Consider the following 58559-nt stretch of genomic DNA (forward strand, 5'->3'; position numbering starts at 1 on the left):
TGCGCTGTGTAAGATGCGCAGGAGAACACAGGGCCGCGGACTGCACCCTAAGCAAGACCGAGAAACCGAATTGCAGGAACTGCGGAGGAGAACACCCCGCAAACTACAAGGGGTGCCCGAAACACCCTAAAAAGACGGAAAACAACCAAGCCAAGAATACAGGACGCACTTACGCACAAGTTGCGAAGAAAACAACAAAGACAGAAGAAAAAACACCAGAGCTACTGAGTATGTTGCAAAATATGCAGATACTCATAGCAACACTTATCGCCCAACAAAAGTAAACCACAAGAGGACACCCCCCGACACGGTAATTCTGCATTTCACAAGGAAATGTAGAGTTATACATCGGGGACAGCTATAGAGAAGGCGAAGGACCACTCGGATTAAATCTTTTTCTACGGTAGGAGGTAGGAAGAGGTTTACCCGAGGCCGCGAAACACACACACACACGAAGACGTCCAGAACAAGAAGCCAAGAGTGTATAGCCAGCAGGCTAATCTCTTAATAAAAAGATAAGACATCCCGGAATCTCCCATAGACCTAAGGGGAGAGGAGGGATTCTACACGCGAAACTGCGACGTGAAAGAGGATGAGGACCTGTCGGAATTGACAGGGGGTGGTTGGAATGTTCTTCTTCGCACCCACTCGTGGATTTATCCGGGGGTGGATGCCTAGAGGGACGGGCTCGTCTCAAGGGAAATGTGTGTGTGTGTGTTCATTTAATTTTGAATCAACATACAATAAGACTGGTCATAAACACAATCGAGTGCAACCAAGCAAGTGTAAGTTAATATTGGAAATTAGTGATAAGGTTTTACTGTTGAGTATCGTTTAAATCAGAACTGTGGTAAGTACCAAAGCTCTTAACTAGATTTATGAACAAATGAAATGTTGTACAGGGTGTTTTCTAATTAGATAAAAAAAGTGGGCATATTTTTAAACTAATTTGTCGCGATTATTCGTTTTGAAAATAAGTACAGAATATTTGAAAATTCAAAATTGATTTTCTATTCGTTCAAAATTCGTTAGCACAAAAGGCATACTTCAGATTAGGGTTGTACCCGATGAGTGAAAACGACGGATTACTGGAAAATGATAATAAAAATACACAAAAAGTACAAAAGAAGTCGAGTTTTATTATTAAGTTATAAGTAAAAAGTACATATTACAGACAAAGAGAGTTTAATTATCTCTTTTTAAAAATAACGTTCTAAAAATTCTGTTAAGGTGGACTATTCTATTGGATTAAAGATATTGTCAATTTTCTTTTCCTTCTTGGCTTGAAACGACACTTTTAACACATTTTCTTGTAGCCTCTTTAAAACAAGAATATTATTAGCGGAATCATCGTTCTCTTCTTCTGCCCACTCTATGGTCGTAGCAAAGGCATCCATTGCAGCATCATGGCTAACTAAATGAACGGCAGATGCTTCATATCGATGATCACCATCTTCTCCTTCTCCCCTTTTCAACACATCTTTGATTATTTCGCTGTCTGTCCTAAACTGACCGTTTTCTTGTTCCTCGCCGGATATCCAAATCATCCAAACTTTCGCTTTCATCAATAAGTTTTTAGGCGATCGTTTTTCTTAGTTCTATCAGCTCACAATTAACATTTTTCTCGGGTTCTTTAGCAGCAATAGAAACTTCCTCTTCTACATCTTGAGCATCATTTTTGTTCTATATTTCCTTTTTTTATTGCTCTAACAGTGTCATATTCAGTCATAGAGCCAAGTTGCTCTATGAACAAACAAGAACTTTTTCGGGTAGATTTTCCCAAACGTTCGCAAGTGAAAAAACGAATTCAGAGCACTATCTTCCTTTGACGAAACTTTGTACAGCAAAGCTTTTTGAATTGAATTTTTACTGCTTGGATGATATGCTAATCTATTGGTCGTAAAAGAAGAGTTACTTTACTTGTATTCCCGAACATTTCAACTCGAATTCTTCTGGGTGACCGGGGCAGTTATCCAAAATAAGCAGGGAAATTTCATTTTCTTAAGAATCTTTTTCTACTGATGGCACGAATATTCCATAACTTTGGTTTGGTTATTATTTTTTAATGGCGTGGGTTTTTCGCCTTTCCAATCACCAGTAGATTCAATTTATGTGTGCCACTTTCATTCGATCATGACATTTTAGTCAGGAGCTAGGTCTAGTTCTTTGACGATCTTCTTAAACTTATTTTTATATGGGTCGGCCGCTGCGGCATCACAAGATAGTTTTACGGCCCTTATACTTAGCAGACGAATTCTATAACGCTTTGGGAATTTTCAAGCCATCCTTAACTGGCTTTAAAATCATCTTTCCCCAATCTTTTACCGAAGAAGAAGAAGGCTTCTTTGAGAACTTCTCCTGAGATCGGTGTTTGCCTGTTCCGGTCTTAGAGGAACCAGGTATACATGAGGAAACTCTCTAGTTTGCAATGTTTTTCTTAAGGTTTCTGAGTTATAAATGTTTTTGCAAATTTGTTTAATTTTGTCCCTGTTTTTTCGTGAATATCGTAGCACCGGATTACTGGAGTGACGAACCAGCATAGTGCCGGATCAGAGAGGTTCAACTGTAATATGTTATGAGACACTAAAAGACATTAAATTATAAAATTAGTTTTATGTCGCTTACAAAGTTGTACAAAAACGATTTACTTCTTTTAAAATTGTATAATTTTAATATAGCATCGACATAACCTCTTATTCGTACTTAGTTACGCAGAATATTTCGCTTATGTCACTTATGTCAAACGAAACATTTTGTACGTCATATTCTGAATTATTCAAGTGAAATTTTCTTTTTAAATAAAAATGGCTTACATCTTACCAGAGGCGAGTAATACGGTTGTGAAGAGTGCACCTAAAGTCATAAATTCGAATATTCCTTACGAAATTCCATTGAGATATAGAAATGCTTTTTATCTCGCAAACGCTTCATTATACGACACTGTCAATTGGTATATTCATCGAGCTTACGAAATATTTTTCCCGAATTTAAAAAGGAATCAACAGGAAATTCAATCTGAGAAAACAAAGAAAGAATGCGAAGAAACTGTGGTCGGTATGATAGGGATCTTAGAACAATGTAACTCCATCATAGACGTAAGGTGTCCGGTTAAGAGAAGAGATGGAAAATTTGAAATTGTCAGAGGTTTCAGAGCTCAACATGGAATGAGTAGCGGATATAGAACTACACTTGGAGGTAAGTTGTAGTGATAACTTTTACCAAAAGCTTAATCGAATTTATCGTAACCCTGTGTTATTGGCCTTAGACTATTGTTGCTTTTCAAGTATACAATTTGAGCACTCAATCGAGCACATATGTGCGCATTGCTTCAAACGGATGTTCCAAATTGTCTTAATATCTGCTGCGATCGGCCTCAACCATCCAATCCAACTCCATTGTTAATAAATCGCTACAATGTCCCGTTCACACACAATGATAAATTGATCGTTACGATAAATTGCTACAACTTGTCATAGCGTGTAAAGCCCCCTTTACATTAGGTTTTTAAACTTAAATCGCAACCGGCCTATCAAACAATATTCTCTTAGGTAGGCATCAATTTTTAAAAATCGTATCGATATATTGGAAACGTGTGAAGCTTGGTTTGTGTAGCCAAAATTAAAAATTAAACATCAAAGTAACAAATTAAATTACTAGTTGAACGACAATGGAATGGTACTTGTACTTCATGCAGAAATTTAACAGTAAATTTAAATTAAACTAAGAGTTCGCCAACTTTTAACTTCTTATAGTTTAATTCCTCAATTTTGTGAGGTTATGAGCACAGAACAGGTCAGTTTTTATTGGTAGTATTGTTTTGTTTACAACATCTTTGGTTATAAAAATATTATTCGCAGCAACGCTGAAAGTCAGAAATGTCCTTTAGACGATGGAAAACTGCTAGACAGTGTCTGGAGCTTTCCATATTTGGATGACAAAAAGGGAAAATTTCTTTATACCTGATTATCCTAAATTTACTGCATAAACCAAAGAATTGCCACAAAGAAATTTTAGTTTGATGTTAATTGAGTTTTAATTTTGTCTGCACAAAACAAGCTTAACAGTTGCAGGCATTTATCGCTATTCTTTCACTCATACAGAATCATATTTAGCATTAAACGAAACTAAACTTAGCAGCTCAACAAGGTCTCCTCCTAAACTTTAACTACAAAATTGATCCAACTTTTGGCTATTTGTATGGAATGTCTATAAAATGTAGTGGTTTGTCGTTGTATCAAATAGCAGAATTTCCACAATATCGGTAAATATCGGTATCGGTATCGGTAAATATAGAAATTATGAAGCATAATATTTTTGCCGAAATTTAATTTAAAAACTTCATAAAAACACCTATTCTCTTTGTATTAAAAAAATATATATAATAAGTATACGAGGATTGTCTGAAAAGTTTCAAACCACAACCTGAAGATGTGAGCGTTACAATATAAGTTGTATATTTGCTCATGCGTTAAGAGATCTTCAATAAAATTTCAGCTATTTTAGTCGTAGTGAAGATTTTTCTGAAACTGGACAAAATTGAGTATCAAATATTAGTTTCCGAAAGAGGAATTAGACACTTTGTAAGGAGACTCTACACCATCATTTACCACCGTAAAATTTTTGACAGCTGATACTGGACAATCGTCTGATTTGTCATATACTGACTGAAAAATTATCCAAGCATAAACTATCTGAGCTTTGGATCCCTCGCTTGCTTACTTTGCACCATAAGTGCAATTGAATTATTATTATTGACGCGGTCTAAGCAAAACGAGGATTTTTTGAGTTGATCAATATCTGTAGATGAAACCTGGATCCACTAATACACTCCTGATTAAAAAAACAATGAAGACAGTGGCGATCATGATCTGAAAAAGAAACAGACGGTTACATCTTCTGGAAAAGTGATAGCGATCGTTTTTTGTGATATTTATGGAAGTTATGCATAATTGCTTCAAAAGGAAAAAGGGGAAATTTCAAAATTCAAAAAAAAAAAAGAAAATGCTATTCACACTTCGGTAATCGCTGTGGCTAAAATCAAGAATTGCCCTTCGAATTGTTTGACTAATAACTGTATTCATCCTATCTGGTCCCTAGCGACTGTTTCCTTTTCCATAACCTTAAAGTTTCAATTGCCGAAGAGAGATTTTTATCAGTGAACGCCCATTTTGAAGAGAGAGTTGGCAAATATTATTTGTAAAGGTTAAAAAGGTTAGAGCATCATTGTGCTGAAAAAGAAAATATATTGTGTCTTTGTTATATTAGAAAATTTCCAGACATATCCCCGTATTTACTAAATTAAGAAAGTCAGCGTCTTCTTTTAAATCAAAACTACTGTCATTTTTTTTCTTTTAAGATAAATAATTCAACTTAGATTTCCATGATGTTATCAATTTCCTACATTTTCTCTTCTATTTCATCTATTACATATGATATTTTTGTGGTGACTCTTTGTACTGACTTTCAAAATAAGTTTTTGCAGATTTCAAACTTGAAAAGTGTATTTTTGGAAGCAGCTCAATTTTTTATTTCTTTCCAAACTAGCTCAATCGTATTTAAGTCAATGGAAGACAGAATCCTTACAACTTTTCTTTCCCTTTTTTCCATTTTGTCTATAAAATTTTTATTCTATTTATGTGGAGCACTGTTGTCCACTATCCAGAGCGATTCACAAATATTTTAGGTACCTACTATTTTAGATCAAATACTGATATTGTTGACTATTCTAAGACAGAGCCAACTGTCCCAAACAACATATGTATATACATTTTTTTTTCGAATTAAAACTAGTTGCTTTAACAATAAACAATTTGTTCTAATCAGGGTTTAGAATAGGAGAAGAAATAACTAGAGATCATATGAAAGGATTGTCATGTTTAGCCACTTTCCGAAACGCTTGCATGGGAATTGGTATGTCAGGTGCTCACGGTGGCTTAAAAATAAATCCGAATGATTATACAGAAGACGAACTTCGATATATTATAGAAGAATATGCTAACGCATTAATTGATAAGGGCTATTGTGAGTATCAACTTTTGTTTGAATAATTTTAAGTCATAAGTACATTAAATATATAATATATTGTTTTTGGGATTCCGATAAAGCTATAATATTAGACGCGAAGCAAAAATTATTAAAACTTGTTGGTTTTTTAGTTTTCCCTGTTATCAACGTCAACTTATGCAATATAGTCGCATCTGTACATGGGAGAAAAGGTGGTTTTTTTATGTTCTCATTTAAAGAGTACTTTTCCAATCGCTGGCTACGTTTGGTCTTTTCGGGTAATAAATTCCAGAACAATCCAGTTTGACCAACTAATTCGGACTAAGAATTCATAATTTATTGTTAGGAAGCGTATGCTGAATATTTTTCATTATTTTGTTAGCACACTGTGTAATTTTTATTATTCTAAACATATTTTGAAACGTTTCCTTGTTTTTTTAACTTTGTGATGTTGTTTCTGTGCGCATAGAATAGTTTCAAGGCTTCAAAGTCGTTTTGCTGACAAATAGAGGGCGCTGCCATTATCAAATCCATATGACGTTTATGAAGTAACAACTTTCAAAAGATTATGTGTAAAATTTTATAACATTTCGAATAGTCAGAAAAAAGTGACAGTTATTTAAATGAAGCTAATTTTGTTATTTTCGAAGCAATAGATTCAAAACAATTTAGTGTGTTAATTTATCATTACTTTTTGATGAAAAAAATACTGTACAAGCTCAGCAATGACTTTAAAACTTATCCGGACTCTGCTCCATCGAACAGAACCATTTGTTATTGGTTTGCTGAATATAAACGTGGTGGTACAGCCACCGATGATGGTGAACGTTCCGGTCGTCCAATTGATATGTTTACTCCAGAAAACATAAAAAAAGTCCACATATTGGTTATATGTAATCGAAAATTGAAATTACGTGACATAGCTGAGGCAGTGTGTTTTCAATTATGCATGAACATTTGACCTTGAGAAAGCTTTTTTCAAAGTGGGTACGCGTTTACTCACAGTCGATCAAAAACAAAAGTGTGTTGATAATTCAGAGCAGCGTTTGGCTATGTTTAGATGTAATAAATCAGATTTTTTGCATCGATTTGTGACAATGAATAAAACATGGATCAATCACTTCACTCCGGAATCAAAACGATCATCATCTGAGTGGACTGGGGCCGGTGAACCAAAATAATGTACCGATTCAGAAGTTGATGGCAACGATGGTTGAATTGAATTGAATTATTCCTCATCCATCGTATAATACAGATCTTGTGACTACTGGCTATTTGCTGATCTCATAAAAAATGCTCGCCGGTAAGAAATTCAGCTCAAATGGAGAAGCAATTACTGAAACTGAAGCCTATTTTGAGGCAAAAGACAAATCTCTCTACAAGCACGGCATCGAGAAGTTGAATGATTGTATTGCCTTTGAAGAAGATAACATTGATTATTAAAATCGTTTTTTGCTAAAAAAAAAATGTGTTTTTCATACTCAGTCATACGATTTATTAAGTGATGTGTCATCTTATGGATTTAGAGGCAGAGAGTCTGGAAATTAGTATCAGATAAAAATAGCCTTTGTGAACAAAATACCTAGACAGGTTTAGTTGTAGTGGCTCAGAATTGAGTATCCATGCAGTGGACTTTCAAAATATTGCAAATATTAAAAAATTATTTCACCAATTGCTCCATTTACCGGGGTGCTGCTTAATAAACTATATTTTCTTCACGGTTCAAGGATCAAAGCTAACTGGTTTTAAAATTAGTATTGGAATGGCCTATAAGCGGCGGACTCAATCGGAATGAGAGGCGTCTAAGTACTTTTAGAATAGGCCGAAACCAGGGATTTCCACGTTATTGAGGCTCTATTGTACAATATTTGTTTGTGAACATAATTCTCACTATAACCACAAATCATTGGATAATCTTTAAATGAATATAGAATTCAATGTTTTCAAATTTTATTTATCCATAAAAAATTAGCATACAACTATACGGGTATATTAGAGATAACCTTATTGTGATTGCTTTAAATTATATAATTTGATTTGTCAGCTATAGTATTGTGCGAATAACAGAAATTACAAGTTTTTCCTTATATTGCCTATTGTGTCAATATAGTAATAGTAGTACTCTATTCAGGTAATGGTCACGATGTTTTCCAGCCAGATATTAGTTCATCTTCAAGAGAAATGACATGGATATCGAGAGCTTTGTCAAAATATGGCGGTTAGTACAGTAAAATTTATTTTTCAATATTTCACGTACCTAAGTCTTTCTAGCATTTCTATTCTGCGCTCTCTCCATTGATCCCCCTTTTTATCGCCTTTTCTTTCCTAAATATCTAAATGAACAAGCAATTTTCATGTCTAAATATACCATTCAAACCTACCCGTAGGACCTATATCAGGGCCATTAGAAATCAAAAGAAAGATCTCTAACTTACGAGGATGCATTGGTATCTAGTTAGCCTCGACGAGTTCCATACATAAACAAAATATTGCGTTACCATAGCAACGAACAATAACTTAGAAGTGTCAGTGTTAAGTTTGACGTCAAAAAAGTAAACCAGAGTTACGCAATAAATTAAAAGGAAAAAGATGTCCACCGAAATTGTGAAAATAGAAAAATTGTATTTAAAAGCAGATTTACGAAGATATGCTTAATACCCTTGTGATCAATGTCCTTTGTATGCGACCGTACAAAATTGGACTGCAAGCTTCAAAAAAGGTAAATTTTCCATTGAAGATGATGACCGATCGGGAAGGCGGCCAGTTTCTATGTCAGTCCCCGAAAATATCGATGCAGTTCATGACAATTTTATCAGACCGTCGAATTGGGCTAAAACGGATATTTGAAGCACTGAAAATTCCATACGAACGCGGTCATAATATAGTTCACGTCAATTTGGACATGAGAAAAATTGCTGCAAAATGGATCCCCAAATGTTTGAATGTTGACCAAAAGCGTGCAATGGTAGAAGCATCGCTTTCGATCTGTTCTCGATTTGAAAACGATGTAGACTTCTTAAACCGAATTGTTACTGTGGATGAGACTTGGGTACATTTCTACGATCCATAAATAAACCAACAATCGATGGAATGGCGGCACTCTGGTTCTCCAAGGCCTAAGAAGTTTTTTGTCCAAAAATCTGCTGGAAAAGTTCTTGCCTCAGTTTTTTTGAATTGCCATGGAGTAATAATGATTGATTTTTTGGATAACGGTAAAACAATAACTGGAGATTACTTTTTGACATTACTGACCACTCTACGGGAAAGAATTAAAGAGAAAAGACGCGGAAAGCTATCCAAAAGTGTTTTGTTTTTGCAGGACAACACCCCTACACACAAATCTCATGTTGACATGCAAAAAATTCGTGATTTAGGGTTTGAATTACTGGAACACCCTCCTTATTCACCAGATTTGGCTCCGTCCCACTATCATCTCTTTCCTCAACTGAAACAATCTTAAAAGGACTCTAATTTTCTTCCAACGAGGAGGTCTGGTTTGCAGAGCAAGAAGAAACATTTTTTTGAAAGGTCCAGAGATGTTGCAGGTTCGCTGTAATAAATGTATACAATTAGGAGGAGAATATATTGATTAATAAAATATTTTGACATTGAAATTTTGTTTGGTTCTATAGTAGGCTAAGAATTTTTCAATATATTCTCGTATTATTGTGTATTATGTATTTAATTTTAGAATCGTCTCAATTAGCGGTTTGCGGCAAATGGGTAGAAGCCGGGGGAATTGAAGGATATCGATACGCATCCTCGCAAGGAGCTTTTTCGGCACTCAATAATATATTGAACAATGAAGATCTCATGAAAAAATGTGACTTGAAACCAGGTTTAACTGATAAAACTTTCATAATACAAGTAAGCTATTTATTCTTGGTTTTCATTTTGTATATTTATAATGAAAATGCGTTACAGAGTTGAATATTTAGATATATTTCCTGTTGTAATAGGTTTTGATTTTACTTTTTTTAAATTCATTTTGATATAGGAATACGATTCCTTACGGGGCCTAGTTGCTGTGGTATAGGGTGTTCAAAATTTTAAATCAAAATAAAAAATTTGCCATGAATCAAGAACGCTTCAAATTTTTTTTTCAAATTTGGTGTCCAATATGCTCCTTAATAAAATTTGGAAAAATTTAACCAGTGGCGCGATGTCAGAAAATTACCAAAATTACAAACAATATTTTGAGTACTTTCGGTAGTTTAAAGGTTTTTTTATCGGCGCGACTCTAGAAGAAACGAAAAACAGGAAATTCAAACTAGCAAAATGAATTTGTGTCTTTTTGGTGTCTTTTGGTGTCTTTCCAGCGGATGCTGGAAATTTAATCGCTAGCACATCTTTTTTTTCGTATTTGCCGTTGATTATCATAAATTCGTCGTTATAGTTTTTGAAGAGCACAATTTCGGTAAGTTTCGGATGAGCTAAAATAATGAAATAACTTCCAGGTGCCAGATAGCATCCCAGATGGTTTCAAATAGCTTAGAAAGTTTATTATGGACATTAGACTGGGCCGAAAAACGACTATTTTTTTTTCTAACGATATTGTGAAAATATCATTCATGGTGATAAAAGAAATTATCGTGAAAGTTTGAGTTCTTACTAATCATTATTCAAAACTCGTCATTTATTGATCTGAAAAATTTTAGCGATGCGTATTCTTACAGGAAATTAAGTTTTCTTAGTAAATTGATGTAAATAAGCCGTTTCCTTGTAATCATGTCTGATATATTTTTTTAATTGTGCCTTTCGATTTTGACGTTGTCGATACAATGTTACATAAATGGCTGCAATGCAAATTCGTCGCTTGAGAATCATATTTTTTAATAATTTGTTTCCATAATTTTGATGGATTCTACAGTCGAGATACGGGAATGTGTTTAGAACGCTGTTGAATGAGTCACAAGTAGGGAGCCTTTGAACAATCTCCAACTCGTAATGTTTCAATGTTCTCTGATCTGGATCTATAAAACCTTTATGTGGTCTATTATTTTTTCTTGATGTTGTGTTCAGTACTACAATCAACTGTATCTAATTTCATCGAAATATTTATTTTATGCGTTTATTAATATATAGATTCGATTCACCTTTTAACACTAAGAGTACATTCGTAGCATAACAGAATAAATATTCTTCACTTGTTTGTGTTTAGTCCATCCAAGATTTTATCAAAAATTGTAGTTTTCTATCAACATCATCTTCAAAAAACTTCTAAGGGATTAAATTAGATGAATTAGAGCGTAAGGTCGTGAATTCTTCGCTAACATTTTGACCTATTCATCTATGGTGTACCCCGAACTGTTTACCAGCAACGACTTTGTAAAGTAAGCTACCTGTCTGGGGGCTACGCGGCTTACCTTTTCTGGCTTGAATGTGAGTACCGTAGACTTTTTTATGGATTGTCTCGCATTCTGACAGGATAAATATCTTTGTATTGTGGTAGTTACGTTCTGCGTTCTGAGCCCATTGGGATAGCGAGCTTGGTTCCTAGGCAGTATGTTCCATTTTCCGTTTTCGAGCTGTCAGTGAAGAATACTGATGAGCCTCGTGAGAGCGCACTTTAGTTTTCGGTAAAGCATAGTTGCGAAGACATAGTATCCGTGACCATATCTCACATTCCTTTACAATTCTAAGATGTCCGGTCAGGTCGCCTGGCTTCATGTTCTGTTCCTTATATGCGTTTATTGCCCACTTTATTGCTTCACTTTCTATGAGGGTCTTCAAAGAGGGCAAGCCTAAAATGACTTGTAGTGCTGCCGTGGGGCATAACCATGTCGTGCCTGTTTTGCATCTATCTAGCACAATAGATTTAAATATCCAATTCATCATTTTGGGTTTCAAGCCCCATGTACCCCCGACCATTCTGAAGCAGTTCTATAAAGCACTAGGTTGTTAGACGTGTCGGTCTATTAAAGTGTCGGATTAGTGAAATTCTTGTGTTCTCCATGAAGGCTTCCGTTGAACAATATTGGCCCTATTACTTGATTTCCTACAATTTCTATCCAAACCCTCCAGTGTGGATTTTTATTCACACAAGGGTACATTCGTCGCAAAACAAAACTTTCTTTACTTGTTTGTGTCTAGTTCATCCAAGATTTCATTAAAAAATGTCGTTTTCCATCAGCATCATCTTCCAGTAACGCCTGACGGATAGTAAGGTTGCATTTTATGTGCTTTAAAATACGTGCTACTGACGATTTACACTCCAACATCATTAGACATTTTATTTAGAAATATTAGAATGTTTTTAAATAGATCGTAGTACATTCATACCACATAAAATCCATTTTTCATTAAATATTTGCATTTATAGGGTTTGGGTAACGTAGGCAGTACCTTGGCAGAAATGTTAGTACAGAAAGGTGCCATTTGTGTTGGTGTCAAAGATCACGATGCGTATTTATACGATTCCAAAGGTATCGATTTACAGGTAAGATCCTAATTACTCAACGGAAATCACAAACCAAATTGGTGAGTGTTAATTTGTGAGAGGATGATTGATTTTAATACCTAGTGCCTCAACGCACGACGTTAAATTTACGATAGATATTCTTTTTCTTTGTTTTAACTATCGTAGAAGAGAGAATAAGTATTCGTAATTACTAAGTGTTAAGCCAAATCGTTCAAAGATTTTGGGGAACCGTAACACACTATAGAAAATGTGGGCGAGACAGGAAAAAGACTAAAAGTCAAATTGATAAAGAAACAGAAATAGTATAGGGAAATAGTTAAGTAATGAACTCGGACCTGATAGAACTTTAGTGTTTCTATTTTAACCGTTTGGAGAAGACAAAAAGGAGCTAGATTGACTGATTCAGATTATTTACAGTAGATTATTATCAATGTTTTGATGAATTATATCTAGAAAACATTATACAAGATTACGTGTGCTTCATTTATTGTAGATACTTCAATTTTTGTACACGTGTAGCCACCGTGCAAACGTGATTTGCAGCTTTGGGAAAAATTAGTTCGGCTTTTTGAAGCTACCCCAACGAGTCTATAAAGTGTTGAAGCGTGTTGTTCTTTTTTAATTGGAAATCATTCTTTAAGCAACAATCCAAAAGTTCAGAACAAGTTTACCACGTCGAAAATAATGGTTATAAGAGCTCGAAATAGTTCTACGAGTTATGGAAGTTCATTCTTTTGTAAACTGGAACGTTTGTTTGTAAAATTTTGTAGTTTTTCACTACTCTTAAGTTTTTGTATCTGAACACCAAATTTTGACTGATTGACTAATTACCTTTATTTATATTCTACTAACTCTAAATTGGTAGTCGTTGAAAGAGGAACGAGTATGACCAAGAATACGATGCTGAGACCATGATGCGCTCTGCGCATCTCTTAAGAGCCAATGAGAATTCGCTTCCAAATTGGCGCGTCGTTTTGGGAGCGAATTCCCATTAGCTGCTTCCCAGCTGGTGCGCTATAATACACCTTGTAGTCTTTAAATCATAGCTTAGACTTCCCAACCTTTTCATTGCGTATAAACATCGTGGACACCTAGAGCTAAGGAGCATAAGTATATTGATTGATTTGAAATGTGGTACTACAGGATATTGTGTAGAATCTCCTGGACTGCGAAGAAAACTACTCAGTCGATATTGGAAGAGTTAAGTATACCCACCAGACTATCATCAATAGGCATGGAGTGTTGCAATATTTTCTACACGTAGCTAAAACACAAGATGACAATATAGACAAGCTTATAGTGATAAGAGAAGTACAGGGAAAAAGAATTAGAGGTTTACATGAGGATGAATATCGAGATATATAAAAGGATAATAAAAAGGAATAGAGGCTTTCCAAAGAGGTCACGACTCTCATGACAAAGGAAACGTGAAGAAACATAGAACTATAAATTGAATAGAGAAAGCTAAAACAAAGACATAATTACAATTTTCTTAGTAGTGTGTTAATTCTGAATGTGAGTTAATATAAATTAACGAACTTAATTTGAATTTGATACCTTAAAGCGACAGCTACTTATTGGATTATAGAAGCTGCCCAATCATCGTCGATTAAAGGGCTCCGTTACCTTGGAGTAACGGATATCTTTCGATTTCAAAAATTTTTTTGCGATTGTTTTCCGATAGAATGTGACGTGATGAGATCATTTCTGCGATCGGGCTCAAACAAAGGTTAAATGAGAGGCGACATTTTGCGATAGAATGCGGCACCATCAAAACAAGTTGCGACGAATAGAAAGTGCGTTAGCGGTTGTTTTGCGATAGATTACGACGTCATCAGATCATTTTGCGACAGCGCCTTTGCAGCGTTATTTACGATAACCTTTCATAGGTTTGGTTAGGTTGGGTTAGGTGCTTTCCGTCTACATTTCAATACTGCGCTTGCGGCTTTGTTAAAATTCAAGTGACGAATATTTTTTGGGAGAATAATCTCGAGAAAATTGGTTATTTAAAGAAGTAGAGGATTGCATTTCCAGAAAGTAAAATAATGTTTGTTTTACAATTCCGTAAACACTGTCCTTTGAAACATGTTACTGGTCTTGCTTCTTCCGCTTGTTTTAAGAGGTATTTCCTCTATGAAAAATCACACTTTCATCTATTATTTTAGATTAAGAATGATATTCGTTAAGCTGTAACTAACATATCCGTAGATGTATTCTGAAATATTCAAAATTACTTTGAAGCAATCAATGTAGTGACTACTTGTTTTATTGAATTCTAAAATAAGTTTTTTTAGGCTCAATGGTTATAAACTAAGAATTATTTTTTATTGTGGTTGATTGATTATTTCACATAAATGAAATCATCATGGTATTTACTTTTATTTTAGAAATTGTACGAACATAAACAAAAAACCGGTTCAATCCAAGGTTTTGGCATGACGAAACCAGAAACTGATGATAGTATCTATAAAGAAAAAGTTGATATATTAATCTTCGCAGCCAAACATAAAAGTCTTAATTGTTACATAGCCGAAAATGTTAAAGCAAAAGTGATTTTGGAAGCTGCGGATTGTCCTGTAACTCCAACTGCGCATAAAATTTTAACCGGAAAATCTCGATTAGTAATACCGGATATATATGCTTGTTCCGGTGCGACGATCGCGTCTTATTTGGAATACCTTTCGAATCTACAACAAATGAGGAAATTAGATCAGCACATTTTACGGTAAGATTTATTTTGGTTAAAATCTAATACATCATTATACCGTACATGTAAACTTGTACTTACCAAAACTAGATCTATAACATTGTCAAATCCTTGACGTTTATGTGGTAGTACCAACATTCAAAAGACTAAATATCTAAATGAATAAAATTTCATGACATTTCGATCAAATAAGTGACAGCCATTTAAGTGAAGCTACCGTTTGTTATTTTCAAAACAATGGATTCAAAATAATTTCGTGTGTCAATTTATCATTGCTTCTTGATGTAAAGAATACTTACAAGTTCAGCAGTGGCTTCAAAAATATTGGACTGGACTCTGCTTCATCGAAAAGAGCCATTTAGTGGTTACTGCAAAAAACAATTGAACAGTCTACAAAATGGTTATATCTAATCGCAAATTCAAATGGCGTGAGATATCTGAGGCCGTAAAGATATCAAAAGGCACTGTGTTTACAATTATGCACGAACATTGGACCATGAGAAAGCTTTTTTCAAAGTAGGTGCTGCGTTTACTCACAGTCGATCAAAAACAACAATGTGTTGATAATACAGAGCAACGTTTGGCCATGTTTACACGTATCAAATCGATATGTGACAATGGATGAACCATGGATCGTTCACTCCGGAATCTAAACGATCATCATATGAGTTGACTGCAACCCGTGAACAACGTCCGAAGCGTCCAAAGACGCAACAGTCAGCTGGGAAGGTTACGGCGCTTATCGACTATTTCTAAAAGGTGAGACAATCAAAAGTGACAGCTATATAGAGTTATTGGATCGTTTGAATGCAAAAATCATACAAAAACGGCCTCAGATGTCGAAGAAAAAAAACACTGTTTCACCAAGACAATGCACCGATTCACAAGTCGACGCCATCGATGGTTAAATTGAACGAATTACACTCCGAATTGCTTCTTCATCCACCGTATGAGTTAGATATAGCCCCCAGTGACTACTAGCTATTTTCCGATCTTAAAAAAATGCTCGCTGGTGAGAAATTCAGCTCAAATGAAGAAGCAATTGCTAAAACTGAAGTTTATTTTGAGGAAAAAACAAATCCTTCTACAAAAACCGCGAACGAGAAATTAGAGAAGCGTTGGAATAATTGCATTGCTCTTGAAGAAGCTAATATTGATGAATAAAATCGATTTTTGACAATAAATTGGTTTTGGTCGAATCTCGATTTCTCTCTCAACGCTTTTTTCTTCTTTTCCATTAAAAAATTCTTTATTTTTTGCTGTTTTAGAATGCTTTTTTCTTTGGCAACGAATGTACTTTTGTAGTTTGCAAGTTTGTCGCTCTCGCCTGCAAATATTAGTCATTTTCGGTGTTTTTCAGTCAACTTTTGTAAATCTATGTGAATGAATGAGTACCAATACATGTTTAGTAATTTTTCCGAGTCTGCGTTTCAAAATGTTCCTTCGAAAACACCTAGCAAATGGTAAAAATTGAATGCCTATCATACAGTTGCTGTTTGTTTCAACAACAAGAATACTTCATTCCATGTTTGTTGGTAAGGTACATATTTGAATAAATAAAAATGTTATTTTGTTTATCATCTATTATAATATATTGAGAGCATTTTATATACTCCGACATTGGTCTAACATTTATCCATACATAGATAACAAAAAAGATTAGGATATTTTCACCCAATTTTAGAGATACATTGGAACCCAGGAGAATACATTGGGCAGCGGAAAGCTGGGCCTGGCGGTATTCTTTGATATTGAAGGATCATTCAACAATACTCCTTTTGAAGTACTCTGTCGAATAAACGAAAGATGCGGCACCTAAATATGTCGCTTTCTCAGCGACAAGTATCAGTCGAGTGCAGAGTTTTGTCTCCAACCCTATGAGTCTGGTCGTTGATGATTCAATCGTAGGCCTAACAAGACAGACTTTTATACACAGACTCATGCTGATAACTTTGTTTTTCTTTTCCCGGAAAACGGAAAACGAAAGCAACATGTCAACCTAACTGCAGAAAGACCTCTGATAGTCATAGAAGAATATTAGTCAACTTTGCGATGGGATCATTTTCGTGAAAACCATTTTTCGGCGAAAAAGGTCATAGGCATCGAATAATCGGAGTCCAAAGGTGTAATATTTATTGATTATATAGAAAAATGGAAAACGTTAACTGCCCAATGTTATGCTGAGTTTGACGAAAAACAACTGCATTTGTACCATCACGATAATGTACCTGCTCATTCATCCGCTATTGAAAAAACTTTTTTTTCCACTACCGTGTGTAAAGTACGTACTTTAGAAACACTTTCGAGTGAGTAAAACTTTACTTTACTCACTGGGCGTAAAGAGACATAGTGCGTAAAAACATATTATTAAGGTCACCGTAATGTAGTGGCTAGACTACGAGGCTCACATGCGGGAAGTCCCAGGCTCAAGTCGCGTTAATACCATTTTTTATTTTTCCACTTATGTACTAATAATGATTTATACATGCCAATGAGAAAAGTTGACAAATGTTCAAAATATTTATGAATATATAATACATTTTATAAGGAAAATTACTATTAAACTTCTGTATTTTGATATATATTCCGCTAGTAGAAAAAATATTGTATACAATTCGTGTGTAAAGGCTTTTTATTGTCTTATTTTTAGACAATCACGAGATATATATGGAATAGCGATAAAGCAATCCGAACAAGCGATGGCTGTTGGATCAGGATCCTCAATTTCTGAGTCATTTATAACGAAAGAGGCAGTGGCTGACACTATAGAATGTGTACTGAGCGATGTAGGAAAAGTAAGTAAATTACAAATACAAGATATTAAACCAAAGTCTAATAAATTGAAAATGAAATTGGACAGTTACATTATCGGTATATTCAAGCCTCCACAAGTAATATTTCACTCAATTGACAACAAAATTTCATAATAATAAGGTTTTGAAAATACCAAACATTTTTTATTGTTATTAATTTATACATCGTTGTCTGTTTTTCAACATAGTCACCTTCCAATACACATTTGAGGACTGTGCTCCATATTTTGTATGCCTAAGTAAAAGAAGCTTCCCAGCGATCGTCGCTCTTGAAGCGTTCCTTCACCTTTGGAAAGAGGTGATAGTCCCAGAGGGCTAAGGTCGACCTATACGGGAGATGGGGCAGAATAGTCCACTACAATTTACTCAAAAGCTCCTATGGCTGAAGAGCGACTTGGGGTCGAGCGTCGTCGTGAAGAATCCCTACACCCTCCGTCAGCCATTCTCTCCGACGATTCTAGATTGCTCGCCGGAGTTTGATCAATGTTTCACGATATATCAGGTTCCACGAAATCGTTGAGTATCCCCTTCTGAACTTAAAGAACAGCAGCCGACTGCGTTTGTTTGATTTTATTTGGTAGATGTGAACCAGTGATGATATTGTTGTTTTGATTCGAGGGATAAATGAAATACTCAAATTTCATCTCCCGTTTGATAGAATCCTACGACTTGTTGTCATCTATACCCTCGCATTGATGCTCCAGTCTGACTTTTAAGCAACTCTTTGTTGAAATTTCTAAACGATCACATCCGAAGCCAGCGGTCTTCTACCGTGAACATCCATGCGACCCTCAGCGGAAGCTTTGCACCATTTGCAGACCTGCTGAAAAAACATGCCCTTTTCGGCATAAACTTTAGTCAGTTGCTGATTAATTTCCACAGACAGCAACTTTCCTGAGTGGAAAAATCAGATTATTACTCGGACCTGTAGTGAATCATGGACGAGCACTAAGTTCGGCACTGTTGTCGGATTAGCTTTGCATGTTTCCTCAAAGCTGTAACTCAGTGGGAATCTTACTTTTCGCACCACTCTTGTCATTTGCTAATGATAGTATGATAGGTTCAAAAATGAATTTATGCCCACGTTTAAGCGCGTAATACAAAATCGTTATTGATATTATTGTTTACAATTACTGCATAATTATTGATAATATAGTTATTTATACTTAAGTAGGACGAATTATTAAAAAGCTAGCACATATCATGCCTTTAAAATTAACCTGTGCAAATGTTAAAAAACCAGAACCGTCCTGGTGAAACCACTACGAATATTCACCCTAGTCTGTAGGCTAGCAACCAAAATAGCTGAAACATTCACAATGGAGGAACTGGATAAGTTTCTTAAAGAAGCACCATATCATTCTTCTAACCAAAATTCTAAAAGTTGCTATGGGCAAATACATTAGTTTATTTCTAAAATTAAAAGATCCTGAACTTTATACGGTCATTCATTTCATTAATCATCGGCAACAGTTTTTGTGAATTTTGAACATCATCGCTGTGAAGACACCAGGATTGTGGAATTCAATTGCAGTTGACGAATATTACATCGACGACAACATAAATAACAAGCAAGAACGGAGAAGAGAATTTTTGATGGTAAAGAACAAGTATAATTATACAGTGCCAATTAATATTATATCGAAGACAACATAAATAACAACGGAGAAAAGAAGTTGTGGCAGTAATTAACAAGTATAACTATAGTACGACGTGTAAGTCGTGAAATAAAATCCACCTGTAACTTTAATTATTACTACTTTATAATATATGCTGTTTTTTTTCCTGACTTAGGCCACGTTTCAACGTCTTTATGGCGGTCTGTATTTTCAACAAAAAATTCCAATATAACTTTTCTTTTCAGGAAATGTTCAAATATACAACTCAACTTAAATTAGGCACAGATCTTCGTTCTTCAGCGTACATTGTGGGAATGAATAAAATATTCAACAATATTTACGAAAACAAAAAGTTTATGTGAAATAACAAAAAATGTTCCCATTTGATTCGCATATATTTATACAAAAATACATATACATTTTATCTACAGTTTTTTAATTTACCCTTATATATGTATAAATACCTAATTACTATACAAATTGCTAAATCGGAGGTATTGGATTTCATGGAAAAGGTGGTAAGTATCCTTGTGTTGGACCTTGAGGTCTCGGTTCAGGGAATGATGTACCGGGTCTACCATTAGAGTACCCATTTCTACCTTCTTGTGATGAAGCTTCGGTAGAAGCTGTACTAGGAAAACCTGTTGGATCAAAAAAAATTAATCGGATTGTTATTTTAAAAAAAAATATTTATTCCTCCATACAAAAGTATAAATGGCATCATAAAGGCAATCAACATTATACGGGGTACATTTCAAACATACAGCGAGCCTTCCCCGATATTTGGCAGCATATGTTATAAAAAAAATGGTGAACCAGATCGATTTTTATTCTAATAGGCACCCACTTTTTGAAAACTTTATTTTAAAGTTGGTATATAGCATGTGTAATACATATTAGTAAATCATTTAGAAGGAGTGGTTAGCGATAATGATTTTGAACTATTTATTCGGCAAATACAAAATCTTCATTAATGCAATGCCTGTGATTGTTTGGCTTGCTCCATGTTCCATTTTCTTTTTACGTTGTAAATTGAAAAAATTTCTACATAAAATTAGTTATTTTAAACTAACTTAAACGAAAGAAGTCAAGTGACAAATTTCTGCAGCTCCTTCGATTCATAGAAATTCATAGAAACAACGACTTAATAAACTGCTCTTCGTATAACCGGTACAAATTCTTCTTTGGCAAGATTATCTGCTGTTTTATTCTTTTATGATTTCTCAATTATATGAGATATGATCTTTTCTTTCTGATGAACACATTCAGATGTTTCACGGACCAAAAAATATTTCTTTATCGGTTTGTTTTATTCAAATATTCCTAAGCTCGACCGTTTCTTTCCGCATTATCGTCAACAGATTGATAATACTTGAAACTCTCTTGAAGCCGGTTATTTGAAAAATACATCAAGCTCTTTTCGTTGGCTCAGTCATCTACAGAAAACTGGTTCTCTCTCTCTCTCTCTCTTGAGATCGCCGAAGTACTTGGCCTGACCTAGAGATGGCGCTAGTTGCTTGAAAAATACCACTATCTTAGAAAGTACTCAATCCATACATGTTTCAAGTTTGAAGACGCCACGTTGTTTAGTATTTGTTTGGCAGCCATCAATAGTGAACGTTTTCAGTGAATTTGTAAACATAGAAAAGACTGGTCATCGTTATATGATACAATACTTTAATTTGAAAGGCGTTAGACCAACCAATATGAAAGCTGAACTACATTATAGTCTGGGCGAGACTGCTCCTTCTTTATCAACAGCAAAATATTGGGTAGCAGGAGAAAATCTACAAAGCAGTACTGGATAATCATCAACTGAAAGTGCGCGAGCTAGTAAACATAGGAGGTATTTTAAAAAGTACGGTACATCGCATACTTTGTTTGCTCACAATGGAACAAAAACATGAAATAAAACCGAATTTTTGTATTGTTTCATTACCATTGATGAAATGTGAGTCCATTATTTCACACCCGGAAAAAAAAGAACAATCAAAACAATGGACTGAAAAGGAAGAACCGACTCCAAAGAAAACAAAGACGGTTCCATCTGCAGGCAAAATCATGGCGTCGGTTTTTTGGGATTCGCGTGTGATCTTGAAAAACGAAAAACTACGGCGAGAGCTTTATGCAACGTTTGAGCGAAGACATCAAGCAAAAACGGCCGTATTTAGCAGAGAAGAAAGTGTTGTTTCATCAAGACAATGCACCAGCTCACAAATCCGTTTGAATTGCTAGCTCATGCAGCCTATTCGTCAGATTTAGCTTCCTCCGATTATTTTCTGTTCCCAGAAAAATGACTCGGTGGTCAAAGATTTTCCAACAATGAAGAGGTGATGTCGGCAGTTTAAGGTTATTTCGAGGAGCTTGACGATTCTTATTATAAAAAGGGTATCGAATTTATTGAACATCGCTGGGAAAAGTTTATGAAGCTAAAAGAAGATTGCGTGTAAAAACAAATATTTTTTCCAAAATTTTTGTGTTTTCTTTGTTGGTCTGGGAGCATCTTTGTATATCTGCTAATAGCTTCAGAGATTTTTATACTTGGAAATAATATGGCTTTGAAAAGAAATTAAGGCAACAGATTAATGGAATTTATCAAAGAGACATTGTACAGATGATGGGTATATGATCTCCCATTTAAACCGTCCGATTAAGAATCTGTACCAACCGATTGGTTAGACTTTACTTAACTTAACTAAACCGAATGGTATGAAAGTAATATTAAGTTAATTTCGAGGATTTCCATTAGGAAAGCCTAGGATCATTTTAGTCAGAAAACAGTTTCTTAGCGTTATATTCTAGAAATGATTGAGACGAAATTATGGTACTAAAATGTTATAATAAAAATAAATAAAATATATATTGAGGATATATCTACTTAAACGTCAAACCTTAAACTTTGCAGCTGTTAATAAACAGAAATAAAAAGAGGGAGAGAATCAAGTGGGATAAGGTGCGATTGGCGTGAAACGTAATAGAGATTGGGACAAAGTGAGGATGACAAAAATGGGAGAGGTGTAAACGAGAAAGACGAATCAGGGGAAAAATGGAGGAATAGGGAAAAGGGAGAGATCGAGATAGAGTGGACAAGAATGTTGGAGATCGAGTGGGAGAGAAAAGTTGGAGAAACGTTATTTTTTTTTATCATTACTTATCTGTAGATACGGCAATTTTCTTATCATCAATTTTTTATTGTGAAATTACTTGACTCACCTGGTTCTAAATTGGAAAATCCATTGACACCAGTACTAGGTTTTTGATTTAAAGGTCGTGGTGTCAAATTGGGTCTATTTTTGGGATATTGTGGCCGTTGATTTTCTACAGATTCATTTGGTAATCTCCCAGGTTTATCTTGTATTCCATTTTGATAACCACCATTTATAACCTGCTCTTCTGGAACCCTACCGCTCGGATATCCAGTGGTACTTTCTTGACTACCACTCGGGTATCCTTGTTGAAACGAACTTGAAGGTGCTCGTGATCCAGAGGGCTGAGAATTTTGATAACCACCACTTCTTATAACCTGCTCTTCTGGAACTCTACCGCTCGGATACCCAGTGGAACTTTCTTGACTACCACTCGAATATCCTTGTTGAAACGAACTTGAAGGTGCTCGTGATCCAGAGGGCTGAGAAGGTCTCGTACCAGCAGTTCTTTCATCGGAATATCCGCTTGATAATTTGTTAGGGGATTTAGGAGAATATCCTTGTTCTTGGGGTGGAATAGGATAACCTCCTGGTCGTTGAGCATCGAACATTGGACTTCCTTGATTAACATCTTCGGGGTAACCAGCACCATCCCTTTCTCCAACCACTGATGAAAGTCCTTGTCCACCAATAATTGAGTAGTCATAAATGTTGGCGTTTAATTCGTAAAGTGATGGTGCTGAATCACAATTGAATTGATTCCACCAAACGCACACCAAATACTCTTGATGGAATATTGTTCCATTTGGACATAAAAAGTCATATGTTAGATTATTAGCACATACATGAAAAACTTGACATCTTGTTTCAACGTCAGCATAATATCCAGGATATTGTTGTTGGTCACAACTGAAGGAAGTTTGAGGAATTTCGGAAAGTATTGGGTAGTCTTTATCGGGTTCACCGGGTATTGCAGAATAATCACCCTCATCAAAGGCAGATACTTGTTGTTCAGATAAGCTCCCTCTTTCTGGGAATTGTCCTAATGATTGCCCTTGCTCAGGAATATTACTTTGCTGCTGTTCTCTATAGTCTGGGGAACCTAGTTGTCCTCTGTTATTTTGACCTTGAGCTCTTTGTTGCTCTTTATAACCTGCAGATTGTTCACCAGGATAACTCTGAATATTTTGTTGAGATGGATACCTTCGAGAATTTGCTTGTTTACTAGGTAATTCTTGAGAATTTCCTTGTGGACCAGGATAACCTTGTAAACCTTCCTGTTGTTCGCTAGAACCTCTCTGTTCACCAGGATAACCTCGAGAAGAGCCCCTTTGTTTATTCGGAAAGCCTTCCTGTTGCTTAGGATAACCTCCTTGTTCTGGATAGTTCTGAGCTCCTGAATAATTTTCTTGATTCGGATATGATTGAGAACCAATTGGTTTATCTGGATAACTTTTACTAATGCCTGGACGACTTTGGGGCTTATCAGACGTACTCGGATATCTTTGGTCTGACGTAGGTGAACTAGGATATTTTTGACTAGGATATTCTTGTGGTGTAAGTTCTTGTTGATTAGAGAAGCCTTGTTGATTAGTTCCAGGTATCTTGGAAAATCCATTCTTCTTTCCTAGAAATCATAGAAATATATAGAAATATTTGAGAAAATGTATGAAAAGTAATGAATTTTACCACCTACCTTGAGGTCTTGAAGGAAATTCTTGTCCTGATGGTCTTCCTCTTCCTGGATACCCATTTGAAACTGAAGATCCTGGTAGCTCTTGTCCTGAGATTCCGGTAGAAAATCCATTGTTTGGAAAAGAAGATATCGTTTGTCCTGGTTTTGTTTCTGGTCGTCCAAATTTGCCTTGTTCTGCTGGTCGTTCGGGGTTTCCTAAAATAGGTCTTCTTGATGGTGCAGGATAATTATAGCCCTCTTGTGCCTACAAAATATATCAATTTCTCTGAATCTCTGATATTATTAACATAAGTTTTAATAATTACATAAATTACAATATAACTCGTAATGAAACATTAAAATGAACAAAATACGATTAAGATAGGAGAGGTTGAAAGGGGAGATAATAATATGGTAGCACATAGATGGTATGACGGAGTCCATATGCTTTTGATGAAATTTATAATAATTATTATTGAATATAAAATAATAGTCTTACCGATAGTGTTTCCAGAAAAACGAAAAATACTGAAAGAGAATGAATTAAAAAATTAGTAAAAGTATAAAATACCAAAATTTTTAATTTATACCAGGTTGAAACATTTTCCAACCTTAAGTTATAATAATTGTTCACTAGCACTTATATTCCTCTACCACTTATATTTCTAGGCAAGAGCACCGTTTGTTATTGAAAACGCTGATTTAGCTGGAAAGTAATTTCACTTAAACATTCGAGAGCTATACACATTCCGTAACCTATTCACCAATATTACTCAGGCAAATAATTTGTTTATTTTCTCATTGAAGCACTAGATGACTCTTCTAGTATAGATAGTAGAAAATTTGGCAAATAAAACAAATAATTCATCTTCAACTGAATAGTAAACAACTTGTCCAGGTGCGCATTACAATATTTAATTTTTTGAATCAATGAATCATTAAAAAGTATAGATAAACAACAACATTACATAAAAAATGAATCCCTTGTAATACCTAAATTGAGCCGTTTAATAAATTGAATAATACTGAGAAAATAATGAACGTAAATAGGGTACGCATATGCATATTACATTGCGGTGGGGAGCAAGATTGAGTGAATGATGAATTATTATTAAGTTCCAAGCATGTTAGGATAGCACTAGGATACTGAAAGGGCGCTTTTTGAGTCTTGGTTCATAGAAAAACTACATGCCAACAATGTAATTGTGTTAGATAATGCCTCGAAGCATTCAAGACAAATTCGTAAAATTCCAAATAAATATTCTTCTATAGGCAGGTATACAGGAGTTTCTACTTGAACAAGATATATATTTCATTATACACTGATCCAAGATTTTTTAGGTATATGAGTAACTTTAATCAAAAATTGATTTGTAAATTTTACTATAGTTTGAAGCAACGAATTCATCTTTGTATTTAATTTTACTGAAATTATCTTCGCTTGTTATATTAAGTACAATTCGTAATGATGAACATCTGTGATAACATTTTCGTTATATGATGACCGAAATTATTTACAATATTATTATTTTACATCGTTGCCACTTTGTCATTTTTTCCCAGCTGTTTACATAAAGTAATATTGTAAGTTGACAATGGTATATTGATTTCAATACAAGACATTTTTGTAATGTGTGGGGCTTTTTGGGACTAAAATATGAGTTATTCGATTATTATTGGTGCCAGATTCTCATGGAATAGAAAGACGTCGGGAATGAAACAAAGCTAACTTACAAAAGATGTTTTCGCTTGCCTGGTTTATGAAACTATATAAGAGAATTTTTTGTGAAGCGGTTTGGGTTTAAAATGCGGGTTATTCAGTGTTTATTGACGCCAGATTCTACGGAATGAAAAAAGGCATGTAGAAGAAGACAAAAGATGATTTGTACGGTCTCTCTATAAGAAAACCAAAGAGATTCTCGACTTGAAAGATTTGCTGAAACTGAATTATATCCTAAAACTGGATTATATCGTCTGAATTACTTAACGTTTAAAGAAATATTATATAGGAAAATAGAGGTCCAAGGAACTCTGTGGTTGATTTCAGATGCAACAGTAGAAACAGGAATTACTCCTCCTCATCTTCCATATCCATCTTTCAACAAATCCTGTTGCAAACTGATTTCTGTTTGGCGGAACGCGGATTGAGGGTAGTGCGGAACGCATGAACGACAGAACACCTAATCCAGTGCGCACACCCCTTCTAAAAAATGTCGTGATGATTTATATCAGATTTATTTCTTCGACTAGCATTCCAGTATGAGCCTGATGTTGAATATTACGCTCATTCCAAAGGGGTTATTGGGCAACTATAGTACAATGTTTTTTGACAATTAGATATTTATCAAGAATTTTAAATATATTTTTATCGCATTAAAAAAAGTATTTCCTAGGTAAATGCATATGGTAAAACAACGTTTGCCGGGTCAGCTAGTATAACAGTGAAATTTTATCACATGCGAAGCAAAGCTGAAGCTTCTAGAATTGTTCCAAATACTGGGAGGTTTGCATGAAGCGTTCTAGAGATAGATTAGATATATATTGAGAAGTTAATTATAAGTAAAAACGTATAAAATTAAAATATTTTGCACCGTCAGTAACCTAGTTGTATTTTGCAGCTAGCAGTTGCAAAACTTTTAAACAAATTATTTCTTCATAATGTTTCTTGATTGTAAAATCTCACCTAATCCAATATATCTCCATTCCATTGTACCTAAATAAACAAAAAATAATTATTAATATTGATTGTCAAAATCTATTAATTAATTTGAATAATTGTCATCGTTAATCGTAAAATATGGACATTGAGTCTAGAGGAAATAATATTAAGGAAGATCAAATTAGAATTAAGGTAGTTTGAGTACTTTGTATAGTGTATTTTGTAAGTACTTTGTGCAGCAGTCGAGTTATTAGACACGTTTCAGTTTACTTCTAAGTAGTCTTAATAAAATTTTGAAGTTCTACAAATGTCTTCCATATAAAATACGATTGGTAAAAGATTCAAAATAAGATTTCAAAAATGGCTTTACTACAATCGACCACATTCACTAGCTTAGAAAAATACTATCGTTCATAGAGCGTTATTGCCCTAGAGCAGTAATTGAAGCTCTTGTTCAACAAGTTGTTCATAGTCATTATATAAAAACGTATTGGCCAACATATACAAAGAAGCCAGAATTTCTTACAACAGGAGGAGTCCGATAAAAGACCTAATATCTCAGAATCTCTTCACGGCCAAATTAAAGAAAAAGAATCTTATGGAAATTGGATTGGAACACAAACGGTCTGAAAGTATATGGAGAACATCTAAGCCATCTAAGATTCACTGATATTGTCTAATCGCAAACAACCCTAAAGAGCTACAACAACAGATGAAATGGCTCAACATTATTAATTTGAACCTAAACGTAAGGAAACTCATGTACAATGAAGTAGAAGTAGATGAAATTCCAACATCTTTTAGTCATAACGTACGGCTGTGGAACTTGGCTACTGAACCAAGAGCTAATAAAGAAACTCCAGGCTGCGCAACGGTCTATAGAGCGATGTCTGCTAATTAAAACAAAAGTTGAGAGAAACTAGTACATTAGACGAATAATTCAGGTAAGAGACGTCATCCACAGACTCAAATCCTTAAAGTTATAAAGGGAAGGGTATCTAGTGAGAAGGACCGGCAATAGGTGGACAATAATAATGACAAAATGGTTCCGAAGAGGCGTGAAAGCCCAAAAGGTCGTCCCAATGATGGAATTATGATCCGGAAAAAAGCAGAAACAAGTTGGTAATCAATTGCTCCACAACGTAACAAGTGGACAGAGATGGAGGAAGGACGTGCAGCGTAAGCATATCTTGATGATGATATGGTAGAAAAAGACAGAAATGATAGATAAATATCTCCATTATGATGAAAATAACAAAGCAAGTGAGGATGAGGAAAATTACTGCGAGGAGAAACAGATGCATGCCGAGGAACAAAAATTGGATATTAGATTTGAGGATTAAAGTGAAGTAAAGAAATTTGTAAAACAGACATAACAGAATATTAATAAAATTAATAATAATGAGGGTTACAGTTCTAGAAATAAATGAATTTGTAAATTAGAACAATAATTAATCGTTGAACCCCTACTTAACATTTGATTTTATAATAGGTAAAGCATAAATGAAATAAGAGTAGAAGAAAAATATCATAGAAGCATGAAATAAATAAAAAAATATGTAAAACTTGTATCTGGTTTCAAAAGGATATCGTTCATATATCAGTATATAATTCTAGTCTAAATGGGCAACTTCTTTTTCAAAATTTTGAATAGTATTATATTCTAAATTCTTTGAATATACTATACAGAAATTATCTATCATCCATTACCTAAATTTTTCATTTTTTACGTTTATTATTATAGTTTCAATAAAAAATTTTTAGAAAAATTGTGAAGCTTCGCAAAAGGACTTGATCTTAATTACTTATGTTATATTGTAGTTGCTAGCACATACACTTACATAAAATGTTTTCGCAAGCTTCGTAAAACACAAACAAAAACCCACCTTATAAATCATAAACTAAGTCACTAAACTCTTAACAATAAACTGGATTAAACACTTATCTAAGTGTTCTTTTATACGAAATCGGGACCGAAGGAGCATCTTCAGATTACACCACAACCACCTCCAAAAATTCGTAACGCTAGATAATCTTCGCCGAGAAGAAGGGGAAGACAAATGCATCTTCAGGGCCGTTCCTAAGTTGTCGTCCGCAATTAGCTTTCAAACTAATCACTTTTGGACGTTTTAATTGCAAATATTCAGATTTAAAAATTTGAGGTATGTACGCAAAAACATTACCCTGATTTTATATTTTGTCAAGGTTCATCATTTACAAAGGTGAACTCAACAGTTCTTGAACTAAATTATGAAGTTTTTTCAATTATCAATAAATATTTGTATTTTTTTGACAAAGTAGTTCTTTTTTCTCACGCTTTCATTAGTTTCACTTGTACACATAGGATAAATATTTTGAGATATAAAAAATGGCCATTACAAAAAAATTATGAACTGTTTCGTCGACCAATAAGATGATTCTTTAAGTAAAAGACTAATCAGAAATCACACAGTACCAAATCAGACGAATGAGGTGGATGTTCAATGACTTATCATTTTCTTTTGCAGACTTAATTGTCTGCTGTGTAGTGTAAACCGATGCATTATTGTAATGCAAAATCAACCCGTTAATATTAACTTACTATAATTATCTATTGCTTCCACCAATTTTGTGCTACCAAAGAAATATGCCATTGTTGGTACTGGCTCTTGGCTGAGTATGTTTCATCACTTATTGTTATTGTATATGTAGAGAATATTTTCAATCGACATTTCCCACTTTAATCTGTAGGGTGAATTTGAAAACTTGTGTGTGTGTTTAGTATGAATATCATCAACGGTTCCAAAAATTTAAAATTAGCTAACAATTGATTGTCAAAAATTGGGATACACTGAAATTATTGATTTTTATAAAAGCCAAAGGGATATAGAAGAATCAGCACATATTGCTTTTCGGTAGTTGCTGTCACCAAAAACGAAGAAGAAATATGGAGCAACATAACAGTACTTCAAGAAATGGTGCCAAACAAAGTCTGCTACTGTAGTTTCAGAAACCGTGCTTTTGGCGAACTATCACGAAAAATCTGATGTATTAAAGTATCTATCAGGCTTATGGTATGAATATTCCGAGTAAGTTCACTCTTTCCATACATATTTCCAATTATTCTCAGTCTTTAGTATTTTTAAAACGAATAATTGTTCATTGTTAGTTGAAAAAGTAATAGTTATTTATGCAACAAGTGAGTAAAGTAATACTTTTATTCACCTGCAATTTTTACAAGGGAAAAAAGTTACTTTACTCACGAGCTTCATTTCAATTGTTCTACGTCCGTAAACTTAAAAAAATACGACAAAACTTTTATCAATTTTTATTTTGTAATAGTAATATTAAAAGTACAACTGTAAGCATTATTAATTTGAAGTGAAGAAGAAGTTACATTACTATTGGTACTTGAAATGACAATATTTAACGAGTTCAAAGAAATAACATCGTCTATAGATGTATTAGTGTATCGTGAACATTTAAAATGTTGCTTATTTTTCAAATATGCAATGAGTTTCGAGTATTTACTGATGTCTACGTCGTCATTTGCCATTAGGGTGCCTTTCAGTTTTGAATAAGTCAACCAAAGTGTTGAATACTTCCACATTTTGGATTTGTTCCGTGGATTTCTCAGGGAGAAGAATCATAGTCGCTGTAGTTGCCAATTCAACAATATCTTCTGGTGTGCAATTTAAAGATTTTTCACCATTACTCTCCATCACTAATAATTATACTACATTCCTTTGAATTGGACACAAAACGGATTTTCTTTAACGCATTTCAAGAAATAAAAGTTTGACAGTTTATTGGAGTAACGAAGTGACATGAGAAAGGAAGCGTTAACAACCTACTATTTTGATAAAACAATTTTATAATTGCGTTAAAAAATGACACGTTACGGCCCTTAAATGAACTGCTACGGTACTTTTTTTCACGTTTTTTGACGTTTTTTAAATTCTTTATGAATGCAAATGAATGAAAAAGTTATTTATGTTTGTTGTTGGAACTTAAAGAATATGTTTTTAAGGTAAATCAGATTTTACACGTCAAAATGCATTAATATAGGGAGGAGAAAAAAATCTTGTTTTTTAAGTATTCCTGTACTTGAAACTAAGAAAAAAACAACTAAATCAGTAGTTTAGACAAAAAAATGAGCATATTTTTTCACATCACTTCAGTTAAATAATTTAAATTCGTCTCGAAATCAAAACAGAATATTATTAAAAATATCCAATTTAAATTAGTGAGTTTGATAAAAGTTTTAAGTACTTAAGTACCTCAAAACTCAAATCAAAATTATGTCGCGAGATTAAGGATTCATTGACAAACAAAAAACAACTAAACAAAGTGAAGAAAAAAATGTAATAGAATGAATTTTTTATCAAAATCTTGTGTGACGGACTTTTTACCTCGTATATCCATTTTTTCTCTGCTTGATGCCATTGTACCTTTTTGTTGTTCTTGTTCTCTATAGATTCTATTCATTTCAATTGTTGCACATTGAATATTATGCAATATCGTCTCTCTAAAAAATGAAATAACAAAACCAATGAAAGTTTTTAAATATGGTTTACGGCTGTTTCAAATATAATTTTGTTCATTGTATACGAATATTGAATCGAGCTGAATTGAAATTAATTTATTATCACGCTTTAGTTTATTTTAAAAAGAATGGTACTACAATAATTATGACCCAGGAGGTAAAACAGTGACGGAGGATTTCTAAAATGAAAAAACATATGAAAACTTTAGTGTCAAATTTACGTGACGCTTTAAGACTGATATTTTGAAACAAAAGCTCCGCTAAATCAACTAGCTACAAATATTCGTCAGGTATTTATTGTCTTAAAAGGGTTGCTACTGGAGTTTTGAGATATGGCTACATTGATGTAAATATGTCAAATCTGAAATAGCCATCATAAAGTTCGACAATTTTAACGGTGGATGTAGTCAGAATGTGTTGTTATATGAATCGTTTACAGATACTTGGAACATTAATCTTGGTCATTTAGACCACACACTGCATCTCTAAAAACGGTAAGGTTTAGATATTGGAAAATATACATGAATTTGCCTTATTTTTCACCCCTGAATGCTTTAAAATAGAAAAAACCGGGTGGTTTTATTTTGAAAAATAAAGAAATTTGATATTTATGAAGATAAACTTTGAATACTTTTTATACAAACCCTGTATAAAATGAAAAATTTTTCATAATAGATTTGAATACTTCTAACCTTGTTAAAATCAACCGAATAGAAACCACTTTCTTATCTTTAAGGGTATCTTCGTAAAAAAATAATTTATAAGGGTTTGCAATGGTCAAATTTTCTACAAAAAAATTAATAACTCAAAATGTATGCATTTTTTGAAAAACGTGTTCGAACAAAAGTATATTAAAATATAACGAAGATTTCAAAAATGTATTAATATACAGGGTTCTATTTGAAATAACAAAGTTACGGTCGACTTCCGGTAGAAACGGAAGCTGGCCATCTTTGAAAATATTTTAGTTAGAAAGATCGTATCTGAAAACACAAACGTAGAAATTTTAATGATTTTACAATAAGTATTTTGCAATATAGAGATAGTTTTAACTCATCGTGGGACACCCTGTATAGTACAACATTTAAACATCAGGAATTTACAAAACGATATAAGATATGCCAAAACAGATGGATAGGCAGTTAATAGGTTAATAGACGAATCATACGAATCAATAGAACCAATTATTATTTCTGAGAATTGAAAAAACTGATGATGATGATTCCTTATCCTTTAAAATCATGTAGTAAGTACAATGTTTCTAAACAGAACTGGAAGTTCTTAATAAAATTATCATCATCTGAATATTCAATCCCCAGCAAATTACATCACTATTTTATTTTTGGATTTGGGATGAAAATAAATTTTTTCAGTTTCTTTAATAGGATAAAAATTTCAAAAGATGTTAATGCATTTAAAAAATATAATACCGAAAATTTTGATTATAAATAAAAAGATTGAATGAAACGAAAAAAATAAAAATAATGAAAATAGATGAAGACATAAATAAATGTTCGAGGAACTTTTGGGTGACGAGGGATCTGATTTCAGACTAGGGTGAAGTTGGCATCATCCGAATTTTGAAATCGGATTTAATTTTACATCACATATTATATTCTTCGTATTTTTCGAGTAATATCATAACTATAATTAGAAAAATTGGTAGTTTATTCACTTTTTTTCCGATATTCAATCAATTCAATTTGTTCTCTTTAAGAAAACTTGCAAACGAAGGTATGGACTGATGTCCATATTATGTTTGCAATTAATTGTTGACCTAAACATTGAGTAATTTGTCATTAAGATAACGTTGAATTTGCTGCCGCTTCACCCACAAAATTATTCTATAATACTTCTTCAGACCATGATGTAGCTTCTTAGTATTCTTTCCAATTAACAAATTTGTAGTAAACACTATAAATTGAATATTATAATTTAGATTGGCTAATAAATACAAAGTAGTAGCTTTTACTTTATCAATGAAGGGATAGTCTTAAACTGGCTAGTTTAGGTTGTCTCAACTAAAAGTGAAACTCGAATTTGAAATGCTATTTGTATGAAAACAATATTAGTACGCAAGTAACTATGATTGTAATACACAAAAATGTAACCTAGAAATGGAAAAAAGAATAATCAAAATTAGATATTCAATAAATAATATAAAAATTTAAAGAAAGGATATAAAAACATTGGAAATTATGGAAAAGGAGAGTAGGGAAATGAAAATAATTTTGAAAAACATAAAAACTGAAACAGTGGGATTCAAAAAGGGATCATTGCGAACCGGTAGTTTTGGCACTAGCTTCATTTAAAGTCTATACCAGAGCTTTAGAATCAAGATTATGGGAATATATGGTACAGAAACTAATAAAAAAGAAAGGAGAAGAGTTATATTTGGAATACATAGATCTGAGGATAGTTTTTCACACTATAGAAGGAAAGAAAATAGTTGAAAGTAGTGAAAGTACCAATAGAATTATGTCATTTATTTGTTATAAATATTGTTCTGAACGATAATATCTTATTAAGTATATGCATTTTATGAATTCTGCTTGATGTACATAAGTTTTGGTTTTTCATAATATGTCGCCAAGGTTCCCGGATATCTATGTAGTGTTTGTTCAGATAATGCTCAAAAAAATGTAGAAACTCAATTTAACAAAAAGTAATTACAATAAATCGAAATTTTTGCAAGTATGCGTGAACCAATACTTGATTCAAGATATATCAGAGCATACCCAAATTCTCAAATCTCTACTTTCATTGATTTTCTTAATGGATTTTCTTAAAATTTAGTTCTAAAATAATTTAATCTTCCAAATTTCAAGTTTCTGCAATAAAAATTGATAAAATGCGATTTCTTTTTTTACTATCGTAACTACATCAAAGTTTGTAGAACGTTAGGTAGTAAATTAATTTTCTTGAATTGAAATAAGTCTTTATAAAACAAATTCAGAAGTTTAAAATAGAAAACAAAATAATTGTAATGCTGTTTATATCGTGAAGGCAAATTAATATTTGAGAAAAAGATGAACAAGTCATCAATATGAGAAAAAATCTTCGAGAGTATTCGACTGCTCGGAAATATATTAGAGTTAGTATAGTTTGCTGATAAAAGCCAAATTTACTTTTTCCAAATTAGTTGATAAATCTAGACTGCGTGTCAATATAAGTACTGAATACACTGTTCACATCACCGCTATACCAATACTGTATGATGTTCAGTCTCTGAAAACGATAACTTGGTTATCGAAACGCGCGTTAGATAATGTAATTGTGAGTGTTGGTGTAGTGGAGTGTGAACAGTGTGTTCAGTATGAATATCACCAACGATAGTTTTCATTAATTATCAATATAAGATTCAAAAAAAAGGTCAATCAAAAATATTGGTCAAAGACGTCATACATACTTGATTCCAAAATTGTTTAACCACCTGCCATTAAACCTAAAAAAAAGTTAATCAATAATTGCAATTAGTCTCAGAAGTACCTGGCCCAACAGAGAAAACAAGACAAAAATTTTGGAAAAAAATATATTTATTCCTCAACGTAATCTCCTTTTAGCTCCATACCCTGTTCCCAGTGATGTTCATTAAGTTCGATTCATTAGCTACCGGAAAATCATTGACCACCGAGACATTTTTTCAAATCTGGAAACAGAAAATATTCCGAGGATACTAAATATGGTGGATATGTTGCATAAGCTTGCAATTCAAACTATAATTCATTCATTTTGGTCATTGCAATAACGGATGTGTGAGCTGGTGCATTGTCTTCCCTGCAGATGGAACCCTTAAACTCTGCTACCCAATATTATACTATTGTCTCGCCCAAAGTAGTATCTATTTTAGCTTTTATATTGGTTGGGCTAATGCTTTTCAAATAAAAGCATTGTATCACATAAAGATGACAATTTTCTTCCATGGTCACAAATTTACTGAAAACGTTCACTATTTATGGCTGCCAAACAAATACTAAACAACGTGGCTTCTTCAAACTTAAAACATGTACTGTATAAATTGTGTATTTTCTAATACAGTGGTATTTTTCAAGCAACTACCGCTATATTTAGGTCAAGCCAGGTACTTATGGAACCCTCTTCGTATAACACATCACCAAAATTTCGTGCGCGCAAAAAATTTTACTCTCAAATTGAAATTCAGTTTTTCAATGGATTCTTTCTGTTACGGTTCTGTGCGCAAAAGTTACTTTTACTGAGATTCACTGATCAACATAAAGATTATCGACAATTCTGTTTTGTTGAAACCTACAATACGTGCATATTCGTAATGAAACGTGATTTAGGTATTTACTAGGCATAGGTAACTCATATTTTAATGTGTCTGTATATTTGCTGTTCCATTTTTAGTTACATAATTTGTCGTTCTTTCTCAAATCATATGTAAATCATATCTCAGGGGCGAATCCACCTTTTATAAGCTGTAATGTTGGGCCATAACGAGGGGTAGAAATTAAACAGCGATTGAACTTCACCATTTTTCTATTGTCTTAAGAGTTTACCTACGTAGACAGTAAATTGCAATATCACCAAAACATAGGTGACCTGAATATAAATAATTAACAGTTAGTGTACAGGAAGTATACATAGATAGAGATATAAAAGGATAAAATAATTGACTTAAAGGGCACCACAAAGCGTTAAGTATGTCTATTTTACCACGTAGAGTTGAGCTCCTTTTTTCATCGAGTCTGTATTCCAAAATTCTTTCGGTATCTTTCGGTTTTTTAGTTGTACCTCATGTAGTTTCTCTCTGTCCTCAGTCGCTTTATCGATTTCGTATATCTAGGTCTTCCTTGGTTTTCCTCCGTTTCTCGCTCTTATGTTCTGGCTTGTAGTCCTTTTTTCACTCATCCTCTTCACATTTTCGAACCATCTTAGTTGATTTGCTTCTATATATTGTTCTGCAGGTTTTGTGTTTAATATTTACCTTATGATTTAATTTTGTATGGTTTACACGAGTCATGTCCTCAGTTTTCCGGTGGAACTTCATTTCCGTTGATTGAATTTTTTTCCTGTGTCTTTTAGTCGTTGTCAATGTTTCTGAACCATTGTTACTATTGGTATAACTACTATTTTGTAAATTTCTACTTTTATTTCGTTCGGCGTTACATTCTTCTCTAGAAAAAATATTTTTATCGCGATAAATAGTTCTCCTGCATTTCCTGTTCTCTTTCTCCAATTTTCCATACCTTGCTATCATCGAACTAACGTATGTGTCTTTGTTTCAGTGCTTATGATCATCGTCGACGTTTATGTTTATACTGTATTTCGAGATTTTAGTTTAGTGTTTGTTCTATAGTTTTTTTTATTTCTTTTATAGCCTCATCTTGCCTTATCACTGCTGGGATTTCAAATTAAAGCTTGAAAGAATCTTACTTCAACTCTGATTTTTGTTAAGAGTATCCATATCTCTATTACATCGCGAAGAGGTTCTAATAATTGAGCTGGTCATACTATTTTTGGGATTTCGATGTTTTCAAGGTGATTTTGTACGATTTCTGTTCAATGGTGACCTAACAGGGGGCGGAAGGGGTGGTCCACGCCGGTTCACCGGTCTTGGGGGGCCCCAAATACCTCCGCGTTCCCCTGATCAAATCCGAGATTACTGGGAGAGAAAACTGGAAAAAATTTAAAACGTTCATCGGATACTCGCTGGAGTGCTCATTACGACTCAGTAAGAGTTGTAAAATTAAACTGTGAGTAGTTTGGAACATTTTCAAGATCCAACAAAAACAAATCTGGATATAAGGTCAGGAGCAAGCCTGCTCCTGTCGGCTGTTTGTGATTTTATCTTTCTAACCTATATACTATATATGGTTTTCTATACTGGAGGAAGTAAATTTAGTTCAACAATATTTGCAGTCTCCAAAAATGACTGACTTGTGAGTATTTAGTGACCGAACGAACCACCATTTTAGACAATGCTGTAACTTGGCATAAACAATACCATGACATGAACATCAATATCGAGAAACGAAGAAGGAGGAAGATAAAAAAACGATGCCGGGTGAATCAGCTCATGATAATGGATCATCAATTCAAGATTTATACAAGAATCGTCACGTCACGATACGGGACCATGAAATCAATAATATTTTCCAAATTATTGAAACAAAGTTTATGCTAGAAGATCCAGATGACGCTCTGGCTGTACCAGTTGAAAATCTCATACAAATTTATGGTGAATTTGACAAGGAGCAAGTTTTCCAAGAAATAAAAAGGTACCGCAGGCATATAAAAGCCATGGATACGAGTATGGACGTTGTTGACAAATGGAGAGCCCAAGAAATCCTTCAATTTATAATAAAATCTAATTTCAGTGTATATCGCTTTTACTTCAATACTTTTTGACCATTTGCATCTCGGTTACATTATGCGAGAGGAATTTTTCGAAACTTAAGCTGATTAAAAATTATCTAGCCTTGCTTTCAATAGAAAGAAAAATTTCAAAAGAAATCGATTTCACAGAAGTTATTGAGGAGTTCTGTAAATTGAAGGCACAAAAACACATATAACACGATAAAAAATACAAAAAAACTATCTTTAACTTATTTTATCTAATTTTTTTTGTCGATCGATTCGTATTTTATTTTCTTCACCCATTTCCATTCCATATTATAGGTATATATATGTTTATTTAGCCTAAATAACTTAAGTCTAGTTTAAATTTCAATTGCCAGATTTTAACGAAATAAACATAAACACTTATTTATACATACAAATATGAACTGAATAAAAAACTTGTAAAACTACATTTTTTAAAGCTGGGGGGCCTCATTCAGCTTTGCCGTCTCGAGCTTCTGACGGGCTTAGTCCGCCAATGTTTCTGGTATAAATATGCTGTCACTTACAAAGAGAAAATTTTCTGCGATAAAGGAAATGTCAGTTACGACTAGTAGCTCCAATATATTATATAGCATCATCACGACGTCTTTCAATGTCTCTATGGTCCTCCATATTAATCCAACTAGATACAGTTAGTTTTGTTAGCTCTTATATATACTGGGACACGTAGATTATTGCCAAATCTATACTCATCTAACTGAATAGCATTCAGTTACTGGTAGTGTTCCCAGTTCAAATGAGCTCTAGTATATTATAGTAGATCGAAGAGCAGATCTATTGTGGTTGGCGAAGACCAGTTGCAGTTTCAAATCAAACTCTCTAAGTTATTTAATTATCAGGTAATCGCTTATTTATGGTTGTTGGTTCCACATAGTATCTAGATGGAGTGAAATAATTGTAACAAATCTTTATCTTAGCGCTTGAAGTAGCAAAAATCTCTACTGATATGGATTGATAAGAAATGGTAATGTGCAAAAAGTGGACAAACTTGTGTGTGACAAAATTGAGACAACAATTTTCTTATTCATAAGAATAATGCGTCATACCACAAGTTGTTTTTTCGTTTTTGACTGCTAAAAGTCTAATTGTTTACCCATATCCGCTTTACATACCAGATTCAGCACCATGCGACTTCTAAACTAAAATATGTGCTTGAAGGCAAATGGTTTGATAGCAACTGAAGCGTACCAAATAGTTACAGGCGCGGATTGAATGTAAAGATGAATTCCAATCACTTTTAAGGAGATTGATTCAAAATGTATTTGTGATAATTTGTGAAAGAAGTATTTCATAAAAATTTGGTGAAAATATTATTATCGTTGATTTATTTGATAGTCCGATTCTGTCGAATAGGGCTTCTAAAATCTACTGCTAATTCTGTGGGAATATTTAGATTAAATGCTGTTGCCTTTGTACTGGTTGGCTTCGAATAAGAAGTGTCTCCTTACATAACCCACAAATGCGGGGAAGCTAGAAAAAAATATGTAGCGTATGCACGCAATAACTTCCTTGTAAGATATCGGAGTGAATTATTTGTCAAGACTGTAGGATTTTCAGTTATACGGAGTGATCAACCAAAAGCAGAGCATAATAATTGAAACAATTTCTTGTTATATATGATGAAATAAATAAGCAAATACTCGCGTGGATAACAACAATATCGAAATATGAAGTATGAAATCAGACTGCTCAACTAAATAGAAGCGCGGTAAAAACTACTTTGTAAGTACCAAAAAACTTCCTAACATGTAAAAAGAATGAGAGAAATGAGAATACTCGAAAGAAAACCAAAATAAGATACAGTTCAGAGAATGGATACAATGAAGTGGAGTTGAGCCAGATATGTGGCTATAAGGCTCACTAAACTGTTGTATTGTATATTTTCCACGAGTAGGAAACTTTGGATAAATCAATATTTAATATAGTTCTTCCAATATCAATTGCAGATTATAAAAACCCTTGCTGACAATACTTTTAAAGATATGTAAATCTTATGCGAGAAAGATGCACTTAATTGTAGTCCTATTTGGAACTTAGGAAAAAATCATTATTATACCTTATTAACCTTATTATACCTACAACTGAATATTAAATTATAAAACGTAAATAGACGAGTAAAATGCACCTACTTGTAAGGGCGTTTGGTTTAAACAGGGTACCAGTGAGCATGACGATAATAACGATGATAATCATTATGAAAATAAAGGTGACCATGATGATAATCATGATAAAAGTGACGATGATCATGACGATAGTGAAGATAATGATCATGATAACATTTAATAATAATTCCATATATATGTTTTAATGTATATTTCTAGAAATTTAAGTTTTTTATTAATTTTATAGTAAAATATATGAGAAAACTTTGATTGTATTTTATGTTTATACTTTATAAAATACTCGAATGAATGAAAAAATCACTTAAAAATTACTATAATTATTAGTCATCAGATATTTATTCATTTATTCCCCAATGTTTCTGTTATAGGTTGTATGAGCAATAGTATAGGGCTTGAAGGAATATTAAGTATCGTGCCAGGCATTTGTCACTAGAATAGAAGTGGCACTAATGTATTTTCTTATTAAAAAATGTTTAAACTTTATTTGATTATAATTTGAAGCGGTTACTCGATATGTAAGGCAAAAAAAAAGTTAAAAAAGTGTCATGCCATAGGGTTAGCACCAGATTTAACAAGGCACTTGTTCATAATTATTTTTTACTCTCTCGAAACTAAATTTTAAAATCAGTTTCAATCGGTTACTCGATAGGTACAGTTTATGTCCAAAAAATATACCGTAGAAAAAATATAGCAATGTTGTCCCATATTTGCCCTGGGACTAAATGATTTTTTCAATAATTACAGTGAGTAGTATCATTCAAAAAATACTTCATCTGATAACTCGATAGGCTAGGAAATCATCTCGCTTAAAAATAGATGCAACAAAAACCATGTGCATGGCAATAAGTATAAATGCAATATTAAGTGCCCAACTGCATATAGATCGAGCAATTGAAGACATTTAAATATCTAGGAATAACTATTAATGAGAAATGGGACCCTCGGCAGGAAATTAAACGCCGAATTGAACACGCACGACAGGCATTCATTAAATTGAAACCGATGTTGTGTAAACGTAATCTATCCTTTGACCTTCGGTATAGAATAGTCAAATGTTATGTGCGGTCAATTTTACTGTACGGCATGTAAACATGAACATTAAGGATATCGTCCGTCAACAAACTAGAAGCCTTCGAAATGTGGATCCTTCGAAGAATGATGCGTATACCATGGACAGACAGAGTGAGGAACAAGGATGTACTAATAAGAGCGGGGACTGAGATAGAGAGTTGTTCAACGTGATCCAGGTGCGAAAAATTGGATACTTGGGTCGCATTCTTAGAAGAGAAAGATATACAATACCCCAATTGATCATACAAGGAAAGATCGAAGAAAAGAGAGACGTAGGCCGAATGCAACTATCATGGCAACACTGGACTGGCATGAATAACACCGGTGAGTTGTGTCATGCCGCTATAAATAGATTTCTAGCCATAAGATAATCGCCAACGCACTATAAGTGCAAGGGAGTAGAAAAAGAAGAACCTTCCGACAGACAGTTTCCGACAATAAAAATGTATTTATGTTCATGTTTTCTTTGGTAAACAGTAAAGATGATGAGTCCACGTGGACTGACGCTTTGTTAGATATTTACCGAGTTTTATATGCGGAGTAAATATTATTTTTCATTTCTTAATTTGGTGTGTATACCGTGTGTATTTATGAAATATTGATTGTTCCTTGCACAACTATCTTCTGCAATTGATATTGAAAGAACTATACCACTGGTAGTGTTTTTCGGGTCGACATAAAAACTCCATAATAGCTCAATAGATTCCACAATAATTCTGAAATTTGTTGCTGTAAAGTTTTTATCTTTATAGGTCAATATTTACTGTAATAAAATTATAAATATACCAAGTGGACCAACTAAATGAAATAAATTCGGTGATAATTGAAATGTAGAGGCATACAAAATTGTATGTTGGAGATAAGATCCTAGAACCAGTCCATTTCTCAGAAAGTTCGTTATCTGAAGATGTCGTGGTAGATAGAAAAAAAAAACTTACCAAAAATCTTTGTTTATGGAATTGAATAAGCTAATTTCAGACTTTCTTTCATTCTCGGGATTATGTTGGTAACCAAATACTCGGCTTTGATGGAACCAGTTGTCAACTTACTCCAATCTGTATCTTTGGACGTTATCAAAGCGTCGGAACACGCTAGAAAGATTTTACTTTTGATTAAAACCACCGCGAAAATTCGAAAAAGTGACAGACGAAATTATAAAGGAAGTTGCTTTTATTGCAGAGTACGTCGGACCGGAGGAGGACATTACATCAATGCCTCGTATTACGAGGAAACAATGTCTTAGAAGCAATCATCCAGCAGAAATCCCTTCAGAATACTGGAAAAGGTCTTTAGTAATACCATACTTGGATTCAATTATCCCCTCCTTGAAGTATGTTTTGCTCAAGAAAACACGCCACCATTCGCATACGGCGCAGATGCAAAAGATGACAACTAAAAATCTGAAACAAACTTGTGAATCTATTGCCCCGTTTTATGATTCACCGAAAATGAAGAATGACTTTGGCAGCAATTGTGGCACGATAGGCTTAATCTAACAAATCTTACAGTTGTTGATGTTCTAAAAGGAAAAAATTCCTTCCCGAAACGGAAAAAGCATTAAAAATTTTGATCGCTCTACCATGCACAACCTGTACAGTAGAGCGATCCTTTAGCAGCCTCAGAAGACTAAATACATGGCTAGAAGCACCATGACAGAAGATCGCTTTAATGATCTCTTCATGATGAGTGTACATAGAGCTATAATAAATAAAAGCTTAAATAATTCTAATGATAAAGTGGTTGAAAGTTTTGCAAAAAAACCCCGCAGGTTAGGTTTTAATTAAATATTATTTTTGTTAAAATAAATAATTATTACTGTGTTTAAAAGTTAGAATTAGTTATTGTGCTGTCGAGGGCTTGTAAAGTTTTATACACTGATATTGATATTAGAACCATTTCTATTACAATTGTCATCGAGGCCAAGATTTCCAAAGTGTAACGCTTCATGCTCTCGACTGTACCAGGCGTTCATATTTTTTATCCTCCATAATATTACCCAATGCCCCCTTTAGTCATAAGCTAAAAAGCTAAAGACTAGAATAGAGAGTACAGCTAGTGTATACCACAAAATCAAGTATACATTTTCAGGAAAGAGGAAGGTATATACAAAGGTAAAGATGGCCGTATGCAACTGTGGATACTAACAGAGACACCGCAAAATACAGTAGAAAGTAAGAACCAGGAAAAAATTAAAGAGGGCAACAAAAATAGACAAGATACGAAATGAAGATAAAAAGGAAAGGCTTAACGTTAATCCTAAATTAGGAAGAGAAGTTGAAAGCACAAAACTGAAATAGTACGAGCACCTTAGACGGAGGAGGAATTGAAGAAGGTCATTAAAGTGAAGAGGGAGTGAAGAATACACAAGAAAAGGATCAAAGAAGACTACCAACCACATGGGATCCTTCTATGCAAAAAAATTCTCGCCTACAAAAGGTTAGTGAAGATGAAAGTGGAGATGAATAAGAGAAAATGGAGAAAAAACCAATCCACAGGTAAAATAACTTTCAAATGCTTTACATCCTACGGGTATAAATGCTTATAGATAAATGAAAATTGTTTATTATGGCACTTTTTAGAGAAATAATGAAGTATTTATTGAAAAAATTTTGTTTAAAGCAGTTTATCTAAGATAGGATAATACTTTGAATGGTGGTAGATACCAAGAATTTTTGAAAAACGGTTTTTTACCACTTCTGCATAATTTTACTCTACAATCATGCAGAAAAATGTCGTGTAAGTTAGTTATTATGACCAACTCGATAAGGTTGATGAAACCTTGGTTGTCTCAACGGAATGGTAGACAAAATAAAGTTTCATTGTGACATTATAAGACAAAATCTATATCATAATCATCTATATCAAAATAAAAAGAAATATCATTTGTAGAGATATTCAAATCAAATTGGACATTTATTTTGGGAATTTTAAGTGGTATAATTAGGTATAAGTTAAGAATCGAATGAAGGAAATTATTGTTTATAAAAGAAGCATGCGCAGATATGAAGTAAAAGTTTGGAAAGTGCTAGAAGAGATTCGATGGGGCGCAAAGAGTACGTGAAAAAAAGGTTGCATACCCAGCTAAAATTGTAGCCAAATTCATCGCCTCTCACTTCTTCGATATCTTTGCTCATCTAGACTCTAGGTTGTCTGTCACTCCATCTCTTACGTGATCGATCTCTACCCCGTGCTCCAATAGTAGATTTACCTCCTGCTATATACCAGTTTATTAACAGTCATTCGATTTATATGTTGGTACCATTGTTTCTTACACTGTGATACCTATTCATTTATGTTAACTACGTCACATGTTTGTCTGATGTTTTCGCTTCTTTCTTGGTCTAGTAGTATTTTCCCATGATCTGCCTGACAATTTTAATTTCTGTAGTCTCCAATTATAAAATCATCTAGGTTTTATTGTTGCTTGGCAAATTCGCGCCTTTGCTTTTTGTTTCTCGATACTACGTTCTGAAAACATCCCGCGACCTTATTTACTCTGGTTACTTATCAGGGCCGGATTAAGGTTTATAAGGCCCGGGGCTAAAATAATGACGGGGCCCCCTTAAGTAATTCGAAAACCCGGAAAAATTCACAAAATAATATCAATACGTTAGATATGTGGTATCAATACATCAAAAAATACAGAATGATTTCCAAATGATGGGGCTCTTTTGAACCTGGGGCCCGGGGCTATAGCCCCCCCAAGCCTCTAGCTTAATCCGGCCCTGCTACTTATTCTGTCACCTCGTCTTCATAACTGGTTATGACTTGGATTTCATTCTTTGTTGTATTATTTGGCCTTCCAGTTCTAATTTGCTCTTTTGATGTTGTTATTGATGTGGTTTTTTTCTGTCCAGTTAGTCATATTATACTGTTTTCGTGTTAGATGTCATTGGCAAGCACAGGATTTTGATATCTCTTTCACCAATTCTGAACCGTTGTCTAGCGGCATCTTCTTATGATTGTATTCATTTTATGTTGAATAACATGGGACTAAGTGAGCTTTTCGTTTTTATTTACATTTGTCTTTAGATTCTGAACAGAATCATGGAGTTGTATTAGTATTTTTGTTGTTAGTTACTATTAGTATGCCTACCGCCTCCTTAGCAGCGTGTTATATATTCTTTCTGGTTTTCTCCAAGCTCTCTTTTGCGCCCATTGGTCTTTCTTCTATTTTTTCCACTATTCTTTTTTATGTCAATCCCTGGTTAATGAGTGCTAAAGGGAATCTATGGTTGTGTTTGGTGTCGTTTGTATTTGTATTTTCGCCAACATGAGACTGGGTTCATTTCCTGCATTAGTGGAGTTCAATGTTTTGATGTCAAGGTTTAAGGCAGGGTGTATCTTTCGGTTTGTTACTATAAAGTGGATCATGGATTAGTATTCTCTCGTGGCTTTGAATGTTTATTTATATATTTCTTTGTATTATTAATTCTTAGTTCGTTATAGGCCCGCTTGCATTCATATAATCTTCGTTAAAGCGTTGTTTGACTTCAGATATTACCTGTTGCAACTCAACAAGGAGTGAATCAGATACACTTTGAGAAAGTGAGAGATAGACCAATGAGGTCATTTCAGGTGTTGATCTGCTATTATAAAGTCTCCACATCAATTTTGCAACAAATTAGCACTGGGGTTGTAGCCTTACTCACTCGGCTAGAGGCTCTTTCTCAGGAAGTGGTATTCTTCCTCAATTTAAGTATTTAAATAAGTGGTACTTAGTTGAGGTGAACAATCAATATAAAATTGGACGCCACCAGATTTTTAATGAACGAGTGAATAAAAAAAGGTTGAAACATCTTATGAATTAAATTAATAAAAATTCAACAAACTACTCAGGATACGATTCTCCAAATTACTATTAATAATAAATAATGAATCGCATCAACTGTGTATCCAAGAGAGCACAACGAAAAAAAGCAAATAAAAAACAACTCATACTTATTTATTTATTAAAGAAAAGGTTGGAACTTATCTAAGGAAATCCGGGAAGTTTGCAGCTCTCATTTAAGGTCCCGGTTATTGGAGTTGATTTAATGATAATGTACCAGTTGAGTCCTTTGTGTGGTTGAGCTCCAATCTGGCAGATGTAAAACTGCGAAAAAAAAAAGAGGAAGGAAACGGGAACATAGATGGAAATTACTATAGAAGGAACGAGTAGGTTGAACAGATTTAAATAAACAGGAACTCGTGCTATAAAATGTAAAAAAATTGAATTCATATTTTTCTGAAATTTAACCAAAGAGGAAGTTCTATTCTATTCGTTATGTTCTCCAAATAAATAGAAAATACGAATTTACACAGAAACTTTTATACAAAATTTAGTTAAAACAAACGGAAATTAATAAAAATAACTGAAATTTTGTTAGCGCTATATGAAAAGCAACTTTTAAAAGATATAACAAAAGCTTACCAGCGAATATAAAGAATAATATAACTACAAATTTTACTAAATTTACTTTTAGAATGTAGATAGGTAGAGAGCAACGAAGCTGTAGTTTTATTAAATTCTTCGAATGGAGTGGGAGGTCGATAACAAATTAATTTCTTCGAAAACTTGAATGTTGGAATTAAAATAGAAGAGACGACTGAACCACAAACAAAACGTTTGACGAAAAACGTAACAAGCCGATTGGTATGTTACAAGGTCTTAAAAGAATTGAGTGGAGGAGATAGTGAGGAGAAAATGGCTTTGAGTGCGATTGAGTTTATGCTATTAAGATAGTGGCGAGCGAATATGATGAAGATTCGACTGGGTTGCAATCATTTCTCGATGCGTTACGGTTATTGTAGATAAATGCGACGTGACAGGAAAGCAAACGCAGTGCGGGAAAGCGAAGAGACTTATAACCACAGAGAACTCTCTGGGGCAGATCATAGAAACCCTAAAAAATGGAATCAAAGGAGTCTAAGTCTTTTATTGGCCAAGCTGGGCAAGCTTCGTCAAAGTAATAAAGGAGAATTGCTACTCAAGCGAGGTGGATAAGCTCACGGAGAAACAGCAAACAGTATAGTGGAAGGAATACCTTCTCAGTTATCAATATAATACATAACAACAGTAAAATCGGTAACTATCAACGCAGCGTCAGAAACCATCGGAAATATTTCCACCTCATAAGAGGTATTAACGAAATTGTTGTCAACAGTGAGTATATAGATAAGCCTCAGAAGAAATGGTTGCATTTCGTGAAAAATCGGAATAGATTAAACAGAAGAAAAATAGGTTTAATTCTCATAAGGTTGCTCGAATGCATGAAAGGCGATATCCCGAATTCCAGGCGCAGTCCACTCAGGAATTATAGCAGAAACCAGGATAGAGGCAAAAGTAGCAGATGACTGGAGAATCGCAGCGGTTTTAGGAATATAAGATAGGATTTGATAGAATGATTGAGAATAATGGAGAGTCCCGAGAGCAAATGGAGATTTGAAAAATTGAAATGAAACAAATGGTGAATCCAACAGCGAAAAACATATTGCATTCTCCTCTTTTTTCCGGTTTTGAGACCAGCAACAATGCCAATAGGCTACTGAATCATCCAGAAGAGGGCAGAGTTAGTTTTCCAATCTAAAGTTTACAAATTGTGTCTTTTATAGGTATATCTACATTATGTTTTACGTTATTCGTTAACATTGCGGTGAAATGAAACTAATTTTTCTAATACTAATGAAGCGTTACATTAAGTTCGTTAAAGACATGTCAAACGAGACATTTTTATTGATATTATTATAATAATTATTTTTATGGTTTTGTCGTTTGGAAAAAATAATGATCTCCTAAATTATTCAATAGAAGTACAACTTTTAACCTTTCAAATGTGAAAAATATGCAGATATGTGAATTGTATTAATATGATTTGATCATTGAACTGCAGGGTTGTATTCTTTTTAGTACGTCACCAAACAAATATGTTCAGGAATATTGATAATTACCACACAATGACATTTTCAATTATTCAAATTCTATCGTTGGTGTTTTTTTCTATGAAAACAAATACATCCACACTTTGTGTAACTTACTATTTGTTTTTTGTCTAGATAAAATTTTCTAATCAAATTTTCAATAACTTGCTTACAATACTTTGGTTGACAGTCTGCATCTCATTGGAGACAAGGAAAGGAATCAATTTTTCCTAAAAAGTTTGAAAATTTTTAATCTATTTGTAAAGTTATATAGAATATTAAGTAATAAAACATACTTTATGGTATTACATCCTTCATTTACTCTTAATTACTTTTTTCTACGTCCGTTATAATATTCACATTTGCATTTATAAAAAATGTAATTTCTGAATCGGTCAAAAAGCGTGAAAAAGGTACCGTAGCGTGTCATTTTTTAACGCAATTATAAAATTGTTTTATCAAAACAGTGGGTTGTGAACGCTTCCCTTCTCATGTCAATTCGATTTCCGAAAAACTGTTTTTACTTTTATTTCTTGATATTCGTTCAAGAAAATCCGTTTTGAGTATAATTAAAAGGAGTTTAGTATTATTATTAATGATGGAGAGTAATAGTGAAGAAAGTTTAAACTGCACACCAGAAGATGTTGTTGAATCTTCTCCCTGAGAAAACCAGAGAATATAATTCTTTTATGGAATGGCGTACTAAAAAAGTCATGAACAGCTTCATAGAAAGAGTGTCACTAGCTTACTTTGAAACTTAATCGAAAATTTGGAAGTCTTCAACACTTTGGTCCACTTATTCAATTCAAATAACGACGTAGACATCAGAAGATACTCGAAGGTCATTGCATATTTGAAAAGTAAATGAGTTAGCTGTAGACCCAACAAATTTAAAACATTTGCCCGTGAAGAAATTAGTAAGTTTCTGTTGCAAGCTCTAGACGATAATTATCTTATGCATAAGGTATGACAGCAGAAAATTTTAATGTAAGCTTAGATATTATGTAACATCTTTCAGGTTGCTTTAATATTTGGAATCGCAGGAGCTCTGCGGAGGGAGGAATTATATAAAAAGAAGTTAATACGATATTAATAATACCGGAAATGTTTCGATCATCACAGTACCTGATACAAAAACTCATGTTCAACGTCAAATTCTGTTATTGGTGAAATATTTGACGATAGATTAAACTTGTTAAACATTTGTAGAAAATATGAAAACCAACGACCCACAAATATCAAAACAAATCGTTTCTTTTTGCAGTATAGAAATGGAAAATGCAAAACCCAAGTTGTAGGGATCAATACCTTTTCGAAATCCAAAAAACTATACTGGTCATACATTTCGACGCTCTTCGGCGTTTCTATTAGTGGAGAAGAAGCACGGTGGGTGGAAATCCAACACAGTTGCGGAGGGTTGCGTAGACGACTCAATAAAAAACAAAATGGATTCCGCAGTGAAACTTTTAACGGAAACAACTAGTTCAACTTCAAGCAACATTGTAAATGTTCACGATCCTACCAACAATCCCATAAGTACTAATACAACTACAGACAATGTTATTTCTTTGAACTCATTAAATTTTGCCAATTCAAGTACCAATAATAATATAACTTCTTCATTTCAAATTAATAATGCTCACAGTTGTACTTTTAATATTACTATTACAAAATAAAAATTGATAAAAGTTTTGTCGATTTTTTTTAAGTCTACGGACGTAGAAAATCTTTGGATGAATCTCGTGAGTAAAGTAACTTAATTTTTACTCTTAGGAATTGCCGATCAAACTGTCCAACTCACGAAAAAATGTATTACCTTACTCACTTGTTGCATAAATAACTATTTCACACGTTACAACTATTTCTCAATTTCACATTGGACGTTAGTATCCATGACTATGAGTATTAACTTCACTCAATAGCGGCTTTTTCAGTTGATTATCAAAAAATAATAATTCACTTTTTTGAATCTATGTGTACATAATATACTTTTTCAACATTCTCATCACCAGCGTATATTATTTGGATCAGTCTTAACAATTTGACTGTCAGTGTGTATTGTTAAATCGACCACCAGAGCCAGAACTTTTTTTTGTTAACAGTTACTGTATATTAGTCTCATACACTTTATTTGTTTTTTCTTTTTTGAAATTAGGACCGTGTTGTGTTTTTTCCAGTATATACCGGCACATAATTTGTTTCTTGTTAGTCAGCCGTTGGTGTGTGAAGTGATAGAAAGTCCGTCGACACTTTCAAAATTTTCAGTTTGATGATGAAATTAGACTATCGCAGGAAATTCTTGATCTTCCAAGTGATATTGACGCAGATTTTTTAAAAATAGATGTAGATTTACTTGGAACAAACCATTGTCAGAGGTAAATGTGAAGAGACGATTACAAATTCAATAATTAGCGTCCCACCACTAGAGGCATAACGTATTTTTGGGAATTCTAGTGTGGATAGGTTTGGATAAAAACCCTGAACTGTCAAAATATTGCAGAGAATCTGATTTGTATTGGTTTAAAGCTGCTTCACGAATGTCAAGAAATAGATTTGAAACACTACTAAGATTCTGGCATTTCGCAGACAATAATTTGTGCCCCGATGGCGACAGATTACGTAAAATGGTGGATATGTTGAACGCAAAGATTTACTATGAGCATCGTATAAGAGCTTAAGTAAGACATAACATCGTACCATGTGTCAGATAAGTTTTCATCCTACTCGACATCAGTTAGGAGGAGCCTAAAGTGGTTCTATTGTCAGATTTGCTGGACAATTTACCTTTCAACTTCGGAAAGACATGTGGTACAGACCTGATGGAACACCTAACTTTTATTAGATATACGAAACTACGAGAAGATCCTTATTCTCGTGCCATAGCCATTATCGATCGTTATGTGGTTATGTATGAAGAAGATTGTATTCTACAGGAGTTTGGATATAGCATATTTATGCTGGAAAAATCATCACCCTTGGTAATATCAGTAAAACAGAGCCAAGTCAGCGACTTTTCTTCTATACTCTAAGCTCTCCAAGTTCTCAAGGTCAATTCTGGATCTCCTATAAGTCGAATTGCTCTTTTCTGGATTTAGTTGAGCATCCTCAGGGTATGGTTGGGAGCCAACTTCCAAATTTATAAGAAATACTATTTCCAAGGTTTGTTTATCTTGAGAACCTCGATGTTTATATCATATCACAAAAATTTGAGTAGATTTACTATAGCATCGTATAAGAGCTGGGGTAAGACATAACATCGTACCATCCTCAAACGCAGATCAAGGTTAAGACGATAGCTGTAAATGATTTTTTTTAGTTTTCCAATACCTGCACATGCTTTTGCTATTCATACTCATGTTTCCATATTATTGTTTATTACTGTGTTTATTACATGGTGTCATGTCTTTTAGTAAAGTTTTTATTATCAAAACTATGTACATAGTTGCCTTTTCGCTTTATTTTTTTTCAGTTGGTTATATTTTTAGTAAGTTACATCCAATACGAACCTGGATCTGATCCTTATTTGTTTGAAGATATATAAATCGTATGATTAAATGACAGTTTCATATATGTATGAACTACACCAGTATAAAATGTTGAAGTTACTATTCATAAGTTTTCTGTTCGAAATAAGTGACGCATTTTTATCGTTTAACCAGAAAAATTTGATGACCACATCTTTAAATAAATGTTTGTTTACTTTGAGTTACAAATGGTTCTTAAACCACGATGAAGTTGTAGTCGTTTATCCTAACAATTTTGAAATTATGGAATCAAACAATGAATTATTTTCTTTTTTTAACACTAATACAACATGGGCGATGCAGATAAAAACAAGTGATATACAGGACAGATCTTTGGTAGAAGTAAGGAATTATCATAACTTTATTATTTTTTTCCATTCTTCTACAAATATAAGTTTTGATACACCTCTTTGGGATCCGTTTAGATCTACCTTTTTCTTGGTGCCAATCGATTATTTGAACTTGTCGACAATGTTAAATTTACCTAAAATTCTACTGCAGATGAATATGTATTCAGTATTGTTATTTTTGAAAAATCCCAAAGAAAACGTTTTCGAAATCTTCGAGTTGAAATTAAATCGTGAAAATTGTAGAATTACTTCGGCAAAATTTAGAAAAAGAAATAGCTGCTCATACGGAAACCTTGAAAATATCGTACATTCCAAAACACTTATCAACCATAATTACAAACATTGTACTATAAATGCTGGATATTTTGAAGCTCCTCCATACGTTGTTTTAGATGATGGTACCACTCTGAAAGGTCTGGAAGTACAGATACTGAATTTAACAGTAGACAAAATGGGATATAACGTGATTTATATCAAATCGAAAATTATGGGAGATGTAAGAGATAATTTTTCCGTTTTCGGAAATTTTGAACAATTAGCATCTCATCGTGTAGATTTAATTTTAGGAAGCTATACAAAAACGTTAAATAGATACATCGCATTTGACGTTACTGCAACTTACATGCAAGACGCTTTAAGTTTCTGCGTTCCAAACAAAATGATCAAAATCAAATACAAAGATTTTTTTTATTCAACTAAAAATCTCATAATAATTACAATTGTGATGACGAGTGTAGCAATCGTGATTCATTTGAGTAACACTCTAGTACCTGGTTATTCTCATTTCGGGAATATTTCTAAGTTAATTTTTACTTTGACCGGGGTTATTTTTAATATACCTATTTGTGTAAAGATAAAGAAGTCCAGCGGAAGAATAGCTCTAATTACAGCTCTAATTTTTATGTATTATTTCAATTGTTTTTATACGTCAAAAACTACTAGTCATTTGATTAAAAGTAACTACGAACAAATGTATGGAAGTGTGGAAAAAATTTTCGAACATAAACTAATAACTACGTATGGACCTAATTGTCTCAACTATTTCCAAGGAGATGATATGAAGATGTATAGGGAACGTTGGAATGATTGTTATCATTACTATTCTTGTTTGAGGAACGTGGCTTTCAATAAAAACACCTCGTATTCCACAGCAATTCACATTATGAGATATATTGGTAAAAATTTTGTTAATCATCATAACCAACCTTTGCTTTACTGCTTTGACAGTTATTTGATGAATTTTTTTCCTACAATGTATGCCAGGAAAGGCACTTATTTTTTTATCAAAATTAATGAAATTATAATGAGAATGTTCGAGGGTGGATTGATTGAAAAATGGACGAAAGACATGTTGACTAAAATAGACAAAAAGAAGCTGGAAGTGCTTAATGACACCGTAATAATTGAAGCTCACACAATGATAAAATTGAAACATTTGCAAGGTTTTTTTAAAACGTTTCTGTGTCTACATCTTACATGTTTTCTAGTGTTTTTGGCCGAACTAGTCACAAAATATTTTAAATGGTAATATTATGATATTGAAATAAAATGTTTATTCAAATATTTACTTCAATAAAATTTGTAGTTGTATTTCTGTGCCTATATTTTCAAGCTCGCTAATTTGCATAGAAAGTCGTAACAGACGAGACGATTTAAATTCAATCGACATGTACCCATGACGTAATTGTAAATTCTCGTTCAATTTCCTACAAGATAAATAAAACACTACCATTAATTTAAATTGCTGTAGGAGATGCGCTTCCAAAAAGTAAACTAATTTTCCTTGTTAAATAAAAGCAATGACTGCATTTATCATCAATTGTTTAAATACGGAGAAGCACGATAATCGATTTAAATTGTGTAGCTTGTAAATTTTGGCAGTAAAAAATCTAAATTACAGTAAACTTTTACAAAGAAACAATACAGGGTAGCGTGGGAATTGACGCATACCTTTCACAATATGAATCTCACTAAAACCCATTTAAATTGTAATTCTACTTCTGTAAACATAGGGCTTTAGAAGTACAGATAGTACAGAAACGAAGCAGAAGCTATTAAATAATAACAACAAATGCTGTAGAAAGTACAGATCAATTTTTAGGGTATGATCAATCTGTGTATGCGAGAGAAATTTATTTTTTAGTGAATGAACCTCGAAAGTTGTCATGAACCTCTCTTCTGATTTTTTACTTGATTCCAAAAGTATTTAACCTGACGGTCTGGTGGAGTGGAACTTGGTCTACTGTGTTAAATCGCCTTCCTATAAGTCCCCCTTCTTCGTCTTGTGGTTAATGTCAAAATGGAATTAAATTTTTGTTGGCGTTTGCTTCATGACGTTTTGCTCAAATCTCATTTGACATTTTGAAGTGGTGTTTTACGTCTGGTAACTCTATCTCTATCTCTATCCGCTCAATATACCGCCTACCATCGCTAGAGGGATATAAAAAAACTAAAAATACTTCACTTCACTCCGCGATGTTGGTTCTTAATCTCGTGAGGTTGTAGGAGTCTCCGTGTTTTAAAAAGCATCGTCTCGTGATTGTTAAGACCTGAATTTTATACTTCTAGAGCTCACCTTATGGTACACACCCTGTGGTTTCTATGAATGCTGTTTTTCTTGATTAATTAACATCCAATCTGCAGCCTGTTGTTTGAAGATGTTGGAATGGGGCTGATGCTTTTTTTTTCTTCCTGACTCTGTGTTTATGTTCTTGGATTCTTACTGATATTTTTCTGTTCGCTTGTCCTATCCTTCAATCAACGCTACATTCCCTACCATCGAATAAAGGCGCACCCATGGCTGATTTTCACAAATTTTCTGAGGCATCTGAACGAACAAATGTTTTGTAGTGGAAAATATCATTATATTTGGAAATAATAATTCGACAAGGCACAGACAAGGCCTGTCAATAAAAAAACGCACTGCAACAGCAACCGCACATATAAAGAACATTATAGACACTGTTTTTCCCAAAATTCTACCACCCTTCCTTAAAGCAAACCGTCTTTGCAAAAAAAGTTTGAATTAATCTGAATGCAACACATCTTAACAATGAAACGCAACAGCCTTGGTTTGCTAATTTGTCATTATTTCCATCATTTTAAAAGTAAATTAAAACTAAAATTTTGAAAAAAATGACATAAATAACAGTTTTAGGTCATATTAATTTAGATACTACAATAAGTGACCCAGAAAGACGACTAAAATTTTATGAGATCATTACTGACAAAATAAATACTAATGAACAATTGATTAATTGATGGCAAAAAGTTATGAGGATCATATTATTGCGCAATTTATTTTGTTTCAAAATTTGAGCTGAGTAATATAAAATAGAGGACATTATTTTTCCCACTCTCACAGATAAAATTCAGATTGATAATAGGTACCAAGAAGACGGCGCATCTTCAAATTACATTACAGCTGAAAGGCGACGACTAAGCACAACGCTTACTTTCATTACGCCTTAGTTATTTTCCAATGATTCGAGCACATACTTGACTCCTTGGTATGTGTTTTTAGACGAATCCTGAAAGTAGCCAAATCAATAGCGTCGTTGAAACAATATTTTGAGATTACAACGATGTAATCTGAATTTCGAAAAAGAGAAAACCCTGACAGATCAATATTAAGAAGATGAAGAAAACAATCTGTTTCTTTCACCTCAATCCACTTGCCCATTCGCCAAACCGCCCCTCATAAATCTGTTTCTAATTATAATATAATCCCTATTTGAAAATAAAAGAGTATGACAAATGACAGATGTATGTATTGTAAAAATGTGTACACCATAGAACAAAAATCCACGTGGTTTATTTTTGTCAAGCAAGTTTCACAGGTTAGCCTTTAAATCAAGCTAAAAATACGCTCCAAAAGTAGCTCCAGCATATATTTTTCCCAGCATTATACAATAAGTTCGATACCCTTTTTATAATTCTTATCCAAATGCGGCCATTTTTGCTTGATTTCTTCGCTTATACGTTGCAATAAGGTCGCATCATACTCGCCGTTGATAGTTTTTCCTTGTTTTCGTTCCATTGTGATCAAACGCTGCATCCATCTTGCACACAGCTTTTTCTTGTCCAAATTTTCAGTTAATATGCGATGTATCGCACATTTTGAAATGCCTACTTTGTCTGCTAGCTCGCGCACTTTCAGTCGACGATCATCCAGTACCGCTTTGTGGATTTTTTTCAATATTTCTGGAGTCGTCACCTCATTTGATCGATCTCTGCAATGCTGGTCTTCGCAGGTCAAACGGCCTCGTTCAAACTCTGCTACCGAACTCATCACTCATCCAGAGTAGAATCTAGTTTAGCTTTTATATTGGTTAGACTAATGCCTTTCAAATAAAAGTATTGCATCACATAACGATGACCAATTTTACAAATTCACTGAAAACGTCACTATTGGTCGCTGTCATCAAAAACTAAACAACGCGGCGTCTTCAAACGTGAAGCACAAGCTGTGTAGATTGTGTACTTTCTGATACAGTGGTATTTTTCAAGCAACTACCGCCATCTCTAGGTCAAGTCAGGTACTTCTGGGACCATACCTTTCGGAACATTAATATATGATCTATCTTCTTATTAGACTCTATATATCTCATAAATTGATTCGATATATGAACTGATGTGATCAGCTCATTATACCAGTGATTCCAAAACTGGGTTCCATTTATTATAAAAAGTCAATCAACGGTCGTCCTGATTTATGAAGCATTCATCGATCTTCAAATTTCATCCACATTTGAATCTGTTTCTCTGAATGAGTTTTTGATTAGTTTCAGAATTGATATGCTTTTCAGCCTACGATTATACAAAAATTATATGCAGGTCAAGATTCGATGCTGTTCATTTTTCACATTAAAACTTTAAGTTATTAAATAAAGTGTTTTCATTTATATTATGTATTTCTTAAAAAATGTTCTTGTATGAATTTTAGTGTTTTGTAATCATTTGATATGGGTTTCTATAGAATAAAAGGTTTTTCGTTGGTATTCCGTTATCTTTAATGTTTGGAAGTCTCTGCATTACACGATTTGAAAAATGTATTGGCATTTGCTGTAACACTGATTGATTTGTAATAAATTTTTACTAAATGTAGCGATTAATAAAAGGTCAAACAAACTCATCAAATATTCCTTAATGGATTTAATGGTAGGTTATACGTGTGAGAAAATTATGTATAATTTTAAACCCACGCTTAATGATTTCATTATTTCTTCGATCCAAAAAAAAACGATTAATCGAAATAATTATGAGCTTTACATTAATTCCGTAATTGAAGATGTACTTCAAATGATTTTTATTGTAAATCAAAACGCACAAAGTTTTTGAATTATTTAGTTATACAGAAAAAATTTGTATTTTGGGAAAGTACTGCAACTAGTGTTTGAAAATTTGCTTGCATGGGTTTTCCGAAATGCTCCTTTCAGCTAAAAAATTTCGTTATTTCAAATGGAATGCTATTGTTTTTATGAAATTTTTGGAATCCACGCAAAATTTCAATATAACTTTATATAAGGCATCGCATGCCTAAAGTCCATTTTTTAATTAATCAACATTTTCGAAATTTTTGGACACATTCAGCCGTCCGCTAAAAAAATATATTTCTAAGTTCAAGTGAGTCAGGTGTAATACTTTTGGGATTTTGACAAATAACACTTACAGCTTTCAAAATCTGTGAAAACCTTGACAAAAATTTATATAGGGTGTTCTGAAAATGGTGCTGAATTTCGCTATCTAAAAACTTCGAAAACTAAATTTTTTCAAATGGCAACCCCCATTTTTTTCTTTACCATTGGATTCTACGCTTTAAATTAAAGGGACTTCGATAGTAAATTCATATATCTCAAATTAACGGTATTTGTAGAAACTTGAAAAAACTGAAATTATTTTAGCTGAAACGAGCATTTCGGAAAACTCATGCAAGCAAATTTTCAGAACACTAGTCCCAGTACTTTCCCATATGAAAATCGATTCAGCTCGTCGTGAAGGATTCTGTACGTACAATAACAATTTATACGAGGTGAGAGATAGCAGATACTTGAAATTATTTTAAGGAACCAAATGCTTATACATATACAGGGTGTTTCTAAATTCATGCGACAAAATTCAGGAGATGATTGCCCATATGAAATTAAGACTTTTAATAAAATTTCGAGGCACAACCTTGGATCTATGAGCGGTAATGTATTTAAAGCCTTCAGATAGGGTGCTAACCTAGTCTGAATACTCCCTCCTCCTTTTTCCGGGCTTGGGACCGGCAACAGAGTCATTGAGCTACTCAATTCACCCAACAACCCTGCAGGCGGAGTGTATGATTGTTTTGGGTGACTTCAATGCTCGAATTGGAAATGACATCATCCCAGGAATAAAACAAGGATTCAACGAAGATGTCAGGAACGAAAATGGGGACTAACTAATAGAGAAACACATCACAGGGAGTGACCACAAATTAATCACGGGAAAAATAAGAATAGTAAAATCAATTTACAATAAGAACACACCATCACAACACACCACAAAAATACGAGTTGAACGCCTACAAGATGATTCAACAAAGTACCTATATGAAAGCAGACTTAAGGAAGCAATCGAGAGCAATCGAATCACGGATGATGATGGAATAGAGAAGAGTTCGCTAAAAATGAA

The 58559-nt window shown here is 33.6% G+C and overlaps 2 protein-coding genes across 2 annotated transcripts; one reads left to right on the forward strand and one right to left on the reverse strand.

The window, feature by feature from the left end:
* The first annotated feature begins 346 nt into the window (after positions 1 to 346).
* LOC130894481 (glutamate dehydrogenase, mitochondrial-like) lies at positions 347 to 19989 on the forward strand. The gene is made up of 8 exons (XM_057801353.1): positions 347 to 3195; positions 5824 to 6021; positions 8135 to 8221; positions 9695 to 9870; positions 12326 to 12442; positions 14812 to 15149; positions 17782 to 17926; positions 19809 to 19989. Exons 1-8 carry the CDS (start codon positions 2805 to 2807, stop codon positions 19923 to 19925), a joined length of 1569 nt encoding a protein of 522 aa, XP_057657336.1. The 5' UTR covers positions 347 to 2804; the 3' UTR covers positions 19926 to 19989.
* On the reverse strand, positions 19940 to 36789 carry LOC130894511 (uncharacterized). Its single transcript, XM_057801392.1, has 4 exons — positions 36517 to 36789; positions 24406 to 24649; positions 22777 to 24336; positions 19940 to 20204 (listed from the first exon to the last, which is right to left on the reverse strand). Exons 1-4 carry the CDS (start codon positions 36787 to 36789, stop codon positions 20068 to 20070), a joined length of 2214 nt encoding a protein of 737 aa, XP_057657375.1. The 3' UTR covers positions 19940 to 20067.
* Between the last annotated feature and the right edge of the window lie 21770 nt (positions 36790 to 58559).

This window comes from Diorhabda carinulata, chromosome 5, assembly GCF_026250575.1.
Source record: "Diorhabda carinulata isolate Delta chromosome 5, icDioCari1.1, whole genome shotgun sequence".
Taxonomy (NCBI): domain Eukaryota; kingdom Metazoa; phylum Arthropoda; class Insecta; order Coleoptera; family Chrysomelidae; genus Diorhabda; species Diorhabda carinulata.

What these genes read in the sequence shown, in the direction of transcription:
- LOC130894481 (XM_057801353.1), top strand. Translation starts at nt 2,805, where the DNA reads ATGGCTTACATCTTACCAGAGGCGAGTAATACGGTTGTGAAGAGTGCA. An exon ending in ATTAATTGATAAGGGCTATT is followed by an intron (nt 6,022 to 8,134) that starts GTGAGTATCAAC and finishes TACTCTATTCAG; the next exon opens with GTAATGGTCACGATGTTTTC. An exon ending in CCAAAGGTATCGATTTACAG is followed by an intron (nt 12,443 to 14,811) that starts GTAAGATCCTAA and finishes CTTTTATTTTAG; the next exon opens with AAATTGTACGAACATAAACA.
- LOC130894511 (XM_057801392.1), bottom strand. Translation starts at nt 36,789, where the DNA reads ATGATAGCAAGGTATGGAAAATTGGAGAAAGAGAACAGGAAATGCAGG. An exon ending in ATACAAAATTAAATCATAAG is followed by an intron (nt 24,650 to 36,516) that starts GTAAATATTAAA and finishes TATATTTTGTAG; the next exon opens with GCACAAGAGGGCTATAATTA. An exon ending in ATTTCCTTCAAGACCTCAAG is followed by an intron (nt 24,337 to 24,405) that starts GTAGGTGGTAAA and finishes TATGATTTCTAG; the next exon opens with GAAAGAAGAATGGATTTTCC.